The sequence below is a fragment of the Halichoerus grypus genome, chromosome 12, assembly GCF_964656455.1.
Source record: "Halichoerus grypus chromosome 12, mHalGry1.hap1.1, whole genome shotgun sequence".
Classification (NCBI taxonomy): domain Eukaryota; kingdom Metazoa; phylum Chordata; class Mammalia; order Carnivora; family Phocidae; genus Halichoerus; species Halichoerus grypus.
In genome coordinates this window covers 86,100,312-86,172,400 of record NC_135723.1, presented here as the reverse complement: position 1 = coordinate 86,172,400, position 72,089 = coordinate 86,100,312, and the positions used below count along the sequence as shown (strand labels likewise).

General features: G+C 46.5%; 1 long non-coding RNA gene and 1 pseudogene across 1 annotated transcript; one reads left to right on the top strand and one right to left on the bottom strand.

Moving 5' to 3' along the window:
- Nucleotides 1-19,637: 19,637 nt before the first annotated feature.
- Nucleotides 19,638-20,817, top strand: LOC118526659 (protein LZIC-like; annotated as a pseudogene).
- Nucleotides 20,818-30,926: 10,109 nt separating this feature from the next.
- On the bottom strand, nucleotides 30,927-59,001 carry LOC144379681 (uncharacterized). Its single transcript, XR_013443011.1, has 3 exons — nucleotides 58,930-59,001; nucleotides 31,596-31,882; nucleotides 30,927-31,150 (listed from the first exon to the last, which is right to left on the bottom strand). It is a non-coding gene; the product is annotated as an uncharacterized LOC144379681 (long non-coding RNA).
- Nucleotides 59,002-72,089: the final 13,088 nt, after the last annotated feature.

Below are 72,089 nucleotides of genomic sequence, written 5' to 3'. Positions count from 1 at the left end.
TCTTTCTCATTCTAAGCAATCAACCCACAAAGAAGTGGTGGGCACCTGCTCCAGCAATGCTGAGCAACCACAGTTCTTAGTCACAGCAACTTGAATTGTACTTGAGGAGATGAGGTAAAAACATACAAGTTTAAATAAAATAAGAATTAACTAAAAGAACAAGACAATCATCAAAAGATGCTCCCCATTGGTTTATTCATTCAGCATATTCATTAATTGCTTATTATGTGCCATGGACTGTACTAGAAACTAGAGATAACAAGGCTGAATAATACAGTCCCTGCCTCAAGATATTTAAAGTTCAGAAAAGGAGACAAATCAGCAAATACGTTGAGCAAATCATGTTCATGATTAATTTACTCTCTTCTGGCCATGCATATTGGAAAAGGTTAAGTCTCACAGTATGCGAAATACTTCATTCAGAGCCCAGGAGATCAGCCCTAATACTTGAGGAAGGCATCTGAGGTCTGGTTCCCTATCTCTGAGAATGCAGAGCTTCAGACTCAATGTCTAGAGACAAATATGCCAAGTAGACCACTATCAAAGTAGTACGGCAGACAGTTCTGAAACTCTTATCTAAAGGTAGCTATGAAGTGTGAAAACACAAGTAAATCTGGTCTAAACAGTTAACCACAATCCAAGATAGGGGGAATAGAGATCACGCCCAACCGACCTTTAATAACCCCAATATCATGAGGAGGTAGACAGTTTGGAAGGAATCCAATCACATCCACACTTTCTGCAAACTCATGTCTTAGTTCCTTGAGGGGAGGAATAGCATCTCTTTGTTCACTGCTATATTGCCCATGCCTAGCAGAGTGGTATCTAATAAACATTCACTGAATGACTGAATGATGCAACTGTCCAGATGGGAGAACGCAAAGTGCCCAGTCTGCAGCCTACCATCAGACCAGTGGATTGGTAGCAAACAGCCCTTTTTACTTTTTTATTATTTTTTAGTTTGAGAGAGAGAGAAAGAGAGAGTGAGTGCGGGGGCAGGAGGGACAGGGGAAGAGGGAGAGAGAATCTTAAGCAGGCTCCACACCCAGCATGGAGCCCAATGCAGGGCTCGATCTCACGACCCTGAGATCATGACCTGAGCCGAAATCAAGAGTCAGGCACTTAACCGACTGAGCCACCCAGGCACCCCATCAAACAGCCCTTTTTAAAGTCCAAACATCTCAGAGCTCTGGACCTGTGTATCCAACTGTCTCTCTGTCATCTCTGAGATGTCTGGAAGTCACCTCAAATTCCAAGGGGATGAACCTGTCCTCCTTTCTTGCACATGCTTCCCTACAGCTCCATATCTCAGTCAATGCTGCCACTCTCTGTCTCGTCACATCTGCCAGAAACCAAGGACAGCGCATTTCACAGCCCTGTCCTCACTACTTATCACCCATCCATCCCTCGGTGCTTTCTTTTTACTTCCTGAAATTCTCTAAAGTTCGTCCCCTGCCATTACTCTAATCCAAGCCGGCATCTTTCTCTGGAACTAACACAGTTGCCCCCTGGCTCATCTGCCCACGTCCGCCATCCCTCGCACCCCCCCCCATCTCGCTCCCCCTCTACCTGCAACACCCGTTCTTCCCATCTGCACGTGGTTAGCTCCGTCTCATCCGTCAGACCTCAGACCTGTCCTCCCCTGCCAGACTCGGGCAGAGCCCACCTGCCTTGACTCTAATGTACTTCTCTCTCTTATCGTTTGTCACCGTTGCGATTCTTTTTACAGCCACTGTCCAAAGGCCAACTATGTTCATGCCTCTGGTACCCAGCAGGATGGTAGAAGGGAGACAGTTCCCATAGTAGGGACTCAGTTTAAGCAAAAGTTTTGTGGAGCGAGGGAGGGGGACAACAGTCCTTTGGTGCTACAGAAGCCTTCAGGGTTACAAAAGGAGTGAGCACCTGGGCCCGGGCCCGCTTGGCTTATGGGAGGTGACTGTGACTCAGAAGATACAAGTTTAAATGCTCACAGCACCCGGGTGGGTCCCTCGGTGGGGAGGCAAGGGGGCTGGGTGACAAGAGGAGGGTGGGGACCCGAAAGCCTGACCCACCTGAGAGCAGCTCCAGCCCCCGTGCTCGGGTCTCACCTTATTTTTTAAGAGAAGTCCAAAATCAAAGTTTTATAGAAAGTCTCCTGGTTTTTGAGCGCTGGCAACTAATCCAGAAATTATAAAAATAATTTGGGAGCTAAATAAAACCTATCTGTGCTCTGGTTTCTGCAGGCCGACTTAAGATTGCCACCTCAGCCAGCCAGCGGGGTTTTCTGTTTTCCCGGGCCCAGCCCCGCACGGCCTCATCGTGAACTCTTCTTCCACCCCTCCGAGCACTTGGCATGAAGCAGACCTGCTCTGGCTGCTGGGGAGCACTGTGCTAAGCTCCTCACCTCAGTCCTCAGTGGATTCTCCCCAGTTTGTCCCTCCCTCCCTCTCCCGCCCCAACCAAATTTCATCCAAACCTCCTCACCAGAATATGAAGATCTCTGGACCTAGGCCAGCCATGTACCCACCAATGTCTTTTCCTTCAAAACAACATTTTAGAAGAGCCTTTCTTTGGGGGATGGGGTTCTCAGGGGAGCCAGAGCCCGCCCTGGAGCTCCACTTGGCCTCTCTCCCTCTTCCCTGTTCCCTCCCCCTCCACCCTGTCCTCCACTTAGCAGTCCCTGAGGCCAGAAACCTAGGGCTCAAAGGAACATAGTTTGAAAGCCGTTGTGCCATTCATCCCCCCAAGGATTAACACTCAAAATCAGCTCTCAAAGGCCAAGCCAGTAGGATGGAGACCCCTCACACCATGAAATTGGATATCCTCAAATGCCACCACCAGCCACCCTCCACACCCACTAGCTGGGGGACTACTGCTGGGAATGGGGGTGGGGAGAGCCCCAGATGGAAGTCTTAGGCAGCACCCAGAGGGTGCCCACTTCAGGAAGTGGGAGTTAACAGCAAGAGGGAAAGGGGTGAGGCTCCAAACTGCCTGATATCTGAACATCCTACAGGCGCCCCAAACCCCCTGCAGGTCCTGACTTGTCCCCTCGGTGCATCCGAAGCCCTCCTTGTCCCCTCTCCTTCCCATCCCCGAGGATGGCACCACACCTAGTCGCCAAGTCGGACTCTTGACAAGACACTTAGAAATAGTCACCCAATCACCAAGACTACAAATTCCACACCTTGATATTTCCCAAATCCATTGCCTTTTCTCTGTCCTCATGCCCAGAGCTTTAGTTCAGGCCACCGTCCCTTTCCCTACATGACTCTCTAGATGACAGCAGATTACCCCTCTTCCTCCCTCTCACCCCAAGTCTAACCCCACCATGCTGCCTGAGCAATCTTCCAGAAGCCTAAATCAGATCTGGCCATGACCTCACCTTTGGCACGTCCCCAAGGGCACCCCATGCGGCAGCCTGACGGGACTGCCTGGGGATGCCCAGGCTCCCTCTTGCTTCAATGTCACCACACCTGCTAGTCCACCTGCCTCCAGGTCCTGTCCCCAGTCCTCATCAGCATGATGTTGGTCCTTCGGGGCTCCAATGAGGTGTCTGATCCTGCAGAAAGTCCTTCCTTATTCCCCCCTCCCTCTTCAGTTTCCCTGCTTCCTTCTTTGGAAAGGAAGAATATTGTCATGGCATTACTTATCCTATGGTCCTGCAATGCTCTCTTCGGGCACCTCTCACCTTAGACCGTGAGCCATTCGAAGTGGTCACTAAGCAGTGACTGTGTTTCAGACACACACTGAAAGCCCAGTGCCGAGCACAAAATACTGAATGAATGACTGGAACATTCTAGCCTCCACCTTGCACCTGGGATCAGCTGTTTCCAGTCTCTGTCTCTCAGCACACACGGTTGATTTTTAGCATTCATAGTTTATCTCCCTGGTGAAATTTGGTGCCCACTGTGGCCACCTGTTTGATTGCTCTCTGAGCTCTGCCTTTAACTAGAAATTAATTTGGATTATTTAAGCTTTCCTTGCCCACCGGAGAAACTCTGGCTGGGTAAATCCAAAGCTGTCGGCGAGTTTTCTTTTTCCATTTAATCTCTTTCTCTCATGCACCAACTCTAATTTTGTGCTTTCTGGCTTCCTCCCCCCTCAGTGCTTATTTTTAATCTGCCATCTCTGACCCCTCACAAACAATTCACCAGGGAACTCCACCTTCCCACCTGCTCATCTCAGGGAAACTGAGGCCAGCCCTGCCCAGCAGCTCAGCTACATCACTTGGGAAGTCTGGAGCCACTCTGAGAACAGAGACCAGAAGGGAGAAGTCCTGAACGCCAGTCTGCCGCCCTCCTAGCCCAGACTGTGCCTCATTGCCTAGGAGGGTCAGGGATTTTAAAGGCCAATTCTTCAGCGAGAAGCTCTGACCGCCAGCAACGAGGACACAGAGCACGGTAAGTAGGCCAGGATGGGCACAGAACCTGGCACTCACCGAGTCCCATTTCTAGTAAGATCATGTCCAGCCCCACCTGGGGTCACCTAATGGTCTGTGCCTGACAGGGGTACCTTCACTTCCTGGCTGACCGAGAACCCCATTTCATCATTAATACGTCCTCTCCCTGGTCCTAGCCCCCATCAACCTCCTGTCCTTCTCTCTTGGCAAGAGACCATTCCCACCTCACACAAGCTCCAAAAGCAAGATTGGCACCTGTCTGTTGAGAAAATGTGCAAAACCCTCAAGGAGGGCTGGGGGGAGGGCATGGGACTGAGAACCTGCCAGTAACTTTAGGGAAATCAAGAAAAAAATGCATAAGTTGTTCAAGGCACTCTTGCCCAAAGGCACACAGGAACCGAGCCGAAGAGCCACCGATTCCAGGTTTTGTACAAACAGCAAATGGTTTTGTACACAAGGTCCAAGGCCGCTGCTATATCATCCTGCAGAAAGTTCCTATAAGATGTATCTGGGGGAGAAGATTCTGCAGTGTCAGATCAGATCAGAACTCCCTGCCTTGAGTAACTGGCAGCAGTAAAATTCCAGAGGAAATCACGTGTGGCTACACTTAGTGATTCCACAAAGCTCTCCTCAGCACCAAACTGGGCAGTGCGTCGTACTCAATCACAAAGCAGGTCTGCTCTCAAGAAGCTTACGGTCCCGGAGGGGAAGATGGCAGAGGCATAAAGAGAAGTGTGAACCCTGAAATTAATGTAGGAGATAGATCAGTTCAACCACATTTCTACGTGATAGCTTATATAATCCTTTGGAGTCCATGAAGAAGAAACCATCAGACAAACCAGCCACCTTGTCATTTTAACTAAAATGCCTAAACCAGTTTCAGTTCTGAAAATAGAGAAATTCTAGCTTCATGCTTTTCTAGAAGTATGCAAGGCAGTGTGTAATTTACCTTTGGTGGAACTAGCAGAAACAGTTAGGATTTGTGAATTCTGCTTTCATTTAGATTTAAAAGAGAGAAATCCATTTATCCCAAATTCATTATCCACAAATAGATAGAATTTGCCCTTGCTCTAATCTAGCTTTAAAGGTTATAGGAAATCATAGAGGAGATATGTCAACTATACCGACCATGAGTTCACATGTAGCAGGAAATTGCAGAGAAAACGGTCCCTCCTTGCTTGCTGATACAAAAGTCACCATGAGGGGTTGCCTGGATAGCTCAGTCGGTTAAACGTCTGCCTTCGGCTCAGATCCTGACCCCAGGACCCTGGGATCGAGCCCCGTATCGGGCTCCCCACTCAGCAGGAAGCCTGCTTCTCCCTCTCCCTCTGCCTGCCGCTCGCTCTCTCTCTCTGTCAAATAAATGCATAAAATCTTTAAAAAACAAAAACAAAAGTCACCATGATTGTGTACAAACCCAACTACAAGGCAAGGTTCTAATTAGTCCTCATTCTCACCCCAAAGCTACAAGAACTACAAATAAACCCCTCCAGCAAACTGTGTCAGAAGGAGTAGAAGCTAAGGGATAACAGTGCTAACTGGATTTGTACCTGTGATATAGTCCCTTACATTTTCTTTAAAAATGCTCTTCTCTCCTGGGCCCCTGTCTTCCTGTTCCTCATCCCTTCTCATCTCCAGCATCTAACTTTTCTGGGCAAAAAGAGGCATTCCTACTGAGAGGATAGATCAGTGGACCCAAAAGGGGGTGAAAATTGGCGGACTTGATTTGGCAACACTTAACACATGTTTAGAATGTTCACACATTTGGGCTCCAAAATAATACTTTTAGGAACTGACCCACAGGAAACAGTCAACAATGAGTACACATTTGTATCTGCAAATATTGTTTTGAATAATTTAAAATTGGAAAACAACTTACTTAAATCTTCATAAATGTGGGCTTTAAGTCAACTGTGAAATGCCTGTACATCGAATTGAAAGTAATGCAGAAGCTATACAAGAGAAGATGAACACTTTTGACTATATAAAAATATGAACATTTTCTCTGGCAAAAAAAAATAACATTTATAATGTCAAAGACAAATGGGTAAATTATTTGCAGCATATATGACAGGCAAACTAATTTATTTGATATAAAAAGAACTCTTTAAAATCAATAAGGAAAGAACAACCCAATAAAAAAAAATACCAATAACCGTGTGAAAACATGTTCAATCTCACACAAAGAAATGTAAACTGTATTAGCAGCTAGATTCAATTTTTCATCTATAATATAGGCAAAGTCCAAAAAACAAGAATTTTTTTTTAATTGTTCTCATTCATTTTTGGTGAAAGTGTCAAGCTGAGGGACAATCTGATAATCTACCAACAACTTAAATTCTTGAATAGTTCCACTGTAGGAATCTATCCTTGAATATATACTTGCACAGGCACATAAAAACACATAGGGTATTCACAGCAGTGCTGTTTGTAATATCAAAAACCTAGAACAATATAACAAATAAAGGATGGTACTTCCAGAATGTGCCACACAATGGAGTACAACGTTGCTGTTTGGCAGAACGAGGTAGCTCTACGTATACTGATGTAGAAAATGATGCCCAAGATATATTGGTATACTGATTGCTGAATGACTACAGAACACTGAAGAATATTAATTGTGAATAGACTCACTTGTGAGGTATACAGATTTTTTTCACATAAGGATAGAAAATGTCTTGAAAGATACAAAAGAAATAATACAGAGTGGCAACTTCCAAAGGTTAGAACTTGAAGGAAACAGGGATTTTATACTTTATTTTATATCACTCTGAACTGTTTTTTTCTTTCAATGATTATGGATTATTCTTATAATTTAAAAAAAATTTAACCATTAACTGAACCATTATTAATAAGCTACTCTATTACTGGAATTGTGAAGACACTGGGGATACAGTGGTGAATGGATAAACATTACTTCGCAAGTAGTAAATAATAATGTGAAGCGAAAGGGATTATTGCAAGAAGGGGAGGGAGACTACAGTAATGGGAAGAACGCTCCCACCTGAAGTCAAGCAGAACTTTTATAGGGAAGAGTAAACAAGAACTGGGGGAAGGGGGGATAGAATGAGCAAGGGGTGGGATCAGATGGTTGATGAGGGACTGTTTTTCATTGTGGTCAGCCTATTTGTGAAGGAGGGGTTGTGAAGGAGAGACTCCATAGTCCATTGCTGGCTCAGACTGAGCATGGGTCAAAATTCAGGGTTCAGGGGTGTGGAGGGTGGGGTGGAGAAAAAGCCTAACTAAAGTCTGGCCAAGACAAGTATTTTGTCCACATTCATCAGGAACAAAGAGTGGAGCTAATCATTTATGAGACCAAGAATGGGAATTTGGAGGGTCCATGTCTGGCCTTGTCCTAGGTAAACATGGGTCACCCCTGAGTCTTATCCAGCTCAGACTGGATAGGCAGCTTCTTTGTAGTCAGCATTTCCAGGAACACAAAGGAATGGAGGATTTCTTGCCCATTGCTGTTTTCCAAGAGAACAAGGCTCAGGTAATATTTGACCTTGTCAAAGACAATCACAACCCTCAAAGAGCTTTAATTCTTGAGGATTTAAAAATTAAGCAATCAAATAAGTAAATAAATAGAAGTTACAGAACGGTCGTCAAATGCTTTCAGAGAGAAATGACTCCCGGCCCCTGAGGAGGACATATCAAGACCACAGTTAGCTCCTTAGCTTTGCAGTTTCAAAAATTCATCTGTATCTGCCCAGGACCAGACTGAAAGATCACTGTGATAGAACAGATGGCACTGAAATGGACCCCATTATGTACAAAGATGTAAGACTCATTACAGCTCAATGAGGGAAAGCAAGGATTACCCAATAAATGGTGTTGGGACAATGAACTAGCAATTTGGAGAAACAGTAATTTTCGAATCTCACTTTGTATTATGCACTAAAATAAATTCCAATTGAGTGGAAGAGTTAAATGTGGGTTTTTTAAACATCAAAATCTCAAAAAAATAGAACTGAATATTTTCCAAACCTCTAAAGGAAAGATAACTTTACAGGCTCAGATGCAACATAAGGAATAAAAAGAAAAAAAAAAAGAGTAAGATCGCTAAGTTTGACTACAAAAAAAAAGTAACATATGAAAGCAAATGGCAAACAAAAAATATTGCAACAAATGTACAAAGAGGCGCTATATTTAGTATTTAAGACCTCGTGCGTATCGGTCAGAAACAAATTAAGACTCTAAAAGATAGGGCAAAAGACACTCACAAAGGAAGTTATATAACTAGCAAACGAGGATTTGAAATGGATTTGAAATGTTCAGTTCCCAGAGAATAAAAAATATAAATTAAAACATCAAGTTACCATTTCCCTCTGTTAAGTTAGCATAAATTGAAAAATAATACCCCTGGGGCTTCTGTTTCTGGTGAGGATGTAGAAAGGGACAAGTGACCATTGAACCTGCCCTAGCAATGAGAACTAGCCAAGGAAGCCACAAAATCGTGGTTTTCAAAACCATCAGAGTGCTCAGGATGGAAAAGAAGCCTAAATAAACTAAACTGCAGAAATGACAAGCTCTTCCTAAGATAGAAGAGATCCATGGCTGCTTCTACCTATGAAGTGGCAGGAAAAAGAGGGATCTGCCATAAACTCAGGTAAAGAAATTTCAGCCCAACTTGTAACATCTAAGGGGTCTATGTGAGTGCCTGTGACAGATCAGAATTCTGAGAACCCCGGCCACAGAGCAAGTGTACCCCCACCCACATGTCAAAGCTTTCATACAGGTCTTCATCAAGTACATAGGTAATAGACCAAGGCAAAGGGCAAGATAGAACCCAGAGAATTCCCTAGAGGCAGGCAGCATCTTCCCCAAGACAAGACCCGCTAAAGACTGGGAGTAAGACAGAGAGGTGAGAAATCCCTTCAAGGGACCCAGGACCTCCCCCAAGTGCAGCACAGTGGCCTTCCTAAGACATTGGATGGGGCAGAAGATAAAGAAGGGTCTCTCAAGTTGCAGAAACCTAGGAGAAGGACCTAAAGGCAGGTGGCTGCTAAGCAGAGAGAAAGCCACTCATGGTTCAGAGAGCTGGAAACAGATCTGTGAAGCCTAAAAAGATCTCTAGAGTCTCACTGGTGCTCAGAGCCCAAGCCCTAAGGAAGAGAGTCTTGCTAGCATTCTCAAAACACCTGAAGCCAGTGATGAACTGGATCAAACTGAAGATTAAACGCATCCGCACCCTGCTCAGATAGAGCTTTGATGGTCTCCATCCCTCACACCAGCAGGCTCGTAGAAGGGACATAACCTTTCCTATGGGTAAATATTCTTCACATCAGTCTCTAGTGATCTTTTACACACAATGCCCAACATAAATAAAGAATTAAGAGACCATAAGATACGAGCTAATGTGATAGTGTTAAGAGAGGAAGAGTAAACAGAAAACCCAGAGATGGCTCAGATGTTAGAATTATCTAGACAGTGACAGCGAAATAAACAGAATAAGTATGTATGAACAAACGGGGAATTTGGAGAGAGATGGAAACTATAAAAAAGAACCAAATGGGCATGTTATTAATTCCTTAAAAGATCACTATAATTCTGTTTAAAACAAAAATTATAACAATAAATTAATAGAGTTTAGAGCATATATAATTCATTGTTATAGTTTTCGTTTTTATGAAGTCCAGAACAGGCAAAAGAATTTTCTTGAGTAAGAAAATATTCTATAATGGGGGGGGGTTAAAGGTGTATATAATTGTCAAACCTCATCAAACTGATTTCTTACAATATGGGCATTTCATTTCATACCACTTATACCTCAATAAAAAAATTTTTTTCAATAATATCTTAGGCTGCTGAGGGCATAATGAAACCAATACTCCTGTAAATTGGACAATGGTTTTGGGAAGCATTTTGGCAATATTAATCAAGAATTATTAAAAGTCCAAATGTTTTAACTCAACAATCTCATTTAGGCAAATATACTCTTTAAGAACTAATTCAACATAACAAAAAGTGACATGCACAATAATGTAACGCATAGTATTTTCATAATAGGGTAATCTGAAGCACTTTGAAATCCAACATTGGATAATAATTAAACAATGTGCAATAAATATACTTATATATTTTAGCCATTGAAATGATATTGTCATGGGGAGCCTGGGTAGCACAGTCAGTTAAGCGTCCAACTCTTGGTTTCTGCTCAGATGGTGATCTCAGGGTGGTGAGATCAAGCCCAAGCCCCGTGTTGAGCTCCGTGCTCAGTGCTGAGTCGGCTTAAGTTGCTCTCTCCCTCTCCCTCTGCACCCCCCCTTGCAGCACACCCTCTCTCTCTCTAAAATAAATAAATAAATCTTTATTTAAAAAACTATATTGTCATGACTATATAACAAGCTGAAGACATGTTTATGCTATAAGCCTTCACGTCCTTGAAAAAACACACACATGAGAAAAGCACTGGAAAGAAAGAAACTGTAATGATAAGTCATTCTTATGTTGGGCATGTGAAGTATTTTTCAGCTTCATTATCTGCATCTTGATATTTTTCTTTCCTTTAAAATGTTTTCAATTTTTTTAACTTTCCTTTTTTTCTTGATATCTTCGCAATATTACATTTTTCTATCCAGGAACAAGGTTTTTTCTGCAGTGATTCTCTTATCACTTACATCCTTCCATCATTTTCTTTGTTTAAATTGGATTTTTATTGCACAGGAAACCCATGATTACATTTTCATGATTTTTCCTGTATAGAAAAGGACCTCAGTTTTGCCCAACAGTTTTTAATTTCTAGAAAATAAATGGGAATGGACTTTCATTTGTGAACATAACAAATTAACGAATGGGACGGGCCTTCCCAACGACCCAAATACTTATGCCTACCAGATGGAATCGTGATACACAGCTCAACTCTATGTTGATTAATGTAACACATTAAATCTATTTACTTGGAAAGCATCTGAAAAGACTAGCAGTGGTTAGTCTCTGGGTAGTGAGATAAGGTCAAACTGCTTTTTCTTTGTTCACTTTTCCTACAGTGAGTCTGTATTATTTTGTGATAAAAAAGAAATGGTAAATGTAGATCCCAATTTTAGGCTCAAGCCCTCCTGAAGCTCTGGGCCAGAGCCTGACCCAAGTCAAGGTCAGGGAAATGCAGCCAGAAGCTTCCCCCTCAGCGTTTATTCTGCCATTCATGTTCCACTTCCCATCCCTTGCACCCATCAGTCACACTGTCCACACGCCCCCCATCCTCCCCACACGGGAAGTAAGAGCAGGAAGCAGGGACCCTCAGTCTGGTCTCTCTCTTGGTCCCTGGGCTCCTTGGTGTCACCTAGGCGGCTGGAGCAATAGCTACACCCAGGTTCCCTCCCCGAGTCCCCAGCACCAGAGCCTGCTAAGCCATCCTAGCTCTGGTTCCTGCCAGACCTTTATTAACCGTGACAATGGTTTGGAACGCCTGAGAAACATCCTAATCTCCCCGTCTCCCTGTAGAAGCAAATAGAGTTCAAGAAGGCTGTGAAGGGTGGAATGGTGGCAGATGCATCCCTGGAGAGCCCAGCTCCAGCCTTCCTGGCCAGCCTGTGTCTCCCCCTCTCGGCTCAGATCTCCTCTCAAGAGCCTGGCCAAGCCTGCTGAAGGAGAGCTGAGGAGATGACTACAAATCAAAATGAACATCCTGCTGTAAAGAATTCAGAGCGGTGATAAATAGCTTTATGGCGCCCTGGCATATTGCAGACAGCAGAGAATTCTCTCTCTCCATCCACCCCTGAGTAAATTAGAGAGACACCCCTCGTCCCTCCCTCTTCCTGACCCCCACAATACTCAGAAAAAGGAAGCGTGACCACGCCTAATGAGGAGGGGCAAGGAACAGCCCAAATTAGAGGGAACCTCATTAAAATATGTCTCCTCATAGCTATTCAATCACTAATTGACTTTTCCTGCTCACTTTAATTTTGACGTTGGTGTCTTGATTAATTAACTCTGTCACCAAAGCCCCAGGGTGTCACAGAAGGACTCACCAGGAGTTTATCTTGTTATGTTCCAGCCAATTTGACAGGTAGGCTCTCCCTGGCCAGCTCCATGGGTAATGGCCTGAGCCTGTCGTGGTCCCTTGAGCCCTAGAGGAAACGGAGACACGCTGTCATTCTCTAACTTTTGGCCACAGGGCCCAGCCAGCAGGAAGAGAATCAGAAGGCCCACGTTGTTGCTTTCCCTCTCTGACAGCATAATAAATTTCCTTCTCTCCATCTGCATTCTCATATGGATACGAAGTTCATCATGGACCCCATGGCCAGTGGGAGAGATGGAACACAAGTGTTGTTTCTAGATAAGCCTTCTGGGAAATCATTTGGTCACTCACTCATTCATTCATAGAAGTATTTAACTTGTTTTTGAGTGGGCTGTGCTGGACTTGTGGGGAAGGAAGGGGTCCAAAGAAGTATAAATTATGGGCCCTGCCCATGAGACATTTATAATTTTAGTTGAAGAGCTGTGACACTCTCTTATAAAAACAGAAGCCAAGATTTGGTGTTCGGAGAAAACCCCCAGGTGGCAAAATCAATTGTCCTGGGTATTTGAGCCATATGTCCCCACTCACTTCTGGGACCCCCTGGCATGTTTCAAACGTGCACTGCGTAACCACCACAGAGCCACCAGCAGGGGGAGGTTTGGCAGGAGAACTTAAAAAGTCAAAGTTCTCTTCCTGTCTGGCTTTGGTCACTCTCCCTCAGGGAGTGGAGGCACCAGGTCGCAGGACATAACAGGTGAGAGAAGGGAAGCTCCCCTTTCACCCCCTCCTCAGCCCACCCTGCAGAAGAGGAAGATTGATCCAGACTCGGCGTCGCTTCGGTAGCTTGGACTGGGCTACCTGTGAATGGAGCGTTCCACCCTACAGGTGGGCTGGGGGTCTGCTCCTGGTCTACACGGCACTGGGAGCTCTTAGGCATCTTGCTTTTACTTTCTCTTTTCTCTTCAGCTTGGTGGCAGAAGTGGCATATGGCCCTGGGGGCGCAGTCCTTGAGCACACCACCCATCCTGCCCTCTTCTCTCTCCTTTCCAAGTGGGAAAGAAAGAAGATTCATGACCAGGGATTGAATCTTTTCCTAGGGTATTTGGTGTGGGGAGGAGGAGAAAGTAAAAGCCACGGCTGCTTCTGTTTCCTCCAGCCTAACTTACAAAACCCTCTTTATTATGGCTCAGGGTCCACCCTCACTAGCATTTAGGTGCTATTTTCCCTTTACAAGTTTCATCATGTGTGTCTTTCTCTAGGAGACTCCTAGGGAGGAATGCCATGATCTTGGACAGAATACTGCTATTCCAGGGTCCCTTGTCTAAAGACCATCCTCGAGTGCCTGATACACGTGGAGAGCCGACAAGGCCAAGTCATCCCCACGGTGTGCCTCCTGCAGAGGGCCTGGTCCTGATAGTATTTTCAGGGCTCTACCCTAAAGGAACTGCCTTGCCACGTGCTCATATCCGACATGTACTTTCCCAGATTGCCCTGCTTCTTGTATCTCCTATTTTCACTCTTGATCTACTTTTTAGCCTACCGTGGCAACCAATAATAATACCCTTTGCTTCAAAAAAAAAAAACCCTAATGGCTTTCTAAAGTCCAATCAAACCTCCTCACCATAGCCTACAGGGAAGGCTGCACTGCTGATCTCAACTCCCACTGCCCCTCTCTGTGGGAGGATTGTGCATCCCCACCCCCGATGGCATCACTTTTGGCCATGTAACTTGCTTTGGCCAATGGAAGTGGCACATCAACTTCCATGCAGAAGCTGTAAGGATCACATGATCCTCCACCTTCTCTCTTCCCTCTGCGAAGAGACCAGAAGTGTCCCAGGTAGGAGCTATCCTATCTATCTGGGTCCTGGAGTGAAGAAGATTTGTAGCCAATCCACAATAGACATGTAGTATGAGTGATAAATAACCTTCTTTACTAGATGTTATTGAGATGTGAGGGTTATTTGTTACCATTCAGAGGGGCCTCATCTGACTGACATATTCTATGGTGCCATCCAACCCCTGACCACTTCTCCAATTTCATGTCCTACCTTCCCTTCCCTCACCCACTACATTGCAAACACCCTGGCCTTCTTTCTCTTCCTTGAACATGCCATGTTTGTTCTCACCTCAAAGCCTTTGCAGAGTACTGATTCCTCTGCCTGGATTGCTCTTCCCTGAGGTCTTCACGTGGCTGGCCCATCTTCATTATTCAGATCTCGGTTTGAATACTAGCTTCTTAAGAAATGTCTGCCCTGAACCCTATCTAATGTAATCTTTGTCATGTTATCCTGTCTTATTTTGCATCTGTCCACTAGTTTGTTAATTTTTTGCCCTCCTTGGGAATGAACGCTTCATGAAAGCAGAGATCTTGCCCATCACAGTCACTGCTGTATCTCTAGACACTACAAGGTCACCAGACACATAAGAGACACTCAGTAATACTTGTGTCATGAATAAGTAAAAGTCTCTCCCAAACTTTAAACCCAGTTTCAACTGCCAACTAGACACCTCTTCCCAGAATTCCTGACTCAAGAGACCCAAAGCAGAATTCATAATTCTGTCCCCTCTTCTCTTACCCCAACCTTGTCCTCATCTTATTCCTGGTTAATGACTCCATCCCGCATCGTGTCACCCCAACCAGACTCAAGTACTCTTCCACTCCTCCCCCTCACTCGCTTCCTCCATTCCCAATCAGTCACTAGGCTGATTCTCTTTTTTAAATCTCTCTCTAATCCACTTTGTCCTCATTCCTATGCACCTGCCCTCACTCAGGCCCTCATCATCCGTTGCCTGGATTATCACAATCTTTGCAGAACAGGGTTCCCTGTTTCCAATTCTCTCCCCTCCCATCTGTGCTGCACACTGCCACCAGAATTATCTTTCTAAAATCTGATAATGTCACTCCCCTGTTTAGAAGGATTTAAAAGGAGTTCCAGGATAAAGTTTAACTCCTTGGAGGCCATGAGATACCTTTGCGTTCTAGTACCTGCCAATTTCCCAGTGTGTCTGCCACTCATGGCCAGACCCCTCACCCCATCCAGCCACACTGAGCCAGGGCAGCAGATCCAACATGTATTTGCACTCACTGCTCCCTCTCCCTGGAATGCCCTTCCCCTTTCGGCCCCTGGCCCCTCACCTCCCCAAACACACAGGAAGGAACATGCACATAAGTACACATTCCCATCAGGACCCACCTACTGAGAGCAGCCTTCTCTGCTGCTCTCACTCTCTCTGCAAAGCCTCTCCCAACTCCTCCCCACCCTCCTCCTGAAAACAAGAAAATAGCTCTAATGATGTGCTTGATGCAAACCTCTCTTATAAGATCACATGGCACCATATGCTCTTTGGGTGCAGGTTTGTCTGTGCAATCCTCAAGGGCTGAACAAGCAGCCTTTCTTGTTTGAGTGCCCAGTACTTCACACAGCATGTCTTTCCCAATAGATACATAGCATGGGCTCAATAAATCTTGTTCCAGTGAAAAGATGGATAGATGGTATTAACTATAGGAGAGAAAATAATAGATGGGCTAATTACATTACCAGCCAGAGCACTCGTCTGCATGATAGGACCAGGAAAAGAATGCAGATGATAGTTGAATCAACTCTTAGTTTCAGTTCTGTCCTAATAAAGCTATCCTACAAAGTGAATACATGCCTGGAGTAACAGGAAGAGGATCCCAGGACTGAAGGAGCCCTCAGCTCCAGACCTCACCAGTACACTGACCTCCGATATGGCTCTTATACTCTCTGTCCTGGGGGTCCTCATTTACTGCTGATATAGCTTTCTCCCACCTGTGTATTAACAAGAAAGGGCTCTCCTAATGTTGCTCCCATTGTACAGATTCTAAAAAAAAGGAAAAGGATGTCCCCAAACTGCACAACTGGTAAGCAGCAAAGTTAGAACTTGAACTAGGGCTCTCTGTTTCTAAGCTGTGTGTCCTCCTCACCCAGCTGGGCCGTCTTCCCCTCCAAAGAGAGCATCATCAGTAAGTGGATTATCTCTGTTACCATCACCTCTAAAATGCTTTAATGCCAGTACTTTCTTCCCTGCGGCTGTCTTGAATCGCTTTCCCCACCTAACCTCTCTCTGTCCCAAGCACCTAGTAGGGCCTACTAGGGCCGAGCCTCTGGAGAATGGGCCAGGACCCCTGGTTCTTCGCCCAGGAAATAGAGGCTCCCTTCCAATGGGGAGCAGCAAGATCCTCAGCAGGGCCACTCAGAAGCCAAGCTGTCATTTTAGAAGATTCAGGTTCCAACTTAATACTATTTGAGGCTCAAAATAACCCCTCCAGTCTCCCTGCTTATTTCTTAAATGCAGTTCTTAACATTAATGATGGCACCTGTGGGGGAGGAAAAAGAAGGGATTTAGGCTGAGAGTTGGTTTCATGTCACCTAAAAGGATTATTTTATACCATCAGAAAGATAATTCCCCTCCTACCGGGGGAGGATGGATTAGGTCTTTACTTCAGATGGCACTTTATGAAAAGATTATTTAAAGATTATAGGACAAAATGGATACATTTGACAACATCTGCTAGGGCTGGGTTTTGTGGCTGCCTGAGAAACAATTGCTAATTTATACAATTAATAGATTGCTCGCATTGGTGCTAATCTAGAGGCTGTCTGCCCGCAAATGTCCACACACTCCTGCTGTGGAGTTTTCTTCCCCATCTCCCCACTGATTTTTGACGGAGAATGACACAAAATGCCACTGCCCCCATGAAGTCTTCCCTGATCTCTCCACTTGGAAGTGGACACTCTTGCTTCCAGGCTCCCTCCCCTTTTTGAAGGTATTATCACCATGTTGCTTAGTGCAGGAGATCTGTACCTTCTCCTCCTGGACTGGAAGCTTCTTACACACGTCATTACTCAGGCCCCATAAAGCTGTACATACACTAGGTGGGGAGAAATGTAAGCGCTTCTCTGTGCCCCCAGGTCTCAGCTATCCCCCCAGGCAGTGTAGGGAAGGAAGGTCTTGGAGGCTTCCAGGGGTCAGGAGGGCACTGGTGTTGCTGGGGTGGGGTTCTGCCCTCTGAATCTCATCATATTGTTACTCACAGAGGGGCTTTGGGGCTGAGGAGTACAGGCTGTGACCTGCCATCCTGAGGGGCTTCTAGAAAGCACTGCGGCCCAGGGCATGTTGGTCAGACACCCCAGGACTCCGGAGGCTCGGTTATCTATGGTGGGGCAGTCTTGAGAAAAGTATTGAAGGAAAGTATGGAGGATCCTGGATTACTTCTCTGAAAAGCCTTTGGGCGTGGTATGACAGAAGCAAGTCTGCTTTCCTCAGCGTCGAAGGCTGTCTCCTGAATGCCCAGAAATCTGTGAATGGCACCTATATTCATTCCCAGCATTGCATAAAGAATGGCTACCCACTCTTTGAGCCTCTCCCCTGTCACTGCCCCTTGGCCCACGCCGAACTAAACCCAGCCCTGACCTGCATGCCTCAAACTCTTCCCTGCATCCAAGAAACAGTTTCTTCGGCCTGGACTGCCTCCCCTCAGCCCTTCTCCATCCCATGAATTTCTCCTCCACTCGTTTAGACTCAGCTCAGATGTCGGCTCCCCTGGGAAGCCTTCCCTGATGCCGAGTATACATTATCCGAGATAAAGAGAAGCAAAGATCACCGTTTCTAAAAACATTCACTAATAAATGGCCTCTCGTAGTAAATACTACTCAACAACTATTTATTGAGTGCCCATTACGTGCCAGGCACTGATCTCCACACTTGGAATACCGCGGCAAGTGAAAGAGACAAACATGCCCACGCTCATGGGCTTACACTCCAGCAAGGGGCAGGGGGACAGGGTATCCATACACAATAAACACAATGACAAGTAAATTATATAACATGTTAGAGGTTGATAAGTGTGTGCAAAAGGGAAAAAGTAGAGAAGGGTAAAAGGGACAGAGAGAGTTGAGGGCGACAGGAGAGAGGGTGGGGTGGGCTGAAGGGGGATATGTAAACAGGCCGGCTTCAAGAACTCAAGAGAAGGAAGGAGGGAAGCAGAGGAGGAGAGCAGACTACAAGGAGTGTCCAATAAGCAGCCAGAAACGAGGCCAGAGTGGAAGCCAGGTGGAGAGGCCATGTTGAGGAGGAAGGAGAGATCATCCTTGTCTACCCTGCTGCTACAGAAGCGAGGTGGGCACTAAGAGTCACTGATTCAGCAACAAGGAGGGCAGAGGTGGGCGTTACAAGAGCAGGTCTGGTGGGGCGACCGGAGTGAGAGCTGACTGAAGCGAAGTGGAGAGAGTGGGGAAATGAGAATGTGGAGGGAGCGGGTGTAGACAACCCTTTTGAGGTATGCTGAAAAAGGGGAGCAAAGACAAGGGACACAAGCTGGAGAGGAAAGGCATGTGGATGAAAATAATCTAACAGAGAGCAAAGCACCGGGGCCACAGGAGAGGGGGACTCTTGCTAGAGCAGAGGAGGACGACGGAACAAGTGTACATGTGCACAGGCCACGGAAAGTCCTGACTCCCCACGGAACTGCAGCTCCATCCATATTCACCATGTTAGGGACCTGGGCCCTTTGTTCAAATGTATTCATTTATTCATTCATTCCACGGATTTTCACTGAATGCCCTCTACATGCCTGGTTTGTTCTAGGCACTCCCAACACCCAGCACACACAGGCCCAATGATCTCTGCTCTCCAGTAGGCAACGTGCTCGTGGAGGATGCTTTGCATGTCACCAAAAGATCCTGAGTTTGACAGACTCAAAAGACAAGGACATTTAACATCCCCTATAATAAAAGTCCTGATAAATGTTCACATTATGTCATTATTATAGCCTTAATCAAAATGTATCACCATTGTCTATCTGCTACACTGACAGCAAATTTTTTTATAATATTTATAACTTCAGCACCTAACAGTTTCTGACACAGGGAAGGGACTTTTGAGATGTTTATTGGATGAATATGTGAAACCTGAAAGATGAGGGAAAATCCTCATTTCGGGTTCCTCCATAATATTCACCCATGTAAGTCACCCCGCTATACTTTCCAAAAACAAACATCTAAAGGTGACATCTAACACCTTTATGCAAAATAGTGACTCACACTGAAGTATGAAGCAGTTTCCTTGGATACTTTTCTCTTAACAGCCAGCTCAGATGGGCCGTCCCTTATCGACTGGACTTTTCCATGGAGTGGGACGGAATGGAGATCTGAGAGGGATAATTTGGAAACCGAGGTACCACCAGGTAACCAAAGACAAGATGTCCTGGCCCAGTGGGTTGGTCTTGCTTCAGCATGGTGACATCAAATATCATTGGAGGGGATGTGGGAATGGGACATGAAAGGGGTTCAGAAGGTGAACAGAATTTGTAAAAGGGCTCCTCAGTTTGAGGACACTTGGAACCCCCGTGGCTGATAATCCCGAGCTCCATCCCCAGCCATTTCTAGGTGGCAGGAAACAAAGCGTCTAATTCTAAATTGGTGTTTCTGATTGTTTTAATTAGTAGGCTGTCTATGTCTGATTAATTTTTCACCCTCCCAAACTTCCCATCAGTATATATATATTTGGCACCATGCAAAAGCCACTGGCCTTTAAATGACTTGAGCTCTGTGCATCTGGAGATGGGCAATCACGGAAGAACAAGCCAGAAAGCAATTTTTTGAAGGAGTGAGGGGGAAGCTGGTACTTGATCTTATTACTTCTGACCAATTTCTTGCTTTCTCTTTAAAAAAGAAGTGGAATCGTTTTGAAATTGTACCTTCTGCGAAGGGCTCCCGCTGCGAGCGTCTGCCAGGCTGGGACCCACAGCCAACTCCACCCCCAAGTAGTTTGAATTTTGAGCCTCCTGTAGTCCTGATGAAACTTTCACATTCCTCAAGTTCATGACACTTGGAACTTCAACAGTAGGAAGTTTATGCACATTGGGACAGGTCAGCACCGGGTACTAAGAGACGAGACAGGAACTTGATACAGATGGATAGGAAGAAACCAATAAAGGACACTCTGGAGCAACTAAGTGACTTTAATGATTTCACTGAAGAAAATCATGTCTAGAAATATGACTTTGGTAGATGAGCCAAGTGGAATGCAACCGGCCATGCAGGCAGCCATGAGCCAGGCCTTTATGACCCCAGACGTCATCAGATTATTTGCCAAAAAATGGCCAGGTCAGCTCCAGACAAGGTGAGTGGAAATGGATGGAGAGCTCGTGGTGGGAAAATCTGGAAAGAGGCCTGAACACCCAACAGAAAGTGGAGATACTAAGAGCTCTCAGGAAACTTGGAGAAGCTGAGTGCAGGTAACAAGGCCCTCTTGTCAGCAAACGCAGGTGCTCTCCTCAGCCAGTCTGAGACCTTGGTGCTGGAGGCAAACTTCTGGCACTGACAAGTTTTGAGGTTGGAAAAACAAAAAGATGACAGGGCCTGGAAGCTTGGGACATTCTTGCTATACGTGGCGTTTGTCTCCTAGGGATTTTGAATCATTGCCAAGAAACCAAGAGACTCTAGAAATGCATTGATAACCTAAGAAAAGGTGACTGAAAAACATAGTTGTGGCTTCTGGTTATACCCTTCATCACGGTGCTTTGTGATCCTAGACTCATTAGGATGAGGGACACATGGGATCTTATTCGTTATGTCTTTCGTGTTTGAGAGAGAGAACAGGAAACAGCTTCTCTGCCTGTCTTGATTAAGCCTCCTTGTTACTAAGTGCTGATAGTAAATGAAAAGATGTGAACTAAAAATTAAAATTAAAAAAATAATAAATTGCACCTTTTGTGATTTTTATGGCTGGATATTATCGCATTATATGTGTAGACCTCATTCTGTTTATCCGTCCATCTGTTGGTGGACACTTGGTTTGTTTCCACATCTTGGCTGCTGCGAACACGGGTGCACAAGGATCCATTCGAGCCCCTGCTTTCATTTCTTTTGGGCACATACCTAGAAGTGGAATTACTGAATCATATCGTGGGTTCTACTGACCCTTTGAGAAACTGCCAGACTGTTTCCTGAAGTGGCTGCACAATTTTATATCCCACCACCGATCAGCAGGGTTCCCATTTCCCCACGTTCTCACCAACACATGTGATGTTCTGCTGCTGTCGCTGTTGTTTTTATAGTCACCCTGTGGGGTGACGCGGGATCTCACTGCGCTTTTGATCTGCGGTTCCCTGAGGATGAATGCTCCTGGGCACCTTTGCAGAGCAGTAAATCAGTAACAGATAACTGTTCTGCTTCCTTCAGGACTCGGTGACGGTGGCACATGACACGGGGGATGTGAATGGACTCTGCAACGCTCAACGCAAGTTATTAATAAGATGATGCTTCCACACGAGGCACTGATGTGTGACTTTTGTTCTCACGGGGCCGTCCTAGCCACTCCCACAACTTGAACCCCTGAGCGGTAAATTTTGATAACACCCTGGTGCAAGTGTTTCCAGCTGTTGAAGGGGGCTCTCGCCTGAATGTTACCCCCTCCTTTAGTTGCTGGTCTGATGTGGAATTGGGAATCTGTTGTATAGAATGGAATTGAGTCTAAGAAAGATTTTGACCTTTTCTTCCAGGCACATCTGTGTGTGGATTTGACCTTGTAGTTTTACTTATTTTTTTTTTTTTTAAGATTTACTTGTATATTTTAGAGAGAAAGAGAGATTGAGAGAGTGCGAGCAGGGGGGAGAGGCAGAGGGAGAGGGACAAGCAGACTCCCTGCTGAGTGCGGAGCCTGACAAGGGACTCCATCTCACAACCCTGAGATCATGACCTGAGCCGAAATCAAGAGTCAGATGCTTAACCTACTGAGCCACCCAGGCACCCCTGACCTCGTGGTTTTAAATGATCTTAAACCACCATTATCAATCTGACACTCTGACCATGTGACCTGAAAAGAATTTTATATTCTGGCTTGTGAGGTCACACAAACAGTAATGACTCAAACTTCACTGGCCAGAGCTTATTCAGAAGCTCAGAACACTGTCAAACGCCCCTACGCAAGTGTTTCTAGAAATCCAGACTCACAAGAATCATCCCACCAGGCATCCCATGCCCTAGAGCCCTCATGGTGCTCCGATTGAAGTAAAAATGGGGAGAATGCCTCTCTCCTCCACTCTGGATACCTGGGGACCCAAGCAGGGCTGTGGGCGCTCTGACCTCACAGAGCCCTTGGAGAGAACTGCCCCGAGGACTTCCGTCTATGCCACAGGCTGCAGACCCCAGGCTGTGGGTGAGGAGGAGCAGACCCCAAGCTGTCTGCCTACACCAATCTCCCTCCTTCTCTGGCTCCTCACCCTTATGCCCGTTCTGCTCTGCCTAGCGCGGCTCCTGCCTCACCTCCACCCTGCACTGACCAGTCAGGGATACTACACAGTGCAGTACCGAAGCCAAGGTCACGGGCTTTGGAGTCAACACAACCGGGCTTTCAGGGACAACTGCACCAATTACACACGGCAGCTTTGGCCATGGGGCTTCCCTTCATAAGCCTCCGCTTCCCCAGATGCTAACCAGGGATAAAGAGACTTTCTTTCAGAGTCATCATGAGAATTAAGGGCTTTAGGGGAGCAGCCGGTACGGGGCACGGCTCAATCGATGTTAACTCACCTTATTTTTATATATTTTTTTTCTTGCAGTTGCTCCATGCCTAAATCCGACCAATTCTCAGCCCTCTCACCATTAATATCTCGGACCAAGTCCCCACCATCTCTTGCCACATTGCTCTAAGAGTCTGCTTACGTTTGCTCCTACTTCCCCACGGTGAACTTGCACACAGCAGATGGAATGCGCCTTTCCAAATATGAGTCAGATTCTGTGTACCCTCCACTTAAAACTCCCATCACATTAGGATAAAGGCAACCTGCTCTCCACGGCCCCTGCCTCTTCCTGCCCCAGCTCCTCATCCTCCTCCCTACCCTCCCGACCCTCTGCCCAGCCTCCACCTTGCTTTTCCTAGGCACACTACAACCTGTCCTGCCTCATGGCCTTTTCCTTGGTATTCCTGCTGCTGGGACTGATCTCCATATCACTTGAGTGTCGCTCAGATGTATCACTGTGTCCTTCCTAGTTGACCTTATGTACACCAGATGCCCTTCCCCCAGTGGCACTCTCTAGTCCCTTGCTCTGCTTTAATTTCTTCATTGTCTTTGCTATGGTCTGAATGTCTGTGTCCCCCCACAAACACTTATGTTGAAATTCTAATGCCCGATGTGACGGTATCAGAAGGGGGGGCCTCTGGGAGGTGCTTGGTCTTGAGGACGGAGCCCTCGTGAACAGAACTAGTGTTCTTAGGAAAGAGGCCCCCGAGAGCCGCTTGCGCTTTCTGCCCTGTGAGGACACAGCAACAAGTCAGCCGTCTCCAACCCAGAAGAGGGCCTTGGCCAGAACCCTACCATGCTGGCCCTGTGCTCTTGGACTTCCAACCTCCAGAACTCTGAGAAATAAATTTCTGTGGTTCATATGCCATCCAGCCATGGCATTTTGTTATGGCAGCTCAAACAGACTAAGAAAGTACTGGTCACTCTATGAAATTATACCAGTTGTGCATTTATTTAACCCATGGTATTTATTTTGTGCAGTATTAATGTAATGCATATTAATTTTATGCAAAATTAATTTAATGCATAAAATAATACCCTCCTGACAGTTCCTATCTCTTTACCTATCTCTATCTGAATAGCACTTCTCACCACCCGCGTGTTAGTCATTTATGTGTTTTGCCTGTTATAGTCTGTCTGTCTCATTAGAAAGCAAGCTCCCTAAGGGCAGGAATCTTGATGGTGCCTGGCAGTGCTAGGTATGGACTCAGCCTGCAGTAAATATTTGTTGAATCAGTGAATAAGTCTGTGCCCATTTCCTGTCTCCTTTCTGAAACACAAGTTGCCTCTCCGGATCCAGCGAGGAAGGAAGGCTCCGTTACCCCTGTCGTCCACATCCCATTTCTCACTGTGTGGGAGGCTGGCTCATCTCTGGTTTGGAAGGCCTCTCTAATCTCTGGGCACCAGCAGTGCAGATGTATTTCAAGTCGACACAGGCCATGACGGAGCAGCTGGTGAGAAAATTCAGTGCTTGTGCAGGGCTCTAGGTTCATGGTCATCAGACATGGGCCGTCCATGCGGCCATGCAGTGTCCCCGAGGGGCCTCTGAGGAGACAGCAGCCCAGGCCAGCGTCCCTTCCCTGGCGTCAGGAGATCAGACTGCCATGGGAAGGGAGGAGTCTTGACAAAGTGGTCTGGTATCTCTCCAGGTTCGAGACCAGCATGCCCAGGGGGGCCACTCTGCCCTGCAGCTGCTCATGGACTTGCCCTAGGCTCTCCTCTTCAAGTGTGCCCAGGACTGCAGCCTTAACTCTTGGCCCATTCAGCCCCTTCATCTTCTCCATCCTGAGCTCCTGACACAACACACTCTCAGCTAGCATAAGTCACACAAATTGCCACTTTTGCATGTCCATGTGTGTGGTAAAATGTACCTAAGGCTTATCGTTTTAGCCATTTTAAGTGTACAGCTGAGTGGCATTAAGTACATTTGAGAACTTGGCCTTCAGCCTCATTTTGTTCAGGCAATAACATCTTCTTTATTGACACAAGCCTGCCTTCCCCTGGGCGTCCTTCTTCCACCCTGGTCACTTCTCAATCTTCTTTGTGAGCATCTCATAACCTGACCTCCAGACGTTAGCATTTCCCAGGGCTTGGCCTCCTGCTCTGGTCTACACACGCTCATAGGTGATTATATACATTCCCACTGGTTTAAGTACCATCCGTAATTTGATGACCCCCAAATTTAGATCTGCAACCCACATCACTCCTCTGAGTTCCAGACTCACATACACAACCACCTCCTTAAAATGCCCCCTTGGATATCTCATGGGCATCTCATTGTTAATGAAGCCAATACTCAATCCTCGATCCTTCCCCTCAAATCTTCACATTCCTCCATCTCTGTAAATGGTACCACTATCCACACAACTGTTTAAGTAAGAAAACGAGGACACCTCCTTTATTATAATCTCTCTCTGCCTCCAATTCAATCCATTACCAAGTCCTGTTGGTTTTGTTTCTCCCTCCAAAATATTTCTTGACTCCATCCACCTCTCTTTCATGTGCTTCCTAATATGTGATTCATCCCAGCCCCAGCTTTCACCTGGATGGTATCCTCACCGGATGTTCTTACTTCTGGGCTTCCACATCTACAATCTATTATCTCTGCAGAAATTAGGTCATGGGGCATGCCTCCTTCCTAAAACCTTTAATAGTTTCTCGTTATACCTGAAGTAAAACACAAATGTTTCATCACGGCCAATAAATCCTAAATGATCTGGGTCTTGCCTAATGCTCCAAACTCATCCTGTGGCTGCCTCCTCCCCACTACACTCCAGCCACCCCGGCCTCCTTTTTTCCTTGAACATACAGAACTCTCTACTTTGTGGCCTTTGATTATACTCATCCCTTTCCCTAGAGATACATACATTCACCGCCTTTTCCCCTGGCTGCCTCCTTCTCCTCCTTCAGAACTCAGTTACATGTTATGGCTTTAGAGAGGTTTCCCTGACCACCCTAATTAGCTACATGTTCTACCTCTACATTCTGGTAATTTCTTTCTTAGCATGAATTACAATTTGTGCTCAGTTGATCATTTGAAAGTATTTTTTACACCTTCTTAGTGTCAGACAGTAAGGTAGGCCCAGGGGATACCGCTGTAAACAAAATCTGATACAGCCCATACTCCAACAGAGCTTTTAGTGGAGTAAAGAAAACATATATTAATTTATTTTAAAAAATCACAACTGTGAGTGTATAATACAAAGTGGCATGAGTACTACAAAGAAATTTCTTTTTTTTTTAAGATTTTATTTTTATTTATTTATTTGAAAGAGAGAGAGAGTGCATGTGCGCATGAGCATGGGGAGGGGCAGAAGGAGAGGGAGAAGCAGACTCCCTGCCAAGGAGGGGACTGATGCAGGTCTTGATCCCAGGACCCTGGGATCATGACCTGAGCCAAAGGCAGATGCTTAACCAACTGAGCCACCCAGGCGCCCAGAAATTTCTATTTCAGAATATAATTAAGAAGCTAGCACTGGACTAGAATGTGGGTAGGCTTCCCCAGAGAAGCAACCCTTCAGCTGGCATCTGAGGAATTAGCAGGGGTTTACCAGGCAAAGGGAGGAGAACAGCTTTCCAGGCAGAAGGAAGAACTGATACAAAGATCTTTCAGCAAGGCGGAGCAAAATTCTAGGAAGGTCAGGGCGGCAGCTGCAGAGAATGAAACACAGAGGTGCACGGATGTGTCAGGACCCTAGCCAGGAAACACCATGCCTGGGCCTCATAGGCCACACCAAGGAACGTAGTTCAATCCCAGAAGGAAAATCAAGCTGTTCAAGGTTTTAAGTAGGAGGTGGGTTAGAGGTCGGGACTCACATGATGGCATCTGCTTTTGTGCAAGATCACTCTAACTACAGTGCTTGGGGAGGTCATGGAAGAGCTGAGAGGCCAGTGGGGAGCTTCAGGGCTAGCCTGGGGAGCTGTGATGATAGCAGGCTCGGGGGCCGGCTGCAGAGACAGGGAGAAGAGGACACACTGGGATGATATTCAGAAATCAAATCAATAGGAATTTATGGTGGATTCGATACACATAATGAAGGAGAAGGAAGTCTCAAGGAAAACTCGATTTCTGACTTAGTGGATTGCGGGATCACTCACTGAAACAGGGAACACCAAAAACGAAAAACAGAAAATTAGACGTGAACTGGGCAGGGGCTCCCAGAGGGAGGGGAGCATGAGCTGGTCCTAGCCTGTTGAGTCTGAGATACCTTTGGGAAATGCAAATGGAGATATGGTAGGATTGAGAGAAGCAAGGGTATCGCACGCTTGGGTCAAGAGCCCCGTACAGGATGTGAGCCAAAGCTCTAATTTAAGGGTTCACTGATGTATGTGCAAAGGACTGGATATTCGTGTTCCCCCAAAATTCATATATTGAAATCCTAAACCTTAATGAGGCCTTTGGGGGGTGATTAGCACATAGCATGGAGCCCTCATGAATGGGATTAGTGCCCTTATAATCAAGGTGAACTCCACTGTTTTGAGTCTGGGGAACTGAGAAGTTTATCTTTAGCCAAGATGAGAGAGTCCGTGGGAGGAGAAAGTTTTGGGTGAAGATCACTAGCTCGATTCTAGCCTGTTAAGTTGGAGGTGACTAAGGTGCAACTGCTGGGGTAAGGTGTTCCAAGACAGTCAGGGCTGGAGGTAGAAAATGTTGAGCTATCAGCACTTGGATGGTACTTAAATAGATGATATTTAAAACCAATGGGATTAGATGAGGTCACCTTGAGAGTAAGGGTTAAAAAAAGAAGAGGTCTGAGCATGAGGCCCTGGGACATCCCCAGGTTTGGAGGGCAGGAAATGGGAGAAGCCAGCAAAGGAGACTGAGAAGAAGGGACCAGCGAGGAAGAAGGAGAGCCAGGAGAAAAGAGTTGTTCTAGAAGCTAAGAAAGGAAAACACTTCAAGGTGGAGAGAGGTAACCACCAAGTGCAGCTGATAGGGGCAACTGGGTGGCTCAGTCGGTTAAGCGTCTGTCTTCAACTCAGACCATGATCTCAGGGTCCTGGGATTGAGCCCCACGTTGTGCTCTCTGCTCAGTGAGGAACCTGCTTCTCCCTCTCCCTCTGCCTGTCGCTTCCCCTACTTGTGCATGTGCGCTCTCTCTCTCTCTCTCTCTCTCTCTTCCTCTGTCAAATAAATAATCTTTTTAAAAAATAAATGCAGCTGATAGGTCCAGTTAGGTGAGAACCAAGGAATATGGCCACTGGATTAGCAGTGTGGACATCACTGTTGACCTTGAAAAGATTCATTTCCACGGTAACCCACAGAGGAGAAAGATGGGAACCAGTGGGTATGGACAACTTTTCTAGGAGTTTCACTGTAAAACAAAGGAGATAAATGTAGCAATAGCTGGAAGGGAGAGTGAGGCCCAAAATAGATTTGAGGGTTTTTTTAAATGGAAGAAATAGCAACATATATGAACATGGATGGGAATGGTCGGCGTAATACAGAAATAAAATGAGTAGAGTGAATACAAATGAATAATTCAGGACCGAAGGATGAGAACTACTATAGCAATGCTGTTGAGCAGGAGAGGGGAAGGGAGCAAGTCTTCAGGTGGAAGGGTTAGTGTAAGGCTGGAGCAGAGACTACTCACCCCTAGTGTGGGAAATAAGACAAGAATGTGGGTAGGTGGGTCCATATGTGGGTGGGAGCTTTTGCAAGTTCTCTGCCAACGGTGTTCATTTTCTCAGTAAAATGGGAAAAAAAGAGCATCCGTGGAGAGTAAAGAGAGGGATGCGGAGAAGGGGGACTGAGAAGAGAGAGGGAAACACAAAATGGTCATCTGGCAGAGGGAAGGGCAAATGGACCAGGAGGTAGAGGGTAATTGCTGGGCAATGCTAGCGCTCCACATAAGTTTAGTGATCAAATATTTACCATGACCTTGAAGATTAGGAGTTTTAAATTACTGATCTTGAAGGTGGGGCAGATTCAGACAATGCCAATATCCACCCTGGGCTGCACAGGCTGTTTACCTTGGGAGCTCACAGGATTTTGCTGCTGCCCTTTGAATTTCTCATCTCTCTCTAGTATCTGCTCCCACAATCGCTTTTTCTCCTCTTTCCAGCCTCCTTCCCAGGGATATGACTCAGGCTTGGGAATGGGGGTTGGAAAATCCAGATCTCAGGGACACAGTCGAAGACAAATTGGCAGGACCTGTGTCCATATGACAGTTCGGCAGCTCCAAACCCAGTCAATCACTACTAAGGTTCTCTACAAGAAGTGGAGCTTCTGGGTTTGCACCCTTGGTCACCTTGCCCCAACTCCCCACCCCTACAAAGGGTGTGGGTGGTTGCTGACATCTCTTCCTTTCCTGGAATCCCATTCTAAATACTGGTTCCCACTTACTGTGTGATCACTTTGTGGGGGCGCTGGATTAAAGACCACGTGTATTACAACTTTTGTTCTTTTACACCAAAAACACTGCAAAAACAGCACTTGCCCCATTGTTTACACATGAGGAAACTGATGCCTGAGGAGATTATAACTTGCCAAGGTCACCCAGCAAGTAACTGGCAGGTCTGAGACTGGACCCCAAGTCTGAACCCAAAGTCCTTGCTTTAACACTGCTGTTATACCATCTCTCAATTCCTTGCTGAAGAGCAAGACTTGAAGCAACTTCAGTCAAAATTTTTATGTTAATTATTGTCTCCTCCCCTCTCCTTCCTGCAGAGCCAGTTTTCTCTAAGGTGAGGTCTCAATCTAGCCTTGACAGGAGAGCAGATCTACATGTAAATGGCAGGTCCTGGCTGGAGGTAAACCACTGAAGGGCTAATTCCTGCCACCCGGGGGGAAGGAGGAAGAGAAGGAGAGAGGAGGGAAGTTAGGGACCACTGCTATAGTCCAGGACCCCAGTGAGGGAGGTGGAAAACACTGGGAGAAGCAGACACTCCCACAGTCCCTTTCTCCAATGAGTTCCCCATCGCTGTATTTCCCCCAAATTACCCATCGGAGTAACATATCTCCGGCTCACCAACCCAACTGAGATCTTAGTGGTGACCATTATGACAAAGTATTCCACTTTCTCTAATTAGTCTTGTCCTGGCATGATGGCCACCTGCAGGATTCTTTTCAAAATATGCCACCATTCCAAAACTGAACTGTCAAAGAGCAGAGCCCTGAGAGAATAAGGAAGGAGAGGTAAGCCTCACAGGCTTACCTGGAGACTCCCTGCCGGGTCCATGAGGCAGTTCTAGGCTCTCCCCAGCGCCAAAGTAAGGAGCAAAAGGGCTACTGACATCACATTTTGCTCACTGTCCCTCAAGATATACATTTCCATGGGGAGGGGGGAGATCACATCATCGTTTGAGTAAACACATACATTTGATTCCTTTTCCTATGAAACGTAAGCTGCATGACCTCAAATTGCATTTTATTTTCCACAATTTTCTATATTTCTGAAGATTTCTGCAATAACCCTGCATTACATGTATAATGGGGATGGGTATTAAACTTTCATTTGTTTTTCAGGGACAAGCTGGAAATAAGATGCCCGAGAAGGTAATGAAGTGGCTGGTGTGCAGGAAGAACGATGTCGGCTCTCGCAGAAATGCCTCTCCCAGGTTGGAATCCTTCTCGCTGGTGTGTCTAAAAGTCATAAGCGCAGATGCTGTGGTAGCAGTCTGGATCATTAGTGGGATGTGCTGGGGGACTGCACTATGCTCGAAGCTGGCAGGAAAGATATTGGGCTGGTCCTGGGGAGCCAGGAAGAGCAATTCCACTCATCTCAGGCTACTTAGTACGGAAAGAATTAACTCACAAGGGGAGCCAGCCTACCAACGAGTGAATTAGTCCTTTCCTTGTCCTCAAAGCCCTGCTAAGAAGTTGCTTTTCCTTTCAAGGGGAGTGGTGGATTTCCAGGCATCACAAAGCAGTCCCGCCGTATTTAAAGAACACATATGTTCTCCAAAAAATTGTTCTCTGCAAATTAAATTTTCATATACCAAATCCTACTTTCCCATACCTTTTTTATTATCAAAATAAGTAACCTTCTTGAGAGAATACAGTCAATCCGCCTTTGGGAATATGACACAGGCAAAAGGCAACAAATTTGTTTTTTGAAACAGGAGTATTTTTTAATAAGCCGCTCAAAGTAAGGTACATGTGATAAAGTTTCTCAAAATAAGTTATAAAATATGAATGTAAGTAGCCAGAAATATCTGTCCCCTTGGCCAGCAGCTTCATGGTCCAGAGGAAAACCCATAATGATAGCTGAGCTGAATAAAAGAGATTTTTGTTCTCCAGTCTTTTAGTCTCTAGAACAGTCTTCTGTAAAAAAAAAAAAAAAAAAAAATCCAGTGTTTGAATATTCAGCTGTTATCTCTTAGCTCCAAACTTACCCTTCTGTTCTGTGCTTTGTGATAGGGGTGCTCAGGCTCCCAAAGCCGCCTTCCCTGCTTAGTCAACTAGATTCTCCATAGACTAGACGATAGGGGCGCTAGAGGGACTCTGGGTGGCTGCAGGAGGAAGCAGGGACCTGACCCTACTTGTCCACCTCCTGATCCTATCAGTGTCTCACCAGCAGAGCTTCTCCATTCTGGTAGTGGCAGCTTGGTTCCAATTTCTAGTTTTCTCCATGCTCCCAGAATGAGCCTCACTGTGCTTCCTTACTTGCAATGGTATATTGGAGCAAGCTCGCTCAAGAGAATTTCAGGGATTTTTCGAGCTAATTTTAAGCATGATTACTACTAAAAATTAAATTGCATAAACTTACTGTATTAGTTAGGGCTGTAGTAACAAAGCACCCCAAAGTGGGTGGCTTAAACATAAGAAGTTTCTTTTCTCACAGTCCTAGAGGCCAGAAGTCTAAGATCAAGTTGTCTTCAGGACTGGTTCTTTCTGAGGGCTGGGAGGAAGAATCCGTTCCGTGTCTCTCCCCTAGCTGCTGGTGGTTTGTGGGCAATCTTTGGCATTCCTTGTCTTATAGAAAAATCACTCCAATCTCTGCCTTTATGTTCATGCGGTGTTCTCCTTGTGGTCATGTATGTCTCCAAACCTCCCCTTAGAAGGACACAAGTCATGTTGGATTAGAGCTCATCCTATTGACCTCATTTTAACTTGATTACCTCTGTAGAGACCTGGTCTCTAAATAAGGTCAATTCTGAGATACTGGAGCTAAGAACTCCAACATACATTTTTGGGGGACATAATTCAATCCATAACACCATTAAACAAATTATAGAAATCTGGAGAACAGACGATGGTTGCCAGGGGTTACAGAAGGGGAATGACAGCATGACCATGAAGGGGCAGCAAGAGGGAATTTCTTTGTGATGATGGGAGAGTTTCGTATCTAGATTGTGGTGGTGGTGGTTATACACATCTCTATAGATGATAAAATGCCATAAAAATATACACAAAGACATAAAAAATGAGTAAATGCAAAAACCGGTCCAGGTCTGTAATCAAATTAATCGTATTGTACCAGTCTATTTCCTGGGTTTAATGATGTACAAATGTCGCTCTTGGGTAAAGCTGGAAGATGCCATAATTGGTACAGGGGTACTGTTTTTGCAACTCCTTGTAAGTCTATAATTATTTTAAAATTTAAAAAGGCATTAAAAAAAAGACACACACACACACACAAAAACAAATAATCCAATTAAAACTGGGCAGAGAACCTGCATAGACGTTTCTCCGAAGAAGACCTCCAGATGGCCAACAGACACATGAAAAGATGCTCAACACCCCTCATCATCAGGGAAATGCAAATCAAAACCACAATGAGAAATCACCTCACACCTGTCAGAATGGCTAGTGTCAACAAGACAAGAAATAACAAGTGTTGGGGAGGAGGTGGAGAAAAGGGAACCCTTGTGCACTGTTGGTGCAGCCACTCTGGAAAACAGTATGGAGGTTCCTAAAAAAAAAAAAAAATCAAAATACCATATAACCCATTAATTCCACTACTGGGAACCTATTAATTCCACTACCCAAAGAAAACAAAAACGCTAAAGATATATGCACGCTTATGTTTATTTATTCCAACAGTTCTTACATTAGCCAAGATATGGAAGCAACCTTAATGTCCATCAAAAGATAAACAGATAAAGAAAATCTATATAATATATACACACAATGGAACAGTATTCAACCATTAAAATAGAGTGAGATCCTGCCACTTGAGACAACACGGATGGACCTTGAAGATATTATGCTGATGTGAAATAAGTCTGACAGCAAATATATGATTTCACTTATATGTGAAATCTAAAAACCAAAACAAATGAAAAACAAAGCAGAAACAGACCAATAAATACAGAGAACAACCTGGTGGCTGCCGGGGGCGGGGAGAAAAATGGGTGAAGTGGAGAGGGAGGTACAGGCTTCCAGTTATGGAATGCATAAGCCATGGGAATAGAAGGCACAGCACAGGGAACAGAGTCCGTGATACCGTAGTCATGTTGTAGGGTGACAGATGGCGGCTACCCTTGTGGTGAGCACAGCCTAGCTTAGAGCTGTTGAAGCTGAAACCTGAAACTCACATAACATTGTGCGTTAACTCTACTTCGATTAAAAAAAAAAAAGTAGAATTTTAAAAAAAAAATCAAAAAGCTTTGAAAACCAACAAAGGTCATGGATACCCCAAACACGTTACTTCCTAAATCTCTGCATTTTGCTGTCCCCTGTGCTCCGAGGGCCCAGCCCTGCAGACCCCTTCTTCCCAGCTCCCAGCTTCTTCCCTCGTTGCCCCAGCCACGGAGATGATGGCTGTTTCCTGCAGTTACTACCACTCCGTGCTACCTCAACGTTCCCTTCTCGTGTTCTGTTCCCTAACCCCTGCTTCAGTAAATCCTTCTGTTAAATTCTGTGTCAGTTATGTTGGTTTTCCTGATAGAACCAGTCAACACAAATGTGCTCCAAACGATGCCAATGGCTCACACGACAGTAGAAGATAAGGCATTTTCATTTCCCCAAACTACAAAAGGCCCAGCCTACCTGCCTCTTCTGATCACCCTAGGATTTTATTCTGGGAAACTGGCATTCCCAAAGGATGCTGGGAAGCAGAGCTTGCGTGACCCTGAAGGTAGGAAACAGCTGTCTCAAGAGCCCAGACACACAAGATTATAAAGCAATCTCAGAGAATAATACTTTGTTTTAAAAATTAATGATGATTTTCTTTCTGATTATAAAGGTAATCTGTGCTGCACTGTACATTACAGAGAGTATAAATACACAATCCCTACATCCTGAGGGAGATCACTTTGAGTATTTTTATGTGCTCTCTGCCATAATTCTTGCGATATGTAATATAAACAATTTGTATCTATCTATAAATACGTAGCTTTTAAATATGTAAAAGGAGGTTGGGTTCATTTATAGATACTGCTACATTTTGAAGCTAATTATCAATCACTCTTCTTCCCTTTGATGAATAAATATAGGCTTTAGGTAAGGATTCTGGCAAGGGAAGCTGGGAGAACATGGCTGGGGTTTGTGGACAAATGAGACTGCTAATTCTCATCCCACGCCCACCCCAGTCTTTGGAATGGGGTTCTTAAGGCAGACCCTTCCCCAGTCAGCTGCCCGTGGGATGATTTTGCTGCTTCGAACTCTCTGATCTCCAGAGCAGGGGCAGAGCAGATCTCAGAGGCAGGGCTGGCCCCACCTCCTGAGCACATGCTTTCCACCTCTGGGGCAGACCTCTCCCCAGCATCCAGGTCTGTCCACTGGGGGGCAGCCACTGTACCCTCACACTCCCCCCAAGGAGGAATTAGGAGCAGTGAAATCTGAGAGCATTTATCTCACCAGCAAAGTAAATCATTCCTTCCCTCATGCAGAGAAGCAAATGAGAAAAAACATGGAGAGAAAAGCTAATGCATTTTCTTGCCAAAGTTCCTTCTTGAAAACACAAGGTCCAAGGAATAGGAAAACCCTCACACACAGTGTCTGTAGCACATTTTTTCAGGTAATGCTGTATTGTGACCCTATCTGTCATCAAAATGTCTTCAAAAGCATGATTTTATATTTGGGGGGGTTACTCGTTATAAAACAATACATAGTCATTGTAGAAGTTTCAGAAATCAGGCAAGCTCCAAGAAGAAAATGAGAAGCACAGTTAATCCAATGATCCAAAGTTAACTACTGCTAGCATCTTGGCATGAATCATCCTTCGTACTATGCATTACTTTTTTTAAGTGAATTATACAGTATATATTGTTTTGTAACATGTTTTTCATTTAGCGTACCTAAAACACCTTTACATATTTTCCCATTTGTCTGTTGCTGGGTAACAAAGTACACCAAAACTTCATGGTTTAAAATGATAATTTAATTTTGCTCACAATTTTGTGGAGCAGGGCCCGACCACATTCCAGGAGATGGAGAAATAGTCTCCATCCCTCCAAGGTCATATAGCAGAAGAACATGTACGATAGAAGATGGCCATCTTTGGGAAATACAACATGCTGCATGTTATTAAAGATTCTTCTTCATGACTATAATGGCTGAATAATATGTATTTTTAAATGTGTTCATCGTTGATTGAATGAATTTAAATTTTTGCAGATTTTGGAAACAGTATGATAAACACCTCCCTGATGAACATTCCTGTACAAAGAACTTTATCTGCAACTCTAAAATTTTTATTAGGTTAAAGGTGGGATTACTGGGTGATAGAGTTAAAGCTGCTTGATATAACTGGCCAAATCAATTTCCAGTAAAACCCTACTTTAGATCCACTTTACTTCAAAATATTTTGCTCCCTGAAAGAAAAATAGGCCCATCAGTACTTTTGTTTAAAAATACAGTTGACTATTTTCATCTATTATTTTTCCAGATATTTTTCAGATGTGAAAGCAACTCCCACTGAAGTTTGCATTGAAGATTAATTCGACCTATCAATGAACCTAGGGATGAACTGGCCTCTCTTCAATATTCAGTCTTCTGGTCTGGAAGTTTTGTATTCTGCTCTTCCTTTATCTTCATCAGTGGAAACTTAGTCATTATTGAATCATTCCTAGTGTGTTAAACCTTTGTAATTGTTTTAGGTAGGACTGTGTTCTCTATTATATATTTATACTGATTATCGATGTTAAATTGGGAAAGTGCTTATTCTGTATATTTGTTCATAGTTACCCATCTTTCGATTTGTTATTAGTTCCGACAGTTTGTGGTCTGATTCTCTTAGGTTTTCTGGGTAGACAATTGTAATTACTGCAAGTAGTGGCATTTTTTATTTCCTTTCTGGTCACCCATCTTACTTCTGTTTCCTATCTTTTTGTGTTGGCTAGAATATCCAGGATAGTATTAATTAATTAATATAGTGAGACAGGTATTTTTATCTTATTCCTGATTTTGACTAGAATACATCTGGTGTTTTCCCTTTAAATATGATATATGCTGTTGTTTAATATAAATATTCTTTATCACTTAAAGAATCCTCTATTTCTAGTTTACTACACCTACTCACTCATAATTGGTACAGAAGTTTTCTGAAATGCCTTCTAGACATTTACTGAGATGATGGAGATTTTCTCTTTAGGCTAACTGATATAATCTTCTATTTCCTAATAGTAAATGATTTTTGTATACCCAGAATAACCCAACAGAATCATCACAAAGTGCCCTTCTTCTTTACTTGTTGAAACTGATTTGTGAGCACCTCAGAAATTCTGTGTCTACATAGAGTGAGAATGGTTAGTAACTTTCGATTTTATAATATCTTTCTCAAAGTCTCTTAGGGATATACTTCTTTTGTAGAGCGAATGTGAAGGTTTTAATATTTTCTCTACTCTGGAATAGTTTTAATGGCAGTGGGATTATTTGTTCCTTTAAAAATTAAAAGCAAAACTGGGATGCCTGGGTGGCTCAGTCGTTAAGCGTCTGCCTTCGGCTCAGGTCATGATCCCAAGGGTCCTGGGATCGAGCCCCGCATCGGGCTCCCTGCTCAACGGGAGGCCTGCTTCTCCCTCTCCCCCGTCGCCCTGCTTGTGTTCCTTCTCTCGCTGTGTCTTGCTCTGTCAAATAAATAAATAAAATCTTTAAAAAAAAAAATTAAAAGCAAAATCATCTAAAAGCAGAGCATGTTTAGGGGTCAATTCTTTTATTTCTCATTAATCTAATCAGATTATCTATTTTTATTGTTGCTGTTGGATCAGTCATTCATTTCAGGTAGGTTTTTTTACTATATTAGCATAAAGTTGTTTTTAATTATCATTTGAAATTATTGTATCAGCTAATACATTTCCTTTCTCATGTGCATTTTACCTCTCATTTTCTCTTGCCATCATACTGTCAGCCATAAATTGTCTATTTTGTTATTTATTTACATTCATTCTTAGATTTATTTGTTTACTATTTTTGTTTAAAAAAAGAATTAATTTTTAAAATATTTTCTAAGTACCAAGTTCCTTATGTCTGACTTATTTTTCTAGTTTCTTCATATCATTACTTATTTTATCTTTGTTTAATTTTTTTAAAAAGCATTTTTAAAGCTATGCCTATGCCTTGAATTAACAGCGTTGACTGTATCCCACAAATTTAAGATAATGTTTTTATTTTTGAACTGTTGCATACTGAAAATGTCCTCTCTCACTTAGTAATTCTGGGGGGAGTATTTTTAAATTTCCAAGCGCTTGAAGAGTTTCTGTGACCTCCGAGATGATTTCATTACGGTAAGAAAAGACGGCCTATACAATGTCTGCTTTTGTTATTTATTGATGTTTATTCTATGATCTAATGCTATGTATTTTTTATGTTATCAGCACACCCCCAGAGAACAGGAGAAGGCTAGGAAGGCTCCCTCCCACCAAAGTATAAGGTCATTTAAGTCTGTCCATATCCCTCCAATCCCGTCCCCTTTTAGTGCCCATCCTAGAAAGGAAAGCAGAAGTACAGGAATAAATGTGAAAGAGTAAGCATCCCCAAAATCTTGGGCTAAGTTATTAGGGCAGACCCACATTATTATTGTTATGAAAATAATGCAATATACTCTGTCTCCCTCTTCTATTCTACTCTTCTGGATGGCCTCAACTCTGAGGAAATGATAAGGACAGAGAGAGCAATGGACTGCTAGATCAATACGAACCCTTGAACAGAGCACCCAGGGGTGTGAGCATATGGTTCTAGCTTGTCCTAGCTTCCTGAGTATCCAGGGTTTCCTTCCAAGCAGGAGTCCCGGAAGATGCAATAAGGGATATATGCTTTGTATATGTTAAGAACCATAACTTCTACCAAATTCAGAAGAGACATGTTGGTACCACTCAAAACACTGTATAGAATATGTGGATTTTATATGACATTTTTATAGCCGAGCCATTTTCTTCCTCTTTGTGTCATTTTGTTGTTTTCTCACACAGACTCTTCCCTAGACCATCCTCCAAGATGGAGCTAAGTAGACCACACAGAATCTACCCTCTTTAGTGGTTAATTCATTTACCTGTGGGTTTTCTTATCAAAATGTCATTTCTTCAAGGCCAGAGCAACCATGCGTGGGTATGCGCAGGACAGTTTGAAGATGGTACAGACTTCTTTCTTGTAGGACAGCACATGCTCCCTTCAGAATTTGCACCCCCACTCCAGACCAGTATCTACAGACAAGGTACAATGTAGCCCTTCCAGTAAAGTGTTGGTTGAGTTAAGGGAAGAAAGGAACTAGATCTCACGAGAGCTACAAGATCTGATAGAAGGATGACCTGTTTAGTGTTTGGCTGGGACCCAGATTGAAGATGTGACCCTGCAAGGATGGTGTGCGATTCCCGCCCTGCAAGATACAAAATATGCCTTAAAAAATGATCCCTATGTGGGGCTCTGAGGTGCTTCTGGGTGCTGTTGAGGGCTATGGCCCTCAAGAGGTGCAATATATGACAGGTTTTGCCAGCCTTATCACTTTTAAGCAGAAACAGATTTTTGGAGGTTCTTACTCTGCCATTTTGGAAGTCAAAATTTTCTCCATCCTTTCCCCTGCTTTGTTTGATTGAGATAATTAGAGGCTTCTGCTAATGTGTTTTCTTCAGAGAGAATTTACATTTGCTTCTGGCTGGAGACATGGGGCACTACCAATCTGGGACTGAGGTGACCCGAAGCTGACTTCAGTGCCTGCCAAGGACAGACTATTCCTGCTTCGTGTTATTCCAATGGTGTAACCACTCATGTCGTAACCCAGATTGTGGGGTTCTACCAGAGCCTCCCACCCCTGACAGGCACCTAGTTCCCTAAGTCTGCCAAAAGTTCCGCTCAGCATCTTAGCCCCTCAGCCACGTCGACTGGAATTGCCAGACATTCGTAGGAGAAAACTGGCCAGAGGATCCAGGCTCGCCTCACTGGGTTGCCCTCCTCTCAAACAACTCGGCCCAATAATTCTTCATTGACTTGTGATTTCTCAGATTCTTTCAAACAGATTTTTAAAAATGTATTTTGTCTAGCTTTTCTAGTAATTCTCAACAGGAGAATGGGGCCGAACTGCCAAATCGACCCCTGGTGGAAACAACACCATGTCGGCTGTCACAGCTGCAAGAAGTGTAAAAGCAAGAGAGACGACACGAAGGGTACGCCTCCCGGCTGAGTCAGATACTTTTTTTTTTAAGATTTTATTTATTTATTTGAGAGAGAGAGACAGAGAGAGCATGAAACGGGGGAGGGGCAGAAGGGGAGGGAGAAGCAGACTCCTTGCCGAGCGGGGAGCCAGATGCGGGACTGGATCCCAGGACCCTGAGATCATGACCCGAGCCGAAGGCAGACGCTTAACCGACTGAGCCACCCAGGCGCCCCTGAGTCAGACACTTTAGGGGAAACTCCTCCAACAGTCCACACTCAGTCCTGCTTCTAACCCATCAGCCAGAAGTTAGTCACATGGCTACATCTGGCCTCAAAGGGAGGTCAGAAAATGCAGGCCATTCGCATGGCATACTGCCACCCTAAATAAAATCTGGGTTTTGTTACAACCGAAAAAAAGAGAAGAATGGATTTGGGGCACACAACATGGTCTCTGTCACATTCCTCATCTATAAAATGGGAATAATATTAATACCTAACTTATTTATTGATTAAAGGATATATATATAATGCAGGTAAACCTTAGCACAGCGCCTGGGACGCTAATCAATAAATGTTAGCAACAGCACTATTTATATAGTATAGTAATTTGAATACAATAGATTATTACATGATAAACACGGAAAGGAACTATCCCTCAAACTTCCTCTCTCTACTTTCCCATAGTCACCCAAAGCCTCTTATAAACTCAGTCAGATAAACTTAGGGATAAAATCTCTATTATCGTTGCTTTGTTCCAAATAGTTGAGTATTTGCTTGATTTCTAACAGCTGATTATAGGTCTAGCCCATAGTAGGTATTAAAACACACGTAAGTTCCCTTATAATTCCACCCTGGACTTTCTTGGAGTGTCCATATTTTTACACAGTTCCATCCTTTTCAATCTAACAAATGTACAAATAAATGTGGGGGTTTTCTGTACCTTCATAAGACCCATAGTTCAGGACAAAGCCGTTTGTCAGATGAAGGTCCTGATTTTTAGCTGCACGTATGTAGGTGCTCACCATGCTCAATAATAGCTTCTGTATGATATTTGGAAATATTCTGACAATTCTCTGCTCTTGTTTCTACTCCTTATGAAAATCACACTCAGAGTGTCTGATCCAGACAATAAGGGATAAATTATGGGGGTCACAGAATTTTCACTCCAACAACCACAACAACACAACACAGACTCTCACAACCATCTTCTTCCAGGGATCGGATATAAGTGAGTGTGTGTCTGTGTGTGAGAGAGAGAGAGTGAGGGAGGTGTGTGTGTCCGTGTGTGAGTGTGTCAGTGTGTGAGGGAGTGTGTCAGTGTTGGGCGTGTGTGTGTGTGTACTGGAACTCCAGCATGGCAACAGTATCACTGTTGGTGATTATGAGAAGGAGAAAAATTACTGGAGTGACACAAATTACTAATTACTTTATTATGCAGTGAGAAGAATAAGAAGCTGGAAGTTGTTTCAGCAAATTCTATTTTTAAGCAAATAATTGCTGGGTTTCCAATGCTCTAAATTAAGTAATTCTCCTCAAGACCTTCCTTAAGTCTCCCTCTTTGAACTCCAATGGTTGGCAAAGAATTGCAGCTGGCTCTGGGATGGGCTTTGGATTCCGTTTGTAATTATTTTTTTTCCAAACATGCTATCCTCAAAATGAGATATCTTCAGAGGTGTTTTTCTTCCTCGGTAATAGGAGTGGTCTTACTGAGTCATTCACAGCTTTGAGGTGGCATCGAGTAATATAAAGATATTTGAAAAAATAAAAAACACTTGGGACCAAGTTTAAGACCAGGCACTGCCTCCTCCCTGACTTTGTGACCTTGGGCTTTGCCCATAACCTTCACCCATGTTGAAGAAGTGAGATAGTATATTAGCATTTTTTAAACTGAGATGCACTATACATACTATGTGTTGTTATTAAGATGGCCAAGAATGGCAATAGCAAGATAGCAGCATAATCAGAATGATAACAATAGCTCACATTTTTTAGGACGTTTTGAGGATTTATCATGTGCTTGGCACTGGTCTAAGTGCTTTGTAAGCATCATTCAGTACTTGGACATAGGTGCTAGTGTGTCCACATTTTACTCATCAGCTACAGAGAGGGTGAGTAAGTTGCGCAACATCACAGAGCGAGGGAGTGGCAGAGCCGGGTTCAAACCCAGACACCCTGGATCTAGAGTCCACACCATCACCTACCTGGGCTGGAAGGGATAACTGGACCAGGCTGAACACATTGGCCCAATCCTCTGGTCCTCTGCTTTTCAACCATAAGGTCAGGTACCCCCCTGGGGCATCACAAAGATGTTCTTCTGCAGTGACAGTTACAAAAATGGCCAATCTTCACCAGAAGTAACCAAGATGGCGAGAGAGCACTGGGGGGAGGGGGAACTTGTGTAAACAAGTTGTTGGGGTGCAGGGTAGAAACAGGTACTGGGCTGGTGAGTATATACAGGATGCCCCCAATCCGCCATCAACCCCCTGCAAGAGGGATCGTCTTCGGGACAATTTACCTCTCCTTCTTAGATCTGTCTATCTGGTCACCAGCAGAATCTGAGAGGATGGGTGCATCTGTAAGATTTGCTCAGGGCAGGCAGGGAAGGGAAAGACAAGCCCCCCAGAGGCCCACACAGGCGTCCTGTGAGCGCAGGCATGCTGTATGTGGGCAGCTCTGGAGATGGCCTGTGTGAAATGAAATTACTTCAGGGGATGGCAAAGACAGCCTGTGTCCCCCTCCGAGTCCTGTCTCTGTCATAGCTACATGATTCCTTTAACGAGAGGTGGTAGAGAGCACAGAGGCTGGGTTGTGCGTGTACCTGGGGTCGTGGGAGGCTCTGTGGAGAGGACAAAGGGGAGAGCTTGGCCATGGGCAGAAGGCCTGGGTCTGGATGGCCTTGGCAAGTCGGGTACGTCACTGAACTACAAACTAGAAATAGTAATCCCCAGCCTGGCTCACCACACACAGTGGCCACAAGCAACAACCAAGACAATATACTTTGTGAACAACCCCAGGGAGCCCAGTGAAGATGCCGACCAAGAGGGATGCCCTGGTCCCCAGGGCCTGGACCTTGGCACATAGCATTTCTGCCATGCCAGACTTCAGCTAGCAACTTTTAAGCTTGAAAGACAGAATAAAGGAAAACCACGTAAGCAAAGCATGGTATGCATACATCACATTGCTTGGATTCCAAAGTCAAGGAAGCTGAAACCACATAATGGAGCCTCTGCAACCTCTGGCAATTTGATCTCATTCAAGGACAACATTAAAGAGAAGAGGTGTTCCTGGACCCCAGGCAGTTCAAAATCTTGGCCAGATTGGCAAATATTTCAGCAGGAAGCTAGCAAAATTGATGCCAACTTAAATGAATCTCCTTTGAGACTCTGCAGGGGTCTATGTTTGCTCTGCAATATCTTCCATTGCTATGTATAGAAAAAAGAATGTTCCAGTGCCTCATCAGTGCAGGCTTAAGTTAGCAAGCGCCCGCAAGGGCGGTGGGCCACACACACAAAGAGGTGCTCTGGGGCACAGTTGTGCGGGTGAAACTGGGAAACCCTGGCAGAGTTGGGGGAACATTCCCAGGCTGGCAGGCCATCGGGAGCTTGCATTTTTGCACCAGCCTGGGCACCCTCAGCAGAGCGGCAAACCCCAGGCTGCCAAGATCTGTGTGAACGTGGCAAAGTAGCTTCCCCTCTCTGAGCCTTCATTTGCCTCATGTATGAAATTAATATAATAAACCTAATCCTGACCCTAACCCGGATTCCCACATCCCTCTGGGCTGGATAAGGAACAGACATCCGGGTTACGTGGTAGTCGAGCGGGGTGATGCATGTGCCCTAGCCAAGTACGCAGGACATGCTCAGTCATCCCTGATACCTGTGTCTGTCTCTGCCCAGACCAACCAGTTCTATCAGAGATGGTTTCCAACCAGTAACTGACTGGCTGACTCTAATGAGGTCAAGACACCCCAGAGGGTGGGGTGTACTTTGACCCTAGCTTCTTTGGAGGGTCTCAATTTCAAGGGAGTGCTGCTGGGTGGGTGGGCATGCAGGGGACTGAGCCCAGGAAGTCCTGAGCATCTTTCTCTGTGCCTCTGACTCCCTTCCTTAGTCTCAGGAATGAGGCTGAGGGACAAATGAAGGAGGACAAGGACGATAAGGAGTCGGTGGGCCTGGGAGCCACCAGAGATTAGCGTCAAGCATCTGGGGGCTGAGATCTCAAAGGGCTTCTCAGCAGAGTCTCTGCCCTGAGGCCCAACGTGTGCAGACAGCCCCCGCTGGGGGTAGTGGAGGGCAGTTGGTTGGCAGGCACCCAAGGGCAGGGGAGGGAGACGGGGAAGGAATTTGACCCTGTCAGCATTTCAAGGATCCTCCCCACCACATCTCAGAGCACCTCCACCTCCCACAGCTCAGTGCACACTGTTTAGAAGGTAGCCCCTTGGAGAAAACTGGCAAATCAAAGGGAGTGGGGAGACCAGAGGGTACGGGGAACAGAGGACTATAGCTCATATACACAACACAAGTTTCTTTACATGACAGAACATAGGTGAGGGGTCGTCAGGTGGCCATGTGTATTTACGTAGGGTCTGTCCTCAGCCACGGGGTCTTTGGGGGGCAGGCGTCTGCAACCCTGGCACCACCACAGGAATGGAGCATAGTAGGTAGCAACAGAAAAGGTTTTGGAAGGATGAGTGAGGGGCGCCTGGGTGGTTCAGTCGGTTAATCACCCGACTCTTGGTTTCTGCTTGGGTCGTGATCTCAGGGTTGTGGGATCGAGCCCTCCATCGGGCTCTGTGCTTGGCAGGGAGTCTGCTTGAGATTCTCTCCCTCTGCCCTTCCCCATGCTCACTCACACGCTCTCTCTCGCTCTCTCTCAAGTAAATAAATCTGAAAGAAAGAAGAAAGAAAGAAAGAAAGAAAGAAAGAAAGAAAGAAAGAAAGAAAGAAAGAAAGAAAGAAAGAAAGAAAGAAAGAAAGAAGGAAAGAAAAGAAAAGAAAAGAAAAGTGTGAATACATGGAAGAAGCTGTGTCCAGTCATTAGCCGCGTGGAAGAGGCGTGAGGTGGAGCAGATGTGGGGCAAGTCAGATGGCGGCAGCCCCTCTCACCTCTTTCCCTCCTCCCAATCTCTTCTGCTCACCACTTTCCCGCACTTGCCTTCCATGGCTCCCTATTTCTCATCAAAATCTTCTTCTGGCTTTGAGGCCTTTGCATCCTCCCACCCCTCGGCACTGTTCCCCTGGTCACTTATCTCAGCCGGCTCTCCCCCTTGCCACCATCACTCCTGCACCTCCCCCACCGCTGCTGACCCAACCCAAACGAGCTCCAAAACTCTGCTTATCCGATGGCTCCCACTGCTGGGAATCGGCCTCACCTCTGAAACCTGCAGGTGTCAGTGGTCTGGGCCACATGCCTGGCAGACTATGGGCCCTATTCTCTGGGTCAATCCCACCTCATCATGGAGACTAGATTTCCAGAGAAGGGGAAAACTTGCCACACATTTTCTATATCCCTCCCCATAGTATTCAGTTTGCAAATGACTAATATTCATGTCAGAGATTGCAAAATAATTAAATTCAATGTAAGCACTTAGAGGACTCCAGGTACTGGGGATTCGCAGATGGGTAAGACTCAGGCTCCCTGGGGAAGGAAAAAGGACACCAACAGCCAATTCTGATGCAGCGGTCAGTGCTCCGGTGGAGGTGGGCACCGAGAAGAGGCACCAGCTCACTGACAGAGCTAAAAGAGGCTGCTCTCCCCAAGTAGGTGACGGCGGAGGGACTGAGCAGGAGTTAGTAGGGCAAGACGTCTATGGGCAGAAGTCCCTGCTTGTATAAAGGATGGGGATGGGGTCAGAGACTGCAAACACAGCAAGTGACCAGCTGATGCAGTAGTCAGAAGTCTTGCAGGTCCCACCTCAGGGTTTGAATATGATCCTGAAGCTTATGGGATATTAATGAAGGAAATGAACACATCGGCAGATGCTTGATTTACCCACACCTTTTATAGGAATACACCATCTCTTAGGGTTAGCAGTAAGTAACAGGCTTGCTGAAGAATATCCAGAGAAGAGTTTTTGGGCATTTTGTGCTCAAAGAAAGGATTTCCTGCCCCCCTACTTAAGCTTAATTTTTAATCCCAAGAAACAAGCTTTATGAAAGACAATTCATTTTTACAGATTACTAAGAATACTAAGACTAAGAGTGGCCCCCACCAGAGCTGGGAAGTAGCCACCTGCCCTTTCACGGGCCCCCTGGATCCCCTCACCCCCATGCACCCCCAGCTCAGCCCCCATCTCTCCCTCCCTCCCCAGCCCACAGCAAAACTCCTCCTTCTCTGTCCCACTTGGACCTGCCCTTTGTGCTCACAATTCTCACTACCCCTCACTGGATGTGGGCAGGTTGCTTATGTCTCTGGGTCTCTATGACCTCATTTGTGAAATGATTACAACAAACCTACCCGGATCCAAATCCTGTCCGAAACCCTAGTGCTAAGTTTGCTCTGGACAGATTGATGAACGATTATCAGAGTTCTGTGATAAGTAAGCCACATTAAGCACCAGACACACTAAGGACATAGAAGTGTCAATCATTTCTGGTTCCTTTGGCCTCCCCTGCTCAGATCACAGGCACAAAGCTCAGTTTATCTCGGGTGTGGACTCAGTGTTTGTTGAGTGGGCGGGGGGGGGGGTGTCCTAAAATTGCTCAGCTAAGCAGATGCTCAAGTAAACTGTGGTAGGTCTGCTTATGGACTATCATGCCTAAGAGTCCACTTAAATACATATCTCCAGAAAAGAGAGAACACTTATGGTACACCTGCAAAAGTGTCAAGGACTTTTTGTACATTTTTTTTTTAGCTAATCCTCCTAAGAATTGTGAAAGTGGTTTTTAATTCCACTTAACAGATGAGAAAACTGAGGTCTATAGAAGTCCAGTGTATCTCATTTAAGTGACTACTTCCAGCCAGGTTCATTTAGAATAAAGAGAGAGAGGACATGTGTATATATGTGTACCGGTGCCCTTTTGGTGACCCTTGGGTCACAAACAGGAAGTCACCATCAATTCTGTCCTTTCATTGGTTGGTTGTAAGACTTAAAACAAATTATCCCCCTCTCTGGGGACCTCAGGGTTATTTTTTGCTGTGTGTTTGTTTGTTTTTCAAACCCATAAAATGGAGGTGGAAGTAAGTAGGGATGGAGCTTGGAGCAAGGAGGGGCAAAATCAGATAAATGAGCTCCCTATCAGCACCCACCTTACAGGGTTCTCTGCAAGACCTCCCCTAATTTTTAAACAAATCACATTTCTCATTTCCAGAACCAGTTTCTCAAAAGCCATCAACCAAATCAGGCCCCAAGCTGTATTTCCCGGCTTTACAGTCCACACCTTCATTTGTAACCAATACTGCCAAGTTCATCTGGTGGTTAGCTGGTCAGGGCTCACTGCCTTCTCACCCTGAGGACAGTCATAAACATTGGAAAAGGAAATAAAAAAAGAGCGCCATGGCAGGCTAGAGCTGGGAGGCACCTCAGGGACCATCTCCAATCCCCTCATTTTACAGGGGAGGTGTCAGGGTCTTGAAGGAGTTGGGGGACTCACCCCGGCTCCACCAGCAAAGACAATGCCCAAACACTGGCTTCTAGGCATTGACTGACTAACCATGGATCACGATTGCACGGGAATTAGATGGATCAATAGGCAGGAGGAATTGAATGTAGTAGGCTACAGGCATGGGGGCTGTCAAGAAAGAAATGCTCAGGGTGACAGAGGAATGCCTCCTGAAATACATGTGTTGTAAAGCAGCCCTTGAAGTGTGTGACAAACATGGGAAAGAACTTGCCCAAAGACTCTGAATATCTCAAAGGTTGTAGCACAGACCCTCATTTGTGGCCAGTTGTCTCTGCCAATATCTGATCTCCACTTCCTTAGAAACAGATTTCCTGATATTTTTCTCTGGGCGCATGAACACCCAGAATAAAAACTACATTTCCCAGGCTCCCTTGCAGGCGATTATGGCCAAGTGACTAAGTTTTGACCAGTGAGATATAAGATGGAAGTACTGTGTACAACTTCCAGGAAGTGTCTGTAAAGGCATGACTGTGCCCTTCTCTCTTCCTCTTTCAGCCAACTCTAGTGCAGATATGATGGCTGGATCCTGAGCAGACGTCCTGGACCATAAGATGGCATGCTAATGATGGCAGAGCAGCCGGATTCGGACTGCCTATCTGCATGGTACGTGCTGGATAATTCGTTTGTACAACCACACCCTGAACACCCCTGTTAATCACTATCTTGAGAATGAAGGGATCCCGTCGTCCCTTATATTCCCATCAAGCAGAATGTGCAGAACATGTTCAGTGTTCAAGGTCAGGGGCTCTGGGGGTGGCCAACCCAGAGTACCTCCCTTGTAAGGAAGAATGTCAAGTTGGCAGGCCTTGATCTCTTTGGAACTCTGGCCATGCAAGGAGGGGAAAGCTAAGTTGCTATGTTATGTGAAAGCTTGCTGCATGTAGATCCCAGCAGTGGATACTTTATCCAGTTTGGCACTACTGGACTCCCTGTATGTAAGTTCTCCCAATAAACTATATCTGGATTCCTGTCTCTGGGTCTTTTCTTTGGCTTCACTAAACCATCACCCACCTTTGGCTTAGGGTGTGCTGGGGTTGGCTACACGCTATCCCCAACTTCTTTACATTAGAACTTCTACCTTAACTCACTTATATTTGTCCTTTTTTTCTCCCTAATTGTATCTAATTCTAGCTAAAACAGAAGTGGAAGAGAAATAAATTCAGAAGCCCCTAAAAAAATCCAGAGATCTAGAAAGGGAAGCTGGCCTTGCAGAGAGTTAAAGTGAATTGAGAAGAATTCTAATATGGATATGCTGGTGGACCTAGGGAATGTTCTAGGTAGACTAGTGGCCCTCAAATATGATTGTGCATCAGAATCACCCAGAGAGCTTCTTAAACCACAGACTGCTGGGCCCCACCGCAGTTACTGATTCAGTTAGTTTCGGAGATGGAACCTGAAAACTTGCATGTCTAATGAGTTACCAGGATGCTGATGCTGCTGGTTCAGGGGATTTTGAGAACCATTGTTCTAGACTTTTCAAAAATACATACCCAAACTCTGTTTGGGTGGGTCCAGCTTTGCATCTTGAACATTGAGATGTGATGATTTTCAGCTGCTCTCAAAGACCCAGGAATGTGGGGAGCCAGGAGAGGGCCTGAGCAACAGCTTGGCCAAGCTGAGCATCCAGCAAAGAGATTTGTGATGCAAATGATTTACGGGTGTTCAGCTGGGAGCAGAAGGGATTTCAATATGGTGAGCCAAATCGAATTCATTACCTGACAATTAGCTCTAAATTAATGCAAGACTGTGCCGCCTGAATGTGCTCTAAGGAAGAGGGTCCCTGACAGCTTGAGATGGGCAGGAAGAGACATCGATTTTAGCTGGATGCAGAGATGGCATCTTCCCAGTTTGCCATTGTACCTGGAGCTCAGAGAAGGGCCAGGGCCTGCTTGGAGGCCCTCTCCAATCCCACTCCCTCCAGATTTAGCCCTGAGGGAACCCAACTCAAGCTCATCCAGAATGGACCTGGTCTCCCAATGCCCTCGCACCATCAGGTTTGTTCTGAAGACTGCCTCAGGCTTGCTCCCAGGCTGGCTGTGGATTCCTCAGCAATGAGATGCTGCAGGATGAAGCTCATTATGTTTTAAAGGAGCAAACGGTTAGCACTGTAGGAGTATATTTGACTTCCTCGATGGAAGTTGCAAATCCTTAAGGATAGGAATTATTTTCCTTATTTCTTTAATTATCTCCCCATTCTTTCCTTCCCCTCCCCTTCCCTCTCTGCCTCTACTATGGGGCCCCTGGAACAGCGCATACAAGAATATAACCACAGAAAATGATGGCCAGTGGACTGAGCATCCTCAGCACTTCATTTATTTATTCATTAAACATGTGCCAGGATACAGATCACGTTGGCCTCTGACCACATAAAACCTATAGCAAGAGACACGCAAGCAAGGAGTTAAAAAAACAGACGGGTATGTCGTATGGTCCTAAAGGCCCACATATAAGGGAGCTGAGGCCCAGGGCACTCTGCACACCACTCTGTTTGCCGACGGAAACATCCTATAAGCATCTCAGCTCATGATGTGGACCCTTCCCCTTCTCCCAGTACAATCCTCAGCCCTACCTACAGGTGCGAACAGGTCACTGTCCAAGGGCATTCTCCTGAGTCCTATCATGCCTCCAAATCTTCAGGATCACTGACTCTGAAAAGTCAAGGTAAGCAAGGTAAATGAAGCAAGCAGAGACAGGAACGCCAGGCAACTAGCTCCACCCCTCCTCCCTTTAACTGCCCCAGCCCAAAAGCCTGACCGAAACTCCTTCCCAGTGTGTACTTCACACAGTTGCCTATGACAAGTTCAGTACCTTCATATTTGCATCCCCAATACACCTCATTTAAAGTATTTAAATGAGGGGGGCGCCTGAGTGGCTCACTCAGTTCGTGTCCGACTCTTGATTTCTGCTCAGGTCCATGATCTCAGGGTCATGAGATCGAGCCCCGCATGGGGCTCCATGCTCAGCGTGGAGTCAGCTTGTCCCCCTCCCTCTGCTCCTCCCCCTGCTCGTGCTCTCTCTCTCTCACTCAAATAAATAAATAAATAAATAAAAATCTTTTTAAAAATAAAGTATTTAACCATTTTGACAAATGGCCCCCAATCGTTTCTCTTCTGGTTTGAAACTCTGCAGAACTATCATTCAGAGTAAGGAGAACCAAGCTCATGTCCACCCTTGGTCATACTCTCTCCAAACAATAATTACTTAAGACAATTTGTGGACTGCATGTGGGATTTAAAAAATTAAGAGGTACCAAATTACATGTGTATATTGTTTTACAAAAATCCTTTGACTTCCATTACCTGTTTTCTTTCTTTTTTCTTTTTAAATTTTTTTAACTTTATTAGGGAATAATTGACAAACAATTATAAATGTTCAAAGTGTACAATGGGATGATTTGATCTACGTACGTGTTAGGGAGTGATTACCAAGATCAAGATAATTAACACATCCATCACCTCACATAGTTAATGTGTGTGTGTGTGTGTGTGTGTGTGTGTGTGTGTGTGTGTGATAACAATGCTTAAGATCTACCCTTAGCAAGTTTCAGGTGTACAATACCACATTTTTCATTATAGTCACCAGGCTCTACATTAGATCACAGAACTTCTTCTACTTATAACTTGAAGTTTGTACCCTTTGACCTACATCACCCATTTCCTACCCTCCCCCCAGCCCTTGGCAACCACCATTCTACTGTTTCTTTTTTTTTTTTTTAAGATTTTATTTATTTATTTGCCAGAAAGAGACACAGTGAGAGAGGGAAGACAAGCAGGGGGAGTGGGAGAGGGAGAAGCAGGCTTCCCACCGAGCAGGGAGCCCGATGCAGGGCTCGATCCCAGGACCCTGGGACCATGACCTGAGCTGAAGGCAGACGCCTAACAACTGAGCCACCCAGGAACCCCTACTCTCTGTTTCTATGAAATTGGCTTTTTTTTTTTAAAGATTCCACATGCAAGTGATATCAATAGTGAGTCATAGAACCAAAGCCTCCACACTGGCCTGACCCTCTGCCGGGTGCTCTTCCCCTACACCACACCCTGCTCATCACCCGTGGGAGACAGCACACACACGACATAGAGCATAAAATGCGCCTGTGCGTCTGCACGTCAGCCTCACCTTTCACCCACTCCGCCACCATGGTCATCACCCCAGCTTGAACCCGTGGATCAAACTGTTGTCACAAAAAATAAAAAATGTTGGAACAACACGATGTACTCAGGGTAGCATCTGTATGGGGCAGTGTTCGCCAGAGAAACAGAACCAATAGGAGATGTGTGTGTGGTGCGTTTAAGGAACTGGCCCATGTCACTGTGGGGCCAGTAAGTAGAAAATTGATAAAGCAGCCTGCAAACTCAGGCAGAATTTGATGCTGCCATCTTGAGGCAGAATTTCTTCTTCTCAGGAAAACCTGTTCTTACTCTTAACATCTTCAACTGATTGGATGAGGCCCACCCACATTATTGAGGATAATTGAGTGTAGATAGTGACCACATTTACAAAATGCCTTCACAGCAACACCCTGGTTAGAATTTCATCAAATAATCAGGTACTGTAGCCTCATCAAGATGAGCCACAGAGCTATCACATCATCTAAAATGCTGTCTCTGACGTCTGGAAGGTCTGAGCTAGAAGAGATTTGGGAAGACAAAAGTGCCTCATCTCACCAGAAACCCAAAGCTGGAATACAAAAAGAGAAGACTCTCCCTTTCTGTGACTCAAGGGGAAGGGGACTACTTCTGTCCCATCCAAACAGGAATGTGACATGGGGGCTCCTGCAGGGAGGGCAGTCCAGATAAAACCCCTCCCCCTCCCATGGGAGTTGCTTCCCTCCCTGGGAAGATACAGAGAAGATGAAAAAAACACCTGCTGCCAAAGAGGCTCCAAGACCCCCAAAGCTGCTCACTATTCTAGTTACCTTCAAATCCTGGAGCACTAGTGAGCGAGGGCTCCATACTTTCTTTCACTCACCCGCCCGTAAAATAACCCGCCCAGGATTGATTTTTCTTGATTAACTTATTCCACACGTTTGATAAATAATACCAGCCCTGTTTTAGTGCTTTCCTCTGACTCCATTTGTTAACAACATTCAAGATTTTTCTTCTCCCACGATGGGTACTCAAGGCACAAAATTCAAACTAATCACACAGAGGGGAGGTCTCCAGCCAGCCGTGTCTCCGCGCCAGGCAGGGACATTTTATTTGTCAAGGGCTGACTGAGGCAGTACAGATTTAATGGAAAGAGTTCTTTTTCTGGAATCAGGTCTGAGGGTCATCCTAGAGCTGCCTCGGCCTCACATGGCCTTGAGCAAGTATATAATCTCCATGAGCCTTGGCATGGAGACCCTCTGAAAAAAAGGGTTTTCCCACCTAGGAAATGAGAGTTGCTGAGAGGTCCGTAGTGTGGAAAAGCAGCTTTATAGTGTAGAATGCTGCACGGACCTAGGTCGAGCCACTTCCCCACTGTCCCCTGAGCCTTGTCATCCACCAGTCTTCAGGCAGCCCCTACTCAGGGGCCTTTTCTGGTTACTGTGACTGCTTCCATACCATCACGAATGCACTTGCATTAAAAAACAACCACTTCATCGTGCTCCAAGATTCTGTGGGTCAGGAATTCAAAAAGTGTGCAGTAAGAATGTCTGAGGCCTCAGCCAGAACGAGTCTAAGAGCCGAGGGGTTCAGTGACCGGATGCTGGATCACTGGGGACCTGTTCACTCACACGTCTGGCGGTCGCGGGCCTCACCTGCAACGGCCTCTCCAGGGACTGCTTGGGACCCCTCACAGTACAGTGGCCGGGTTCCAACAGCAAGTGTCCCAAGGGAGCCAGGTGGGAGATGTGCTGCCTTTTATGACCTGGCCTCGAGAGTCACGTAGCATCACCTCAGCGGTAATCACACGTCAGCTCAGATTCATGGGGAAGGAATACAGGCCTCCAGCTCCAGCTGGAAAGTCCCATTGTAAGACCAGCACCTGGGATGGGAGACACTGTTGCAGCCATTTTTGGGAAAGTCAATCTGCCAGAGGGTCTGAGTCACGCGATGAATGAACAAGCGGGCAAGTTAGAATTTTGGACCAGAAATAAAACTTGATAGATGTTGTACCCCTCCTGACTCCAGGTGTCCATTGAGACAAACACAACTTGAACCCATGTCAGGATACCCAGCCAGAGCAAGTTCAGAGCAGGACGTGTCCAGGAGGGTGGGGGGCAGACTGCACACCTGCCCTTTCCTCCCACCTCTGAACTCTCCACCTCCCCCAAGGCCTGAGCTAGTCTTGGCACTTACATCTCCCTATTTTCCAGAATAATCTCAGCCTCCCATTCTACGGGCATGGCTCCCCAGGGTTGGCCCCTTTGAGGTATTTGCAATGTACCCTTGCTTCTTAACCTGTGTTCCACCAAGAGCAACACTGGCATTACCTGGGAATGTATTAGAAATACAGGATCTCTGTCCACACCCTAGACCTACGGAATCAGAACCTGCATTTTAACAAGAGCCCCAAGTGATTCTAATGCTTTTTACAGCTGCAACAGCACCAGAGAAGAGGAAAGAGAACTTGATTTGAAAAACTCATACAAATGGGTTTCAATTCTGGCTTTGTCCATTTATTAGTTGGGCAAACTCAGGCAAATTATTTTAGCTCTCTAAGCTTCAGGTTCCCTAATAACTGGGTATCACAGCTACCTCAGATGGGGAGTGAGAGTGTGTGCGTGTGTGTGTGTGTGTGTGTGTGTGTGTGTGTGTGTGTGAGACTGTGACTCCCAGGGCTGGCAGCCCTTCCAAGTTCAACTCTGAGGACCAAGCACAGCCTTTAGCCCTCCCCCGCACCGCCCCTGGCTTGGGCCAGACCTCTCCCCACGTCTCCCTTCTGCCATGAGGTCAGTCAGGAGATGGCAGGGTCTGGCTGCATGGTCAGAACTACAGGGAGATGGAAAGATAGACATCTTTTCAGGAGCCACCCAAGTGTGAGATGGGAGGGGCTCAGGGGGCCTGCTCTCCTATGGAGGTGTTATTTATTTCTCTAATAGACACTGTTTATCACCCACTTACAGGAGTTCTGGCTGGGGCCTCTGTCGCCCTTCAGACTCTGGAAATTAGGTCAATCCTTCCAGAACTTACTTGCACTGGGCAACCTGCCTGGCAGGGGCAGCAAGGGGGCCCTGCCAGGGACAGGGGCTCAGGGATGATTCACATAACCCGGTCCCCGCACCCAAGCCACTCAGTCATCAAGGTCACTGAGCTCCTCCCACTGCCATCACCCAGGCCTGCTGGGCTCCACGTGTGTGTTGGGAAGTGCGGGGAGTGGGGGGCAGTGTTACATAGAAATCATACATCAGTACCATCCTGGAAAGCAGAAGAAGGGCTGCTAAAAAATGCTAACAGGATAATAAAATATTCAGTATCCCCAAGCCTTTATTTAAAATATGCACCAAAATGATTCCATCCTTCCCTCACACTATAAGCCTTCAAGTGAAGTTAAAAAAAATTGTAAGTACAGAGCAGTTCTTACTCTCGCAGTACTGACAACAGCAAGTCCTTCCTTAGATCTAACTTAAGTCTCACTGCTGTATGTAACCGGCTACGAACTGCCCAGCACCGTCAGCACAATAACTTCTCAGCAAGTACACCGTCGGTTGTGGCTCTGGAAGACTATCCCCCAAGGGGGCAGAAAAATCTCTCCATATCTTTTGATTTTCATTCTTTAGGGTCAGGTCCAGGCGTGTTAAGGGTCGTGCTAAGCCCAGCCAGCCTCCTCCCCAAGTTGAGTCTAGACAATCAGCAATGCTCAAACTGACCTTCAGAGGTGGGCGCAGCGCTGTGGGGACGTTTGATATATTTTTTCCCAAAGGAAATTGGCATGGAGGCTACCTAGTGAAGTAGAAGTAAAAACTAGGGAAATAGTAGACCACAGAGATCAGGGACTTTCTAGAAGGTATATGTTATGGAAAATGATTCTGCTATTAATTGGCAGGATGACCAAGCTTCAATTTCACTCTGGACCTTGGCCTTTATGTCAACATCTAACGGGTCTGTCTGTTAGCTGTCCTCTATAGTTTGGAAGGTCAAATCTTTGCAGTTCTACAGACACTGTCCTCCACAGTCATTTATTAGAATATTTGAGAACATTCCAACTGAGTGTGCAAGCACTATGTAAATGTTAGTTAACAATAATTCACAGCAGAGCCACCGGAATTGAACATCCTGGGAGGTCACCCAAGGGTCCTTGGAGTGGGGACACAGAGGTCCAAGCTCAGCCTTCTCTGACTCACTGTGGGGAAGTGGGCCAAGTCCCCTCCCCAGCCCAGGCCAGTGAGAGGAAACCATCATCCCCACCTCCCACCTGATGGAGACATGCCAGAAACCAACTAACAAGTGAGCTCTGGGTGCCTACAGCGGGGGATGCTGGCGGCAGATGCCCTGTGGGGGAGCCAGGCCTCCTCCACTCCATCTGGCTGATCCACAGCCACATAATCTGGTTAATACAGATGAGTTCTGATGCGTGGGTCCTCACAGAGCTATGTAAGGGTCAGATCCCCTGGCCAGACTCAGGGAAGCCCATGTTAATAAGAAGGGCTTGCTCTGGGCACTTGCAAAGCAGGGTCTGGCTTTGGATTTAAAGGCAAGGTTGAAGGGGTCTCTGATTGTGGGGTGGGAGTGCTCAGGTCCCATCTGTCTCTAGGCAGTTTGGAGGACTTGCTAAACTTTTATCCCAGACCAAGAGCTGATTGTCGGCTACAGTATGAACAGGCCACATTGACTGGCTGAGGGGTCAGTGTCCATGACCCGTGGCTGACCAGGTCCCCCTCCTGTCTTGCCCAGAACTGCCTCCACCTTCCCGGAAATTCTTCCCTATTTTCTGTCCTAACTTCATGGCTCAGTGTCAGTTCCTCTGGAGAGTGCTATCTAACCTTCCAACATGCCAGAGTCACCCATCCATTCATATGGATGTGCCCATAGGAGAGTGTCCTCTTCCTTCGAGGAGCCTCCATCAGAGGCAGAGGAGGACAAGGAAAGAACAGGAGGGGAAGTTTGCACGACCAGGGACCCAGTGTGGGGGTGGTTGGGAGAAGAAAGGAGAAGAAATCGTGGCAGACCCGAAGAGATGGTGCTTAAGACAGACGGGGACCTTTGCAAGGTGATATCTGCTCTTCGTAGATGCCGGGTCAGATAGTTTGGGCATCCGCCCAAGGACCCAGCTCCTGGGAGCTTTCCTAAGAGATGCCATAAATCCTTGTATGTCATTTCACATGACTGCATACATGTGCATATGTGTGATGCAAGAAGAAAGTTCACACTGACCACTACAAGAGCTCCTACACAGGATATGCCCACAGAAGTTTCCAGAACCCCAACCTTCCCACCTGGCCTGCCTCACACTCCAGGGTATGTTCTCCGTGTTCTCCCCGCCACCACCACCACCCAATCAAAACATCCAGCCCCGAGTTCTCCAGTTCACTTTTCATCTGTAGCTCTCCCTGGGGACTTTCTTCCGGGGGGGGGGGCAGGGGGGGCTGTGTTAGAGCAAGCTCATGTATACAGTAAACGGAGTTATCGGCAGCAGCTGGAGAATGTTTTCAATGAGTTAGAAAATCAGGTTGAATGTGTCATGAAATATGGTGCTTACACGGAAGCCCAGACACGTGGGCTAAGTGCTTTGTGATTAGGCCTGCCTCTACCCATTCCCACCAGCCCCTTTGCCTCGCCCCTCTGCCTCTCCTTCTCCAGAGTTTTTAAAGTTAAAATCTGCCTAAGTGTTTTATTAGTATCTTGTAAGAGAGGCTTCTTCAGGTAAACGGCTCTTTGCCTTGGGGCCCCATGTGATCTTTTGCTGACAGCAGGTGTGTTGGCTCGTGCAGAGGCATGACGTTAGGAGCGCGCCCTTGTGTGTGGAGGACTGAATAAATGTTTATTGACAATGCGAGTGTCATTGCACTTGCATTTTGTGTTGCGTGTATGTTGGTACATCACACACAGCTTGGCCTCCGAAGCTGGATGGGCTCTACTTTCAGTTTCTGAGTGTCTTCAGATGTTATATTCTGTCCAAATAAATGGACAGACAGGACATTCCGATTGCTACCAAGATGTACTTTCTTAAAAGGTCAGCCCTCCACTTCCAAGCAGGTGCAAACAAATCCAGTGCATTCTTCTCTCCTCTGCCCTCCTCCTAAACTGTCTCTTCCCTCCCAGCCTCCTCCTTCTTCGTTTTCCCTTCTCCAAAGAGCCAGATGTTAGACATGCTTGACAAGGGTCCACAGAGCACAGACATGAGGATGGGAGAGGGCCACAGAAACCGTCTCCAGCCTTTCATTTCACGGATGACCCGACTGAGGCTCGGAGCTGCTGAGAGATTTCTACCGTGTGCCCAGGGAATGTAACAGAGAGCCAAAACCAGAGCCTGGGTTTCCCCAGCCTTTTCCACAACTCTGCCCTGGGTGGAGGAAAACCAGTTCATGGGCTCTTCCCCACTCCCAACTCAAGCCCCACCCACGTCAGAGCGTCTGGATAAAATGAGTGTGGCCCATGAGTGTCACCAGTGAGTGAAATGAGTCTAGCATCCGACTTCGGCTAATAGTCAACCAGCTGCTCTCCAGGATGTAGGGACTTCATAGGGATTCTTTCCCCAGTGGGCAGGAAGGAGTGGGAGCTGAAACACAGGGACATCAATCCTGCTGCCATTGGACCTCTCATGTGACTTAATGGGGGCAACCTTGGTCCGCACACGCCCCCAGCTCAGGCATGTGGCCATCAGAATGCCTGTGTCGGCATAACCCACAGAGAGAAATGAGGAGATGTAGGCACAGAATCCCAGCTCTTAGCCCTACAAGGGGTTGAAGAAATGACCCTCTAGTCCAATCCCTCATGTTGGGCAGGAACTCAGCACACAGAGGCTCGATGACATGCCCTGGGCCCCACAAATAGGTCCAGTCAGTGCTTTGCATTTCTAGAGCATCCTTCTGTTTGCAAACCCTTCCCAGCCTTCCTCCCACTTAGAGTTGGGCCTTATGACACTCCCATGAGAGCAATGCTGGGCAAGGCCGCAGGTTTGACCTGTTCGCAGATAAAGACACTACTCGAGATGACTCACCCACATTGCCCAGCAGTGTCTCCACAAGCCCCGCTCAGCTGTGTCTCCCCTTTCCACCACACGCTACCATTCCTCTGCTTCACTGGAGATGAAGCTGATGTCAGAGACACATAGAGGGAGGAAGCAGGGACACACAGGTGTGCCCAGGCTTTTCAGTCTGCCTGGGACTCCCCCCGCCACACACACACACACACACACACACAGAGCACTGCTCTCCCCTGCCTCCTGCACTAAAAAGCCAGACTGACCAAGGGGCTGCAGCGGGGATAGGATTCTTCTCCAAGGTCAGGAGCGCCCTCTGCTGTTAGCATGGAGAATTACAGGACCCCAGCCGGGATTCTGCGATTGTCCTTTGAAAATCAAGCACGGGGCCTGCATCCTGCCAGAGAAAGGGCTTACCGAAAAGGGCCAATAGAAATGGAACCAGAAGCCCTTCCTTTTCCTAGGTGTCTTGGCTGAGTCTCTACTCTGAGGACTCAAATGGGGAGGGTGTGGGAATCTGGGAGGAGAAAGAATAGGGGCTACCTTAATTCTTTGGGGGAGAATCCTTTCATTTGGGATTTAAGGCAAAGGTCAAAGCCCTGGGCCCCTCTCCCCTTTGTCCTCTCCCTGTATTTCCAGAAGCTCCTCTCAGTTCAAAGACTGAACTGTGCCAATGGAGTGAATGGCCCGATAAGGAGCCCCTAGGAGCCACAGCACCTGTGAAAACTTTACTGTCACTTTACCAGCCTAAAAGTTAAAAAATGTTCACTTTGGCAACTTTGAGCCTGGGTCAAAGCATTGTGTATCTGCAGGAAGAATGCAGGACTAGGAAACGTGAGATCTGTTAGTACTACTTATTACTTATCTTTATGCTTGTTTCCTCACCTGCCAAATGGGCCTTATAATCCCTGCCTCACAACTCAGAGCTATGTCCTGGAAAATTCAGCTACGTAACAGGTATGTTGCAGCGTTAACGGACGGTGACTGTCACCCTGCTCGGTTTTCCTTCCCAAAAATGGGCAGCCGTGGTAGGAAGGTGCGGACAGAGGCCAGGCTTCTTCCCTGCCTGGACTCCAATGCTGAAATGAGATGAATCCATCTTAGCTCTTGACAATATCACCAGATTCCCACCTTAAGGCAAGGCATGCTTAAGGTTGTGTAAATAAAAATGCTTTTTTGCCGGGGAGGGAAGAGTCAATGAAAATCAGGTGATTCCCTTAGGCATTGGTCTCCTGGCCAGCAGGGCTAGGAGCCAGGGCCATTGCCCCAAGCTGGCTCCAGAGAATCTAGAAGGACTAGAGGAGGGGAATGCTGCTCAAGAAAGGCAGGAAGGAGAAGGATCAAGGTCCTGGGGACAGCACAAGGGCCCTAGGGTAGGGCCATGGGGGTAAGGAAGGAGGGAAGGGACAGCCTTCTCTGAGTTTAGAATTTTCCTGGGGCCAGCCCTGAGGTGACTTCACCTGGCACAAAGGTCAAGAGCACGGGCTTCAGCGAAAACTAGCTGCAAGGTGGAATTCCTTTTGTCCCTCGTGCCTGGGGCTGTCACTGAGCCTTCACTGACCTCATCCATACACTGGAGCCGTTATACCTGCCTTGATGCGGGTAAATGGTTTCATCAGCAAGCAGCATCTAGTAAGTGCACACAAATTATTATTGTTATCATTATTGGCGTGATCACTGTCATATCTTATTATGACATATCTTATTCTCTGCATGACGTTCCTTTATTTGAATTTCAGTTTTCTCATCAACAAAAGCGAGGATGATCTCTGTCCCTTCGTAGTGCCCAGGGTTGTGGTGCGGAGAGGGAGAGAGGTATCCCAGGTGCATCTGCAGAGGAAGGTTCCAGAGGGACCCAAAATGCTATTATTGAAGGCTAAATGTTCCGTGGCGAAAAGCTGCTGTAGCAATCTTTGCATCCACTTGATTTGAATGGGCACATTACTGTAATGTCCCAGTGCTGCAGTCAGCACGGGAAGGTTGAGCTATTTGTAACCACGAGACGCATGAGCAGCATAAAGATCAAATGGTGGAGGGAAACTCATCTGGCTTACCTGAGAAAACAGGGCTATTTGCTTTGAACACGACTGGAATTGATCCACGGCCACCTGCATCAGACAGCACTGCCCAGGGCTTCCCATAGGGAGGGCAAGAGAGACGAGGTGGGGGCGGGGAGAGAGGACAAAGGCAAGCACACATGCATCCTGGTCGGACACCAGAAGAGAGAGAGAGAGAGAGAGAGAGAATCCAGTCATGATTCCAACTCCAGTGCCATAATGGATACTAAAAGTCCTGTCTTCCACCTGTTGCTCTGAGAACACCATCTGCCCTCCACAAAGCTTCCCAGATCCCCTCAGATCTGGACTGAGTGCCTCATCCTTGGATTCAAGCTGTTCAGTGAACAGCCCCAGGTTATTTCTCTCCCTGCTCTGGTCCAGAGGACAGAAGACCCCAAGACAGCAGGTCTCCAAGGTTCAACCAGCGTGGGAGGGTAGTGGGGGGTGATGCCCTGGGCTGGACTTGGGAGGTGGCAGGAGGTGGAAACAAGACAGGCAGGAGAGAAACATGCCGAGACCCTCCTAAATGTCCCCTCAAGCCTCGGGCTGCCTTTTAGTTACACTGAGCCCTCTCCCACCAGGTAGTCCCTTCATGATCTGTTGGCTCCTCCAGCTTTCCCTATCAACACCTCCCTTGATGTTCACTTGAAACTGTCTCCAGTGTCACGAGGGGGCTGGGAGGGACATCATCTGACCTAAATCTAAGTCCCCACAGGATGACCAGACTCGCCTTGGTTTTGTCATCTGTAAAATAAGAGTAGTTATCGATGTGCTCCGAGGACCCCACTCGCCCCTAATGTCCTAACCTTCTCAACCACGCCCCCTCTTCCAACCCCGCACGTGGTGCCCATCCCCACTCACACTAGGGGCTCCAGGCTTCATCTCCCAACCTTCTCTCTCAACTTAGCGTCCCTTTGCCCTCCGAGCTAGCAAGGCCTGTGCCCTTCTGCAGTGACATTCTGATGGTCACCTCCTTCTCCCCTCCCCCGCACCCTATCACACTAAGAATTGCCTCCTCATCCATCCCCACCAGACTTGCTGCTTCATTTCACTCCCTTCTTTACTTGTGGCAAAATATACAGAACATGATACTTATCATTTTAACTATTTGTAAGTATATGATTTGGTGGCATGAAGTATATTCACAGTGTTTTATATGGGAACCACTACCTATATGCAAGTTTGTCATCATCCCCAACATAAACTCTATACCCAATCCCCTGATCCCCATCCCCTGTAACCACCAGTCTACTTTCTCTATGAATTTGTCCATTCTAGATGCTTCATACAAGTGGAATCATACAGCATGTGTCATTCTGTGCCAGGCTTGTTTCACTGAGCATCACAAGGTCCACTCATGTTGGAGCATATATCAAATGTTCATTCCTTTTTATGGCTGAATAATATTCCATTATATGTATATGCCACATTTTCTTTATCTATCCATCTGTCGGTAGATAGTGGGTTGTTTCTACCTCTTGGCTCTTGTGAACAGTGTTGTTACAAACATGGATAAACAAATATCTGTTTCCCATTGCCTGGGGTATCACCTAGGAGCAGAACTGCTGGATCATACGGTAGTTCTCTGTTTAACTTTTTGAAGAACTGCCAAACTGTTTTTCCCAGGCGCCGAACTGTCTGATATTCCCACCAGCAATGTACAAGGATTCCAATTTCCCCACATCCTCACCAGCGTTGGTTATCTTCAGGTTTTTTATTATAACAATCCCAGCAGGCTATTCAGCAGTTTCATTCCACTCAACTCCCATCAACATCCAAGATATTGTAGCTCTGTCTGATAAGGGTCCTAATCTTACAGCACGTTAGATATAAAAAATACAGTTTGACTGAAAGCTTCCAGAGGGTGGGAACTGTGTTATGATTCCCTGCAGGCCGCCATCTTGGTTTCCACACACCACTAAGCGGTGCCTAAGGGTGGCATGCAGTGGGCATGATGACTGTTTTGCTCATGGTTGTCTGCCTTAGGTCCCAGAGTCCAGCTGTGTCAGCCCATCCTATTGACAGAAGCTGGGATGCCAGAGGACTCAAAGACAGTTTTCAATGAGTAGGGAGAAAAAGGACTAAAAAAGGATTTAAAAAGAAAAAAAAACAGACAACCCTGAGGCTAAAAGGGCAGTCCCCAAGAGTGCACATGGGAAGAGAAGAGAGATTGATGGAGGGAACTAGTCAACTCTCAGGAAAGGCAGGTTCTGCAAGCTCTTTTTGAGCATCTGATTCTTCTGCCTCACGGATCTGAGCCGGAAAATTGCAGACTCTACTGCTGGACTCCCTGTCACCCTAGCCCCAAATCAGCTACAGTGAATTAAGGGGGTACAGTTTCCCCTGGGGCTCCTGCTGGGGCCAGAGGCAGCCTCAGGTGCCCCCAGGAACTCCAGCTCAGGCCCCAGCAAACTGGAGAATACAGCTGTTGTCACTGGGGTCCTTCGGGGGTGCAGACTACTCCAGAGAGGGAGGGCATGGGAACAAGGCTGCAGTGGGACCCCTGTGGTCCGGTTAACTAGTCAGTGGCCACATCCCTGTTTCTTCTTGTCCAGACAGCCATGGGAAAAGCCAAAGAGATGCTCAGAAGCACACTCCCCCAGGGTGGGCTATGGGAGATGTATGGAGAGAGACGTGAAGAACATCAGCAGGACAAGAGAGGGAGCTGACAGCAGGCACACACGGGAGCAGAGGCAGGAATGGCACCTTGGTCACATGCAAATCGACCACGTAGGTCTAAGTGACCAAGCTTTCTCTCTCTGGCTCCTTCTCTCTTTCTCTCTCTCTCTCCGTCTCTCTTCCAGTTACTATCAAAGCAAAATTTATGAAGGGCTCGAGGCACTGGATATTCCTTGTATTTCAATCTCACTTTTTCCAGTCTCAAGTGAACAGCTTGGCGGCTCCTGCCTGTCAGGGAATTTAAGTTGCAGATGGGACGGTGAGGCAGCCGCGAGCACAGGAGCAGCCCCGCTGGTGCGCACCATCACTGCCTAGCACCCAGGCTGGGGAGAACTTTAGGAAGCAGCCGAAAGTTCCACTCTGGAAAGTGCCCTTGACCCAAGGCACCTCGTGGGCAGAAAGAGGGCGGTTCCAGACAGGAGACAGAGCCAGGTAAGAGGTCAAGGAATGCGGCCAGGGAACCAACCAGCACTGCTCCCTGCAGCCCCCATCGTTAGTGTATCTGTCTTTGACGTCAAATCCCCACCGGTCTGCCCAGGGCTTTTGACATTCCATTGTCTTGGGGATTGTTCAAAAACCAAAGATGCCTCCCTTTTTCTCTACGTGCTCCTCACATCTCACACGCCAACCACGACTGGAGAGAGGCGGGAATGAATAAGGCGGACATGCTAACCCACAACAGGTGTACATACACACGATCTCACGCATAGATAGGCGTTTATGCTGCTGAAGACCCGACCGCCAGCAAATGCCCACAGCAGGCTAGAAGGAGGAAACCCATTAAATCTGCTTCCATTTGGACCTCACTGCTCCGGAATGGAATGTATATGATTATGGCCTTTGGCCGTGATCAGTCCGTGTTGACACAGTAAAGCATTTGCCGCACTTAGCATCCTAGTCTGAAAGGAAAGAACACCCCAAACATGCTTAAGATCATAACCAAGGCATACACTTCTACTTAAATAATCAGCTTTGAGAATAAAACGTAAATAGTAGTGTGCCTGTTCGGTAAAGTGAGTGCATACTGGTGTTCCACCAATTTGAGGCCTAACATACCCTCCGCACACACTCGTAGAGAGACATTCCCACATCAGAAACCCCTCTCTAGCTTGTGTCCAGGAGATAGCTAATGTATTTACTGGCTTCCTAGTATAGGTTGAATTATCCCTCTCCAAAAAAAAAGAGAGAGAGAGAGTGACGTTGAAGTCCCAACCCTTCAGTATCTCAGAATGTGTCCTTATTTAGAAACAGGGTCATCGCAGATGTAATTAGCTAGGATGGAGTCATCCTGGCATAGGGTGTCCAATATGACTGGTGTCCTTCTAAGAAGATGGGATGGCCACATGAGGACACAGAGACACAGGGACAAAGCCCCGTGGAAATAAAGGCAGTTTGGAGTGATGCACCTGCAAGGCAAGGAATATCAGGGATGGATGGCCTCCACCAGGAGTCGGGAAAAGGCAAGGAAGGATTCCCACCTCCCGGTTTCAGAGGGAGCATGGCCCTGCCGATACCTTGATTTTAGACTTCCAGCCTCCAGAACTGGGAGACAACATAGTTTTGCTATTTTCAGCCACCCAGTTTGCAGCCCAAGGAAATACAGAGTTTACTTTCCGTTACCCTGTTGAAAGGGACCAAAAAGGTCCATTTGCTGACAGTGACATAGGAATGAGTCTGCAGACAGGACAGAGCTTGGGCCTTCTGGATACAGAGGCTGGCATGGAGCTTGAGGGCTAGAAAATCTCTGTGACATGGGCCAGAGACACGGATGCTGACTTTTTGGCTGACTTGTGATTTTTTTCATTAGACATCTGTTCAGTAGGTGATCCGCGGCCTTTAAGCATCCTGTGGGGGAGCAGTGCTTTTCCAAGTGCTGAGGCTGCTGGAGGGCCTTGTCTTCCTCAGACCTGTCCACCCCCCCATTGGGCACTCCTCAGATGCCACCCAGTTCTGTCATTTAGCTTGTCCTGCTCCTCCAGGACAGTGAACATCCTCCAGGGCTGACACCATGTCATGCCCTATGTGGTGCATTTAATGGGTGCTCAATAAATGTGTGGTAAATTGGTGGATGAGGCAGGAAAACATAAAAATCATGATTGACACAAAGACTCCTAGTGAGCCACCGGTGGAATTAGCACCCAAACCCACTTATTTCTGAATTCTTATTACTGCTGTTTTATCAGTATCCCCATTCGACATGAAAATAATTGTATTTTTTTTTTCTTTTAACTCATTCAGGGTATGTTCACATTGGCTACCTGATGGAATTCCATGAGGTGGGTCTAGTGGGTGTGATCAGCCCTGAGGTAGGAGACTGAGACAAAGGTGGGATCTGAGCACCAGACCAGTGAGGAAGCTGGACGTGGTGGCAACCAAGAGTTGGGAGATGGTTCTAGACCCACTCATCTCCCCTGCCTGAGTATCCATGTCACCAGCCTGGTAAATGAAGGTATTTGTGCCTTCAGCATTCTGCATATGACTCTTTGGCTTCTGATCTCCCAGCTGTGGTAGACACAGGAAAGTGTCACCCAGGCCCCTCTTCCAGGGTCAGCAGAGCCCCCCCCCCCGCCACCAAGCCAGAAGCTCCTCCAAGGTCAGCCTCAGCTAAGGGGACCAAGTGAGGCATGGACACTGAAGGCCAGGTCGTTTGTCCCCACGAGCAGTTCTCACTCTAGAGCCCCCAGTCATCTGGGGACCCACGTCGCAGATTCAGTTCAACTTGCTCCTCTTCTCAACCCTAATTCCTCCCCCTTCCTCCACAGGGGTGCTAATCCCTAAAAATCATCTTGGAACCCAAACTCCGCCCCAGCAGCTGTGTCCAGATGGTCCAAACGGCAGCCCAACTCACTCCTCCGCAGCCTTTTTTTAATTGTGGTAAAACACACATAACATAAAATTTATCCTTTTCACCACTTTTTTTCTCGCTCTCTTTTTTTTTTTTTACAGAGACAGAGAGCGAGCACAGGCGGGGGGGCAGCAGACAGAGGGAGAGGGAGAAGCAGGCTCTCCGTGAGCAAGGAGCCCCACATGGGTCTCGATCCCAGGACCCTGGGATCATGACCTGAGTCAAAGGCAGACGCTTAATCAACTGAGCCACCCAGGTGCCCCAATTTTCACCACCTTTAAGTGGCAGTAAGTACATCCACATCAATGTGGGACCATCACCTCCATCCATCTCCAGAAGGTTTTCATCTTCCACAACTGAAACTCTGTCCCCATTAAACACTAACTCCCTATTTCTCCTCCCCCAGAAACCACCATTCGACCTTCTGTCTCCATGAATTTGACAACATGTGGTATCTCTTGTAAGTGGAATCATACAGCATTTGTCCTTTTATGTCTGGCTCCTGTCACTAGTGTGATGTCTCCAAGATTCATCCATGTTGTAGCACGCGTCAGAATTCCCTTCCTTTTTAAGGCTGAATGATACTCCATTGTATGTATGCACCACATTTAGTTCATCCATCCCTCCATCACTGGATACTTGGGTTGCTTCCACCCTTAGTTGTTGTGAATCATTCTGTGCGTATATGTTTTCTATCTCACACCAGCTCACCCCATATATAAATGGGCCTTCCTAGCCCCTGTAAGGATGACCAAGAGCTAAGAGGAACATTCTTAAGAACGTTCTAGTCACAAGGTAAAAAGGGGTGATTGCTCCAGTTCCCCACTGCCTCAAGAATGGTTAGCTGGCAGCGTCCTGGGCAGAGGCACAGGTGTAGACAAACAATATTGGTTTTCCAAGGTGTAGAAGTGGGGTCTATGAGGTGAGAAGCGAGGAACGATGGGAAAGCACGGGAGCAGCCCAGAAAGGGCTCATGTCCATGGTCCTTTCTGGACCATCTTCCCCCTATAACACTGCCTGAGACATTCCCTGCAGAGGTGACAGGAGGTGAGGAAGGGGATCCCCACCCTGCAGTTTACCTTGTCCAGCACCCCCTATCCACACAGCCAGCGAGAGACTGAGGAAGACTGATATATTCAAAATAATAATCCCTGACCTAAGGAAAAAATGACTGAATGCATGAACCCAACAACTTGGAATGCCTGATGCGTGCCAGGCACAGTGCGAGGCATATGCTGCTTTGGCATCGAGATCCCCTTTCCACCAGCTGGGGAACCCACTCCCTGCGTCTCCGAATAGAACGGGGCAGAATAACCCAACCAAGCAAAGGATAAGCGCCTGAGTAGGTGTCCTCTCTGGGAGGTAGACCCCCTCACTACAGACCTCTGTTCCTTGACTCTCAGGGCACTCCCCAGTTCCTCTGCCCCATCCATTCAACCATTCAGTCATTTCATAGCTGTCCTTTCATCTGCCAGACACCACGTGGGGGAAGAAAAGGTAAGAATGCCTGCCGAGGTGGGTAAGAGGAACCCCACAGACACACATGATGAAAAATGTTGCTTGGTGATGAAGATCTGCTCTCATCTCAAAACTCAAGTAGAGCCTCTGGCCCAAGTCCAGGCGTGGAAGCACACATTGTCCCCTGCCCACGTGGGGTCAGCGGTCAGCAGGTGTGGGAGTGCTCCTTCGGGCTGCTCTCAGTCAGAGACCTTGGGCTGATCAGCATTGTTCAACCATCACCAGAGCAGCGGGCCAGCCCCGACCTTCAGAGAGGCTCTCCACTATGTCCCTAAGACCCAGCTCTGCACCAAGCTGCGCTGATGAAGCCTCGGGGACCACCCAACCGAGCAAGGACTTGGCTGCCAGTTATCAGCTCCAAAAGGAAGGGAAAATCCAAACTGAAGGCATTCGAGCTTACCCTCTGTGTCGGAAATCCCACTGCCTGGCACATGCCAGGCATGATGTATGGGAATAATAAAGCCCCTTGAATTACCCATTAAGTGCTGTCAGCAAATCACATGATTTCTGTTTTAATACTGCACATATCTGGCCTCTGGAAAATGATGATGATGCCATCCCCCCCACCCCAGCTGGATGATAAATAGGGAGGCACGGCCCCTTCCTCAGAGCCATCTCTGGGCAAAGGCAAAGAAAGGAAGAGAGAGAGACCACCCACATGTGCATTCCTGCATCTCAGGCTTCATGCCTGGGCTCCTCTGGCTGCCTTAAGAAGGGAGGGTTCCCAAACTACCCTACCTGGCACCTCCCTCCAGCCAACTCTCAAGGCTTCCTGGAGAGCACAGCTGCTGCATAAATGTCATGTGCTCAAAGTCACCTTCCCGACTTCCCCATCTAAACCAGGTACCCTCCACGACTCTCCCTCCAAACCCTGCATTTCCATTCCTGGCATCCCACCTGTCTGCTTGTTCAGTGCATCACTCATGAGACACCATACACTGTGAGGGCAGGAATCGTGGCTGTCTTGTTCATAATTCAACCGGCAGGGCCTGGAACACTGCTCCGCACACAGTAGGCACTCAGGAACCATTTGCTGAGTAACTTCATAGAAATGCTCAGTAAGCCCTGTTCCAGTGAGTTGAGCCACATTTCCTAGAAAACCAGCGCATCTAGAACTTCAGTGTGCATCAGAATTACCTGGAAGTTTGGTGTCACCAGTGACCACTGGGCCAATTCAGTAGGTCTGGGGTGGGAGGGTCTGTGTTTGCATTTCCATCCAGCTCCCAGGGGACTGCAGTGCTGCTGGTCCAGAGGCCCCACCTGGAGAATCTCATCCTGAGAGAATTAGCCATAAATGCAGACACCCTCTTCCTGCCCTTCTGCCTTCTGGTCAGATTTATCGGCGCTGTCCACAGGAATACAAGTGACGAAACAGAAAACTGGGCTTTTGGGGACCAGTCTGCCTGATCAGAATAAAATTATTCTTATCCCCAACAGTGGGAAAGTAAATTGAGGCCAATGGATGCAAAGCGAGGTGAGTCGTTCAGGAAGTCGTGGCAGAGAAGACACAGAACTCTGTGTACCAGATACACAGCCTCCTATTCCAATCACCGAGCAGCACTTTTCTGACACCAACTGTAGAAATGAGTTGGCTTCCAAGTGGCTTATTAGAGAACAAATTATTCCCTGTTTTGCCACTCTTTCCATTTGAGTTAATCTGCAAGTCTAAAGTCCAAGCAGGTGCCAGAGTTATTCCTGCAACTGGCACCAAATTGCATTCAGAAAGCACAATTAGCACTTCGTTAATGTGCCTCAGAATAGGATAATCTACATATTACCCAAAGGTGGCCTCGGTCCCCACTGCACTTTACCTTAATGTGCCAGCGTCCAGGTTGCCCTGCTAACAGGTTTTTGCAAACCCCAGCATTTGCCAGGCAGCAGTCCCGGCCTCCTCAATTGCGCAGAGCAAGAAGGACGCCCTGGTAATAGAGACTAAGAATCCAAGATGCATTCTCTTTCTTCTTCCTCCTGATATTTCTCTTCCTCAACTATTCAGTCCACACACCCGCAGGGGCGGGGAGAAAAGTAGGCACCTGTGCCAGGGTGCAGCGGAGATGCAGAGGCCCAGAACAGAGTGCTGGAGCCCCAGGGGGGAGAGGAAGGCCCCTACCGAGGGGCAGCTCAACTCAGGGTCTGGAGCCTGAGCACTGGGAGAGATTTCTCACGAGACTGGGGCCACAGGGGAAGCCTGGCATGGGGTGTTGGAGCTTCAGCAAGGTGAGGAGCTTGAGGGCGTAAGGAAGGAGTCCCTGCAGGGGACAGACGGCGTGGGGTGTGGGAACCTGAGAGCATCGGAAAGGGCTTCGAATGAGGCTGGGGGGACAGCATGGCAGAGTGTAGGAGGCCAAGTTAGATGCGGAGAGCATCCGTGCCAGGAAAGGGTGTCAGGAGCAATGGAAGATGGATTACACACGGGACTGCTGATCAAATAAGAAAATGCATCAGAGACAACAGCAGCCAGATTTCCCACTGCTAAAGAAGGAAGCTACAAATATAAAGAGGAAGGAGGGTGCCTGGGTGGCTCAGTTGGTTGGGTGTGTCAGCCTTGGGCTCAGGTCATGATCCCAGGGTCCTGGGATTGAGCCCCGCATCGTGATCCCAGCTCAGTGGGAAGCCTGCTTCCCCCCCTGCTCCTCCCCCCAGCTCGTGCACTTGTGCTCTCTCTCACAAAAATAAATAAATAAAATATTAAAATATATATACACATATATAGAGAGAGATAGATAGATATAGATATATATAAAATATATATCTATATAAAGAAGAAGGAAACTAAAGTGAATTCTGAGGCATTAGTCCGGAATTTGCGGTAGTTCTGCGAACCCTTGGTTTTCAGTATAGTGATAGATAAATATATAAATACAGATACAGCTATGTAAGTACAGACACCTCTATGCAAACATAAATGCAGATATTTCTCCACTCTGTCCACTGAGAGGGCCTGGGAGCCACCCCAATACCAATGAGCACGCTTAGCCCCCAGATCTTGGTTTCTCAATATCATTCTCCACTGAAAGGAACCAGGATGCTTGGACAATGAGTGATTCCAGCCAGGAGCAGGGACAGTGCACGATGAACCTGGACACCTCACTGTACCAGATTAAGAAGTACTCAGGGAATGGATACCAAAGCCAACTTGAAAGATTCCTCCCGGGCAGTTCTAAGACAATGTATCAAAATAAATACTGATAGTAAGTTACAATCTATTGTCCAAAATATGAAACCATGAGTTCATACTAAATAAGTGAACAAACTGAAGTTTGGTAAGGAATGGGATATTTACCTAATCACAAAATATCTCCACGTACAGCTATTACAAAGGAGAAGAGAGTCCTTTTGCATTGGAGAAGGATGGCAGACACACCTTAAGCAAGAGAAAGAAGTATAGTATCAACAGGATTGAGACAAATCAGAATCATGTGCCACCTGCTAAGATGCAATACGTCTTATAGATTCTCCCACTCTGAGGCCCATTAACGAAGTGCTAATTGTGCTTTCTGAATACACATTCACAGCATCACTTCATGAAGCTCCTGCCAAAGATGCATGGTCTAAATCTAATCATGAGAAAACATCAGACAAACCCAATGTGAGGGACATTAGTCAAAATAGTTGGCCTGGAGTCTTCAAAAGTGTCAAGGTCTTGAGAGTTAAGAATAAGACTGGGGATCTGCTCCAGATTCAAGGAGATTGTAGGGACACCACCGTGAAATGCAGTATGTGAGCCTAGACTGCCAGATCCTTTTGCTACAGAGATCATTACTGGGGCAGCTAGCAAAATTTGACCAGGGTCTGAGGATGTTAGTGATGTATCCATTTATTTCTTGCCTTTGATGATTGTTTATGGCCATGCAAGAGCATGTCCTTGTTTGTAAGATATATAAAGTGTTCATAGGTGATAGGCATTATGTCAGCAACAAACCCTGAAATCATTCAGGAAAAAGAAAGGGGTTTTTTGCACTGTGCTTGGAGCTTTTCTATATGATTAGGATTGCTTCCAAAAAACCATTCAAGAAGCTATATCAATGATGACAGCAAAAGATTTGAGTCTCCTTCAGCCAACATTGTCTGGCCATGCTCTCGATGAGCTCAGTCTGCCTGAGGACACTGAGTGAGTCAGCCTCACGCCACTGTGGTGAGGTCATCACGGCTGTGCCCACCATTTAAAATACCCTCAGTGGAAGAGTAGCTGAGGGGAAGTCGGTGGACTCTGTGCCTTCCTGAGCCCTGCACTGATTTTGGGAAGGTTTCAGGCTACTGACATGAGCACTGGGTCTTGGGAAGGAGAGCCCTGTCCCGGTGTCCTGTTCCATCTCTGGTCCTCATGGGTTTCTCCCCTTCGGGCTCCACCCTGAGAAGCTCTGCCTCCTCCTCCTTCTCCTGAGGAAGGCAGGCATGGCAGGACTATCTATGCTGGAGCATATACTGGGAACCAGTTTGCTCCTCTCAGGGCTCTGACCTCCTGCATGCCAAGGATGAGAAGCCTCTCTTAGTGCAGACCTGAGGATGCCACAGTGTGTGTGTACCACAGTTGTGAACACAGCAAAGACCGACTGACTCACACCCAGGACAAGGCAAGGGGTCCGAAAACCACGCGGTGAGAAGAGAAGACTCAGGCAAGTTGGGGCATCTACCTGTAAGTATTTAAGGAGACGGCCGGGGAAGAAGCTGGATTTTTCTTGTACAGCTCCAGGTTAAGAACTAGAGCCAATGGAAGAAGATGAAAGGAAGGAATTTTCTAGCACTGGATCTCTCTAACACAGCCCACGTGCCCTCTGTGGGCTGAGACCCTGGCAGTAGGCAGGCAGGCACGGAAAGACCATCTGTAAGGGGAGCTGCAGCTCCGACCTCTCCAGTGTCAGGATCCCACGGAAGACCGGCTGATCCTGGCAGGGCTCAGAGTAGGAAGAGGAGTCAGAGGTTTGGTGAGCAGAGTGAAGGGGGCC